This window comes from Mus caroli, unplaced genomic scaffold (assembly GCF_978045245.1).
Source record: "Mus caroli unplaced genomic scaffold, Mus_caroli_1 scaffold_20, whole genome shotgun sequence".
In the NCBI taxonomy this organism is placed as follows: Eukaryota; Metazoa; Chordata; class Mammalia; order Rodentia; family Muridae; genus Mus; species Mus caroli.
Genome location: NW_028227275.1, coordinates 22,163,799 through 22,235,887, shown reverse-complemented (window position 1 = coordinate 22,235,887; position 72,089 = coordinate 22,163,799). Strand labels below are relative to the sequence as shown.

General features: G+C 39.5%; 1 protein-coding gene across 3 annotated transcripts; it reads left to right on the top strand.

Annotated features, from left to right (window-relative positions):
• The first annotated feature begins 17,262 nt into the window (after window positions 1-17,262).
• On the top strand, window positions 17,263-67,805 carry LOC110288016 (cytochrome P450 2C18-like). Of its 3 annotated transcripts, XM_085834200.1 has the most exons (9): window positions 17,263-17,457; window positions 33,470-33,632; window positions 33,861-34,010; window positions 43,801-43,961; window positions 45,318-45,494; window positions 50,350-50,491; window positions 62,993-63,180; window positions 64,960-65,101; window positions 67,624-67,805. In XM_085834200.1, the coding sequence occupies exons 1-9, from the start codon at window positions 17,290-17,292 to the stop codon at window positions 67,803-67,805; spliced, it is 1,473 nt and encodes a 490-aa protein (XP_085690326.1). In that variant the 5' UTR covers window positions 17,263-17,289. The 3 variants fall into 3 exon arrangements, with proteins under 3 accessions (XP_085690326.1, XP_085690324.1, XP_085690325.1); XM_085834198.1 differs by lacking the exon at window positions 33,861-34,010 and having other exon boundaries at window positions 17,290-17,457; window positions 33,470-33,604; window positions 43,773-43,961; XM_085834199.1 differs by lacking the exon at window positions 45,318-45,494 and having other exon boundaries at window positions 17,290-17,457.
• The last annotated feature ends 4,284 nt before the right edge of the window (window positions 67,806-72,089 follow it).

Sequence of the window (72,089 nt, the reverse complement as noted above, 5' to 3'; positions counted from 1 at the left end):
TATAGAAGAAAACTTCCCTAACCTAAAGAAAGAGATGCCCATGAACATACAAGAAGCCTACAGAACTCCAATTAGTCTTAACCAGAAAAGAAACACCTCCCGACACATAATAATCAGAACAACAAATGCACTAAATAAAGATAGAATATTAAAAGCAGTAAGGGAAAAAAGGTCAAGTAACATATAAAGGCAGGTCTATTAGAATTACACCAGACTTCTCACCAGAGACTATGAAAGCCAGAAGATCCTGGACAGATGTTATACAGACCCTAAGAGAACACAAATGCCAGCCCTGGATGCTATACCCAACAAAACTCTCAATTACCATAGATGGAGAAACCAAAGTATTTCATGACAAAACCAAATTCACACAATATCTTTCCACGAATCCAGTCCTTCAAAGGATAATAACGGGAAAACACCAACACAAGGTCGGAAACTAAACCTTAGAAAAAACACAAAAGTAATCCTTCAACAAAGCTAAAAGAAGACATCTGCAAGAACAGAATCTCAACTTTAACAACAAAAATAGCAGGAAGCAACAATTACTTTTCTTTAATTTCTCTTAACATCAGTGGACTCAATTCCCCAATAAAAAGACATACATTGGCTACACAATCAGGACCCAACATTTTGTTGCTTACAGGAGACCCACCTCAGGGAAAAAGACAGACACTATCTCAGAGTGAAAGGCTGGAAAACAATTTTCCAAGCAAATGGTCTGATGAAACAAGCTGGAGTAGCCATTCTAATATCGAATAAAATTGACTTTCAATCCAAAGTTATCAAAAAGGACAAGGAGGGGCACTTCATACTCATCAAAATTAAAATCTACCAAGATGAAATCTCAATTCTGAACATCTATGCTCAAAATCCAATGGCAGCCACATTCATTAAAGAAACTTTAGTAAAGCTCAAAGCACACATTGCACATCACTTAATAATAGTGGGAAAGTTCAACACCATACTCTCAGCAATGGACAGATCCTGGAAACAGAAACTAAACAGAGACACAGGGACACTAACAGAAGTTATGAAGCAAATGGATTTAATAGATATCTACAGAACATTTTATCCTAAAACAAAAGGATATACCTTCTTCTCAGCACCTCCTGGTACCTTCTCCAAAATTGACCATATAATTGGTCACAAAACAAGCCTCAACAGATACAAAAATATTGAAAATTTCCCATGCATCCTATTGGATCACCACAGTCTAGGCTGATCATCAATAACAGCATAAATAATATAAATCCAGCATTCATATGGAAACTGAACAACACTCTATTCAATGATTATTTGGTCAAGGATGAAATAAAGAAAGAAATTAAAGACTTCTTAGTTTAATGAAAATGAAGCCATAACATACCCAAACTTTTTTTTTTTGTATGCAAATTTGTCTTATCTTTAATAAATGGTAAAATTACACATATACTGAAGCACTGCTTTAAAATAAATGTATGATTCATTATCAGTCAAATAAAAAATAGTATACAAATAAAGTGGATGCACTACTCTGGGTAAGATCTTTTTTTTTTTTTTTTATTACATATTTTCCTCAATTACATTTCCAATACTATCCCAAAAGTCCCCCATAACGCCCCCCACTTCCCTACCCACCCATTCCCATTCTTTTGGCCCTGGCATTCCCCTATATTGGGGCATATAAAGTTTGCAAGTCCAATGGGCCTCTCTTTCCATTGATGGCCGACTAGGCCATCTTTCGATACATATGCAGCTAGAGACAAGAGCTCCAGGGTTCTGGTTAGTACATCATGTTGTTCCAACAATAGGGTTGCAGATCCCTTTAGCTCCTTGGGTACTTTCTCTAGCTTCTCCATTGGGAGCCCTGTGATACATCCAATAGCTGACTGTGAACATCCACTCCTGTGTTTGCTAGGCCCCGGCATCGTCTCACAAGAGACAGCTATATTTGGGTCCTTTCAGCAAAATCTTGCTAGTGTGTGCAATGGTGTCAGTGTTTAGAAGCTGATTATGGGACGGATCCCTGGATACAGCAGTCTCTAAATGGTCCATCCTTTCATCACAGATACGAACTTTGTCTCTGTAACTCCTTCCCTGGGTGTTTTGTTCCCAATTCTAAGAAGGTGCACAGTGTCCACACTTTGGTCTTCATTCTTCTTGAGTTTCATGCGTTTATCAAATTGTATCTTATATCATGGGTATCCTAAGTTTTGGGCTAATATCCACTTATCAATGAATACATATTGTGTGAGTTCTTTTGTGATTGTGTTACTTCACTCAAGATGATGCCCTCCAGGTCCATCCATTTGGCTAGGAATTTCATAAATTCATTCTTTTTAATAGCTGAGTAGTACTCCATTGTGTAAATGTACCATAATTTCTGTATCCATTCCTCTGTTGAGGGACATCTGGGTTCTTTCCAGCTTCTGGCTATTATAAATAGGGCTGCTATGAACATAGTGGAGCATGTGTCCTTTTTACCGGTTGGGACATCTTCTGGATATATGCCCAGGAGAGGTATTGCTGGATCCTCCAGTAGTACTATGTCCAATTTTCTGAGGAACCGCCAGACTGATTTCCAGAGTGGTTGTACAAGCTTGCAATCCCACCAACAATGGAGGAGTGTTCCTCTTTCTCCACATCCTCGCCAGCATCTGCTGTCACCTGAATTCTTGATCTTAGCCATTCTGACTGGTGTGAGGTGGAATCTCAGGGTTGTTTTGATTTGCATTTCCCTGATGATTAAGGATGTTGAACATTTTTTCAGGTGTTTCTCTGCCATTCGGTATTCCTCAGGTGAGAATTCTTTGTTCAGTTCTGAGCCCCATTTTTTAATGGGGTTATTTGACTTTCTGGAGTCCACCTTCTTGAGTTCTTTATATATATTGGATATTAGTCCCTTATCTGATTTAGGATAGGTGAAGATCCTTTCCCAATCTGTTGGTGGTTTTTTTGTCTTATTGATGGTGTCTTTAGCCTTGCAGAAGCTTTGTAGTTTCATGAGGTCCCACTTGTCAATTCTCGATCTTACAGCACAAGCCATTACTGTTCTATTCAGGAATTTTTCCCCTGTGCCCATAACATACCCAAACTTATGGGACACAATGAAGGTACTCCTAAGAGGAAAACTCATAGCCCTGAGTGCCTCCAAAAAGAAACTACAGAGAGTATACAATAGCAGACTGACAGCACACCTAGAAGCTCTAGAACTAAAGGAAGCAAATTCACCCAAGAGGAGTAGATGGCAGGAAATGATAAACTCAGGGCTGAAAACAACAAGGGGAAACAAAACGAAGTATTCAAAGAATCAACCAAACCAGGAGCTGGTTCTTTGAGAAAATCAATGAGATAGATAAACCCATAGCCAGACTAAGTAGAAGGCACAGGGACTGTATTCTAATTAAGAAAATCAGAAAAGAAAAAGGAGACATAACAACAGAACCTAAGGAAATCTGAAACATCATCACATCCTTCTACAAAAGGCTATACTCAACAAAACTGGAAAACCTGGATTTAATGGGCAACTTCCTAGACAGATACCATGTACCAACGTTAAATCAGGATCAGATTAACGATCTAAACAGTCCCATTTCCCCTAAAGAAATAGAAGCAGTCATCATTAGTCTCCCAACCAAAAAAGTCAAGGACCAGATGGGTTTAGTGCAGAGTTCTATCAGACCTTCAAAGAAGACCTAATTCCAACTCTCATCAAACTATTCCACAAAATAGAGACAGAAGGTACTCTACCCAATTATTCTATGAAGCCACAATTACTTTGATACTTAAACCACAGAAAGATCCAACAAAGAAAGAGAACTTCACACCAATTTCTCTTTTGAATATCGATGCAAAAATACTCAATAAAATCCTTGCAAACCGAATCCAAGAACACATTAAAATGATCATCCATCATGACCAAGTAGGCTTTATCCAAGTGCTGCAAGGATGGTTAATATACAGAAGTCCATCAACATAATTCACTATATAAACAAACTGAAAGACAAAAACCACATGATCATCTTGTTAGATGCTGAGAAATCATTTGACAAAAATCCAACACCCCCTCATGATAAAAGTTTTGGAAAGATCAGGAATTCAAGGCCCATACCTAAACACAATAAAGCAATCTACAGCAAACCAATAGCCAACATCAAACTAAATGGAGAGAAACTCAAAGCAATCCCACTAAAATCAGGGACTAGACAAGGCTGCCCACTTTCTCCCTACCTATTCAATATAGTACTTGAAGTCCTAGCCAGAGCAATTTGACAACAGAAGGAGATGAAGGGGATACAAATTGGAAAGAAATAAGTAAAAATATCACTATTTACAGATGATAAGATAGAATATATAAGTGACCCTAAAAATTCCACCAGAGAACTCCTAAACCTGATAAACAGCTTCTGTATAGTAGCTGGATATAAAATTAACTCAAACAAATAAATGGCCTTTCTCTACACAAAGGATAAACAGGCTGAGAAAGAAATTAGGGAAACAACACCCTTAACAATAGTCACAAATAATATAAAATACCTTGGTGTGACTCTAACTAAGGAAGTGAAACATCTGTATGATAAGAACTTCAAGTCTCTGAAGAAAGAAATTGAAGAAGTTCTCAGAAAATGGAAAGATCTCCCATACTCATGGATTGGCAGGATTAACATAGTCAAAATGTCTATCCTGCTGAAAGCAATCTACAAATTCAATGCAATCCCTATCAAAATTCCAACTCAATTATTCACTGATGGGAATGGGTGGGTAGGGAATTGGGGGGGGGAGTATGGGGGACTTTTGGGATAGCATTGGAAATGTAATTGAGGAAAATACGTAATAAAAAATATAAAAAAAATTATTCACTGAGCTAGAAAGGGCAATTTGCAAATTCCTGTGGAATAATAAAAACCCTAGCATAGCAAAAACTATTCTCAACAATAAAAGAACCTCTGGTGGAATCACCATCCCTGACCTCAAGCTGCACTACAGAGCAATTGTGATAAAAACTGCATGGTACTGGTACAGCTACAGACAGGTAGATCAATGGAATAGAATTGAAGACCCAGAAATGAATCCACACACCTATGGTCACTTGATTTTTGACAAGGGAGCTAAACCATCCATTGGAAAAAAGGCAGCATTTTCAACAAATGGTGCTGGCACAACTGTTGGTAACATGTAGAAAAATGTGAATTTATCTATTCTTATCTCCTTGTATAAAGCTCAAGTCTAAGTGGATCAAAGATCTCCACATAAAACCAGAGACACTGAAAGAGGAGAAAGTGGGGAAAAGCCTCGAAGATATAGGCACTTGGGAAAAATTCCTAAACAGAACAGCAATGGCTTGTGCTGTAAGATCAAGAATTGACAAATGGGACCTCATGCAGTTGCAATGCTCCGTAAGGCAAAAGACATTGTCAATAAGACAAAAAGGTCACCAACAGATTGGGAAGGGATTTTTACCAATCCTAAATCTGATAGTGGACTAATATCCAATACATACATAAAGCTCAAGAAGCTGTACTTCATAGATTCAAATAACCCCATTACAAATGGGGTTCAGAGCTAAACAAAGAATTCTCTACTGAGGAATACTGAAGGTCTGCGAAGCACCTGAAAAAATGTTCAACATCTGTAATCATCAGGGAAATGCAAATCAAAACAACCTTGAGATTCTACCTCACTCCAGTCAGAATGGCTAAGTTCAAAAATCCAGGTGACAGCAGATGTTGGGAAGGATGTGGAGAAAGAGGGACACACCTCCACTGCTGGTGGGATTGCAAGCTGGTACAACCACTCTGGAAATCAGTCTGGTAGTTCCTCAGAAAATTGGGCATAGTACTACGGGAAGATCCAGCCATACCTCTCCTGGGCATATAGGCATATAGGCAGAAGATGTTCCATCTGGTAATAAGGGCACATGCTCCACTATGTTCACAGCAGCCTTATTTATAATAGCCAGAAGCTAGAAAGAACCCAGATGTCCCTCAACAGAGGAATGGATACAGAAAATATGGTACATTTACACAATTTACTCAGCTATTAAAAACAATGAATTTATGAATTTCTTGTGCAAATGGATGTATCTGGTACATATCATCCTGAGTGAGGTAACCCAATCACAAAAGAAGTCACTTGACATTCATTCACTGTTAAGTGGATATTAGCCCAGAATCTTAGAATATCCAAGATACAATTTGCAAAACACAAGAAAATCAAGAAGAATGAAGACCAAAGTGTGGATACTTCATTCCTCCTTAGATTAGGGAACAAAACATCCATGGAAGGAGTTACAGAGACAAAATTTGGAGCTGAGATGAAAGGATGGACAATGCAGAGACTACACCATGCGGGGATCCACCCAAAAATCAGACACTAAACCCTGACTCTATTGCATACATCAGTAAGGTTTTGCTGAAAGGACCCTGATATAGCTTTCTCTTAAGAGGCTATGCCAGTGCCTGGCAAGTACAGAAGTGGATGCTCACAGTCTTCTATAGGATGGAACACAGGGCCCCCAATGGAGGAGCTAGAGAACGTACCCAAGGAGCTAAAGGGGTCTGCAACCCTATAGGTGGAACAGCAATATGAACTAACCAGTACCCCCAGAGCTTGTGTCTCTAACTGCATATGTAGCAGAAGATGGCCTATTTGCCATCATTAGGAAGAGACCCCTTGGTCTTTCAAACTTTATGTGCCCCAGTACAGGGGAATGCCAGGGCCAAGAAGTGGGAGTGAGTGTGTAGGGGAGCAAGGTGGGGAGAGTATATAGGGGACTTTCTGGATAGCATTTAAATGTAAAGGAAAATATCCAATAAAAAAAGATACAAGGTGTTATTTTACTTTTCTTGTATCTATTGAGTCTAGCTTTGTGACCAACTATTTGGTCAATTTTGGAGAAGGATCCATGAAGTGCTGAGAAGACGGAATATTCTTTTGTGTTTGGGTGAAATATTCTATAGATGTCAATAGGTCTATTTGATTCATAATTTATGTGAGTTTCATTATTTCTCTGTTTAGTTTTGTTGATGATCTGTCAATTGGTGAGAGTTGGGTATTTGGTGTAGCTATTAGGGTAGTGTGCCCTTCCCCAGCCTTGAGTTGGCTAAGTCAGTCTCTGAGAGCTAGAACCTGGCACCTGGCATCACTACATTTACTTCTTCCTGACTGAGCCTTGAGAAGCTGACTGCCTACTGAGCTTATTTTGCAGCCTAGTACAGCTGAAACAAATGGATGGGTTGTTTTTGTTGTTGTTTCTGTTTTTGTTTGTTTGTTTTTGTTTTGCCTATATAAATGCAGAACTGAAAATTAAAATGTGAGCCATGATTAGAAATCTTTGTCTTGCTCAGTATTTCCCTTGTCCACCTATTCTACTTCATCTCCAGCTCTCCTTCCTGGTGCACTGGGTTCTCCATGGCTACTGGAAGCTAAAGGGCAGAGTTTACCCATGATTCTGTTTCACTAACATTCATCCCATGAGTAGCTGATGAAAAGCTGAAAATAAGTTTTAACATTGAACATGGTGCTGCCTTGGTTGGTGAATTCAATTTTGTAGCTCCAATATCTGTAACCTCCACATGTGGAAACCTCCTGGAGACATTCACATGTATTTTGGTAAGGAAAGCAGAGAAAAGTGCTGGTGTGCATCTATTTTTTGCTTGGGAGGTTAAATGTGGGGAGTTTGATTGCATTTATCCCACACCACGACTGCTGGGTGGGTTTTGGGCTTCAGGGAAGCTTGGAGACACTGTTACAGGGGTTGGAAAACAGTTTGAGAGATGGGAGAGCTGGAGTTGGTTCAGGGGTCCCAGACCTGCAATGAAGCTAGGGCAGTGTGGTTCTCAGATTCTTGGACATCTATGCGCCACTGAGAGCTGTGGAAGAGTCGAGAACAGAACTGGGATACACAGGCTGAACACTGGTGCCTAGCCTGGTCCTGGGAGAAAAGAAAGCTCTGGCTTGTTTCAAAGATGATTGTCCTTAGTTTGGTGGTGGTTTCAGCTGAGAGTGTAGAGAGGCCTTCTACAGAAGAATTAAGTTGTGGATCTGCAACACCAACCCCAGTAGAATCTGTGTGATAAGTTCCACAGACTGAGGCAAAAAAACTTCAAAAGAAGGAGGCCTCCTGGAACTGGTTGTGAAATTTCTTGGTCAGAGCAAAATATTTAGCTGTAGCTTTTTAAAAAATTCCTTTTCTTATTTACTATGTGTTCTTGATAGCCTAGGCTAAGATCTTAAGTGAGAAAAATTGGTAAGAAACCATCACTTGAGATGGGGTTACTAGTCACGACCTTATCTCTGGGAAACCAGAGTTTTACTTCATAAATCATCTATAAAATAAAAAATTGTATTATGGTAGATAAAAACTTTCGAACAATCAAATTCCATATGGCTACACATTTGTCATCAGCATCGGGCTTTGGTATGTGGTAAAGAAAGGCTTAAAGAAAAAGAATTAAAATAGTTTAAATTTAGGCTTGAAAGGTTTACAAAAAATCAGGCACTAGATGTTAAACAATAACTGACCATAAAAATCTGTCAACCTGCTCTTGGAAATAGCCACAAGCCTTGGATGACTGCCCCACTGAATACATCCTTTTAGAGTTGTAATACTTGGATGATTCTTCTTGTAACAAATAACAATGATGTTACCTGTTCTATTTGTGATTGCTTTACTGAATACATCTTTTTAGAGTCGTACTACTTGGATGAGTTTTGTACTTTACTGTGCAAAATTATGTTATCTGTTCTATTCATGATTGTTTCACTGAATACATCTTTTCAGAGTAGCAATACTTGTTTTTTTATGTATTAAAAACTCTTGCTTGAGAGCTGCAAAATATACTCAGAATCAAACTGCCTCTGTGTTTGTTTCTGTTTGTCGCTGCTGAATCCTTACCATCGTCCCAGAGACCCTCACATCCAACTGGTATGGTCCATAGCATGGCTAAATAGTTGAATGCCTTCTCCATTGCTCCCCACAGTGGATCTTGAAGAAAGACAGTCTATGGTTCTAAACTGTTATTGACTGTTCATGGCAGAAACTAGATGCATACCACACCACACCACACCACACCACACCACACCACACCACACCACACCACACCACACCACACCATACCATACCATACCATACCATACCATACCATACCATACCATACCATACCATACCATACCAACTTCTCAGGGTCGATCCGAGATTAAATACTTTTTGAAGGGAGGAATATCTAGGAAGGTGAGTTTATTGGCTAAGCCCTCAACTCAGGCCCCTATGTACCTCATCAGCGCGGAGAACTCTGTTCTGGTCCTACATGATCACAGGTAATGTGGGGAGTATGGCACGTGTTCCAGGCTGGAAATCTGGCAGGGAATGGGGAGTTGCCTAAGTTCCAGATGTGCCCATCAAGTCTTCAGGACTCAACTCTGCTCTACCTTACCAAGATTTCTGGCATAGTTTTACTGTCCCACAGACTGGGGGTAGTGGAGATGGAATCAGGTCTGGGGGAATCTCAATCCTGATCCACCATCCTTCAAGGGGGCAATCCTGAATTCCTATGAATTTGTTGTGTCTATTGTAGGTTTCCCTAGTGAAGAATCTTTGGTGGTGGGTGTTGGGAAGGCTTGGGGGAGGCTGGACAATATCAGAGTTAGTATGAAGAATGACAAAAGGAGCCAAGAGAATAGAGGAGAAGGAGCATGTGGAGGAAACATGGCCTGGGCAGCAGTCACCAGATCATTGATGTCCTTCCAGGAGATCATGTTGTTCCTCTGGGCTTGGTGCTTCCTCTGCCTCTTCCTTTGTCCTTGATCTGCCAGTGAGAGGTGAGGACTTCTTGGTTGGTGGGATAGGACTTTTCTGGCAGGAACTCAGATAGGCTTAGGCTGGTCCTGGGGAAAAGCCTAAGTAAACCATTCCTAGTTAGGAGAGGGTCTAGTCCCTACCAAATTCCATCCAAAAGATTATGCCCTCTTATTAGGGTAGTGGGAGTTATTTTTGGTATGTGTCAATGGAGGGAGATAGGGGGTGTTTATAGGTTTTGTAGATGTTAAATATGTTTAGTGTAGATAGAGATATTATTAATTGTACATTAGGGGGATTGGTGGTTGTCTTTTGTTTTACCAGATGGGCTTTTAGGGTTTGGTGTATTTTTTCTATTATTCCTTGACCCTGAGCGTTGTTAGGAATCCCTGTATGGTGGGCAATCCCCAAGTATGTGTAGAAGGTTTTGAATTGAGAGCTAGTGAAGGCAAGACCGTTATCACATTGGCAAAGGTGAAGATCATATGGTGAATTAACCTTTTTGAGTTTTCCCTTGTTTGGCCTGTAGCCCATATAAAATATGAGTATGTATCTGTTGTAGCAAAAAAGATACTTTTGTCTACCAAATTCATAAACATGGGTGATATCAATTTGCCATAAGGCATTGTATTTGAGTCCTCAGGGGTTGGTGTCACCGTTTGTGAAACTATGATGGTAATAAGCAATGCACAAGAGAAGCATGTTTTCATTATCCTTTGGAATTGAGCAAGAGGGATGTAGAAGTGGCTGTCATGAAATCCCTTTATATTTGTGTGTGTGCAAATATAATTTGTCTGTTTGTTCAATAGAAGTCCACACAACTTAGCACAACTGACTTCTGGATAGAAGTACCATTTAGGACATAAAATTCAGAGCACAGACAATACTATCTGCCAAAATGAAAACAAAACAAAACAAAAACTAAATAAACAAAAACCAAAAAAGACCTTAGTAATCAAAGTCCAGTTCTGAGAAAGTCTCTAAATGTACTAACCTTGCTTTTTGGCTTCTGCAGTTCTGCTTCTAGCTAATCATTCGTTTTAACTGAAGTATGCCAACATAGAATATAAATTTTGTGCTTAAAAACTTATCATGAGAAAGGCTCAGGGCTACATTGGAATCCAGAACAACCAATGTACTTACCAGCTGGCTAATAGACTTTCTATTGGATTAACCTATGTCTGAAAAGTCTTCCTTGGTATCCTACAAACGTAATCTTTTATGTTACATCTTGTTACCCGATTCCCATATTCTTTCCTATAAAGACAATTACTCTCTATTGTGCTTCCTGATGTTGGGGGAAGGCTGGTGTGGGCAACCCTTTGAAAACCAATGCTCTCCTCCCATTGGTCTTGTGACGATCATATGCCCCAGTACAGGGGAATGCCAGGGCCAGGAAGCGGGAGTGTGTCGGTTGAGGAGCAGATCAGGGGGAGGGTATAGGGAGCTTTGGGGATAGCATTTGAAATGTAAATGAAGAAAATATCTAATAAAAAAAGCACACCCCCCCCAAACCAAACCAAACTAAAAACCCAATGTTCTATGTTGCACCCCATCCTGAACCCAGTTCTGAGACCAGTTCAGTAAAGGGGGCATGCTTTTATGTATTGATACTTCACAGTGTGACGTGTAGCTCAAGGTTTTTATCAGCCACCCACATTCTGGTGGGAAATACAACAGGTTATGACATATGTCGCTAACTATTACACAGGTTCTGTTCCTAGCCAGTACCCTGGGCATTGAAGACATTAGGATCTCACCAATTTAAGAGGTTACCAATTTCCAATATTAATTCCAATATAAATCTCATGCTTTTTAGTTTAGCTTATGTTCAGTAAATGGAACTTTGTTTCTTTGGGATTTTAGGTGAACATGAATCAGGCAATAAACTCTGTTAACCTTACACAAGATATCAGGGCAAGATGACTTTGAGTCACTAAAGGTCTAAAGATTATTAAAATAGAACTTTTCTGACCTCCACATCAGAAAATGTTGATCTAATTATTAACTAGATTTGAAAGATCATTAAGAGCAAACTTTTCTGACCTGTATGTGAAAAATGATGATGTAATTATTAACTAAAGTCATGTTTGTTTTGAGTAGGACTGATTAAGATTGATAATGAATCACAGTGCACAGTCAGTAAATGTTGATGAATTCAATAGAACTGGATGTTTATATGGAGGAAAAATGGGCAAGATAAAGACTCAAATCCTGGTTCTACTACCTGTCTCTGTCTGCATAGCCAAAGGACAGAATCTCCAAGGATCAGCTTTCACTCCCCAGTGGGAATAATTTTGGTTTAGACAAAGAAAGTAGATGGAATCATAAGAAATACTGATGCTAGCATTTTAAGACAATATATAGAATTTGTATAATATAATTTATGAAATATTGTATAACATAGTCTTAAAGGACAGTTTTCTGTGCTACGTGAGCTCAATCAATTTACAACACATATGAGGCTACCTGTACATATCAAGCCAGTGCTTCAGCTTTGCCATTATAACGAGAATAACACACATTCTTCCACTAATATTTGGATTTTTATGATGTCTGTGTCCTCACATTCCATTCTGAGCAGCCTTGTCCTTTTATACTATGATTTCTAACATCCCCAAGCACTGATGGTTTACTAAAGCCACAGAAACTGCTCTGTATTTAACCTTTCTTATTTATTATATAGTATTCATTATTCTTATCAATTTCAGAATTATGATGACTAGTTTTATGTCAACTTGTCACAAGCTGGAGTCATTGGAAAGTGAACCTACACTGAGAAAATGTCTCCCTAAGTCTGGCAGTAGGCATAAACTTTTTTTTTTTTTAAATTAATTAATTAATTAATTCTCCTCCCCAGTCCCCTGTCTCCATGTGAATGTCCCCATCCTTCATGCCACCTGACCTCTAAATTCCCTGTGGGCTCCTGTCTCTTGAGGGCTAGGTGCATCATTTCTGAATGAACACAAACCCGGCAGTCCTGTGCTATATGTGTGTTGGTGGTCTCATATCAGCTGGTGTATGCTGCCTGTATGGTTGTCCAGTGTTTAAAAGATCTTGGGGGTCAAGATTAATTGAGACTGCTGGTCCTCCTACAGGGTTTCCCTTCTCCTCAGCTTCTTTCAGTCTTTCCCTAATTCACCAATAAGGTCAGCTGCTTCTGTCAATTGGTTGTGTGCAACACTGCCTCTGACTCTTTCAGCTTCTTGTTGGATCTTCCAGAATGCAGACATGCGAGGTCCCTTTTTGTGAGCACTCCATAGCCTCAGTGATAGTGTCAGGTCTTGGGCCCTCTCCTTGAGCTGGATCCCTCTTTGTACTTGTCAAATGACCTACTTTTCCTCAGGCTCCTCTCCATTTCCATCCCTGTAATTCTTTCAGACAGGAATAATTATGGGTCAGAGTTGTGACTTTGGGATGCACCCCTCCCCTACCCCTCATTTGATGCCCTGTCTTCCTGCTGGAGGTGGGCTCTATAATTCCCTCTCCCTACTGTCTGGCATTTCATCTAAGGTCCTTCCCTTTGATTCCTGAGTCTCTCACCTCCCACGTTTCTCGGGCATTCTGGAGGGTCCCCAAAGCCTTCTACCTCCTGAGGTTGCATGTTTCCATTCTTTCTTTTCTCTCTCTTTTTAATTAGATATTTTCTTTATTTACATTTCAAATGTTATCCCCTTTCACAGTTTCCCCTCCAAAAATCCCCAAGCCTTCCCTCTCACTCTGCTCCCCAACCTACCCACTCCTGCTTTCTGGTCCTGGCATTCCCCTGTACTGGGGAATAGAACCTTCACAAAACCAAGGGCCTCTCCTCTCATTGATGACTGACTAGGCCGTCCTCTGCTACATATGCAGCTAGAACCACAAGTCCCACCATGTGTTTTCCTTGATTGGTGGTTTTGTCCAAGGGAGATCTGGGGGTACTGGTTAGTTCATGTTGTTGTCATTCCTATGGGGCTACAGTAAACCCCTTCAGCTCCTTGGGTACTTTCTCTAGCTCCTTCATTGGGGACCCTGTGCTCCATCCAATTTATGGCTGTGAGCATCTACTTCTGTATTTGTCAGGCACTGGCAGAGCCTCTCAGGAGGCAGCTATATCAGTCTCCTGTTAGCAAAATCTTGCTGGCATCCACAATAGTGTCTGGTTTTGGTGGTTGTTTATGGGATGGATCCCCAGGTGGGTCAGTCTCTTGATGGTCATTCCTTCAGTCTCTGCTACACACTTTGTCTCTGTATGTCCTCCCATCATTATTTTGTTCCCCATTCTAAGAAGGATCAAAGTATTCACACTTTGGTCTTCCTTCTTCTTGAGTTTCATGTGTTTTGCAAATTGTATCTTGGGTATTCTGAGCTTCTGTGCTAATATCCATTTTTCAGTGAGTGCACATCATGTGTGTTCTTTTGTGACTGGGTCACCTCACTTAGGATGATATCATCCAGATCCAACCATTTGCCTAAGAATTTCATAAATTCATTGTTTTTAATAGTTGAGTAGTACTCCATTGTGTAAATGTACCACATTTTCTGTATCTATTCCTCTGTTGAGGGACATCTGGGTTGTTTCCAGCTTCTGGCCATTATAAATAAGGATGCTATGAGCATAATGGAGCATGTGTCCTTATTACATGTTGGAGCATCTTTTGGGTGTATGCCCAGGAGTGGTACGGCTGGATCTTCCGGTAGAACTATGTCCAATTTTTTGAGGAACCACCAAACTGATTACTAAAGTAGTTGTACCAGCTTGCAATCCCACCAGCAATGGAGAAGTGTTCCTGTAATTCTTTAAGGGATTTTTGTGTTTCCTCTTTAAGTACTTCTACCAGTTTAGCAGTGTTTTCCTGTAATTCTTTAAGGGCTTCTACCTGTTTAGCAGTGTTCTGTATTTCTTTAAGTGAGTTATTATGCCCTTCTTAAAATCTTCTACTACCATCATGAGATATGATTTTTAAATCCGATTCTTGCTTTTCGGGTGTGTTGTGGTATCCAGTACTCACTGTGGTGGGTGTACTGGGTCCTGATGATGCCCAGTGTTCTTGGTTTCTGTTAGTAAGATTCTTATGTTTGCCTTTCACCATCTGGTAATCTCTGGTGTTAATGTTCTAGTTGTCTCTTGCTGGAGCTTGATTCTCTTGTGATTCTGTTAGCCTCTGTCAGCACTCCTGGGTGTCCAGCTCTCACCTGAATCCCAGTGGTCAGAGCACTCTCTTCAGGCAAGCTCTCCTTGTGCCCAGGGGTTTGGGTCTCAGCTCTGCCTCCTGGCTAAGGATGAAGGCTGGAAGGGATCCTGTCCAAGAAGCTCTGTTGCTTCTGTTGCCTACGTGCTCTCCAGTGATCAGGAGGTCCTGGGTGCGGTAGGGGTTCTGGGGTGTGGAGAGTCCTCTGGGGCCCTTGGCACCCTCAGCAGGGTTCACATGGAAGATAGTGGGGTTGGCCCCTACCAGAACGAATACCAGCCTCTGGTCGGGCAGGGTTTCTTTGTCCCTGATCCTGTTGGCACAAGACTCTCCACGATTCTTTGGAGCTGATGTTGAGTTCCACTCACCCGTGATTCCGAGATGATACCAAGGTCCCGCAACATGAAGAGTACTCTGGGGTCCTTGGCAGCCTCTGCCGGGTTCAGGGGGAAGATGGCTGGGCTGGCCCCAACCAGAACCCTTTTTTCATTTTCTTCCTTCCTTCCTTTCTTCCTTCCTTTCTTCCTTTCTTTCTTCCTTCCTTCCTTCCTTCCTTCCTTTCTTTCTTCCTTCCTTCCTTCCTTCCTTCCTTCCTTCCTTCCTTCCTTCCTTCCTTCCTTCCTTCCTTCCTTCCTTCCTTTCTTTCTTTCTTTCTTTCTTTCTTTCTTTCTTTCTTTCTTTCTTTCTTTCTTTCTTTCTTTCTTTCTTTCTTTCTTTCTTTCTTCTTTCTTTCTCTTTCTTTTTTCTTTCTCTTCTTCTTCTTCTTCTTCTTCTTCTTCTTCTTCTTCTTCTTCTTCTTCTTCTTCTTCTTCTTCTTCTTCTTCTTCTTCTTCTTCTTCTTCTTCCTCCTCCTCCTCCTCCTCCTCCTCCTCCTCCTCCTTCTTCTTCTTTTTGTCATCCTTCTTTCTCTTCTTCCCCTTCTCCTCCTCCTCCTCCTCCTCCTCCTCCTCCTCCTTCTTCTTCTTCTTCTTCTTCTTCTTCTTCTTCTTCTTCTTCTTGTCATCCTTCTTTCTCTTCTTCCCCTTCTCCTCCTCCTCCTTCTCCTCCTCCTCCTTCTCCTCCTCCTTCCTTCTCCTCCTTGTTCTCCTCCTTGTCCTCCTCCTCCTCCCCCCTCCTCCTCCTCCTTCGTTTTCCTTTTTTTTTTTTTTTCCAAGAGAGGGTTTCTCTGCATAGCCCTGGCTGTCCTGGAACTTATTCTGTAGTCCAGGCTGGCCTCAAACTCAGAAATCTGCCTGCCTCTGCCCCCCAAGTGCTGGGATTAAAGGCATGCACCACTATTGCCCAGCAACACTCATCTTCTATTGCACACAGTTGTTCTGCTCATGGGTTTGTTTTCTGTTGTGTATCATTTATTTTTTTTGGGGGGGAAATGACAAATTAAAATACATTAATAACATTCTGAAACCTATAATTTTCTGAGTTGTTGTAACCAAGTTCTCTGAGGTTCAGTCTTTCTTCATTTTGGAGAAGAAAATTGATTTTTTTATTGTTTCTTTGTGAGAATATCCTACTGTATTAACCTCGAAGTAATAGAAGGTGTTCATTTAATGTGGTACTTCTTGCTTTATAAGAAGTGCAGAGGATTTATAAGAGGGCAATTTCTAATGTGGTATATGTTTTAGTTGATGGGATTATTCTGATGTATAAGTAATAGTGTATAACAGTGGTTATCAGACATCTAGGACTAAGTGTCAGGATGACAGGCTCCTGACAGAAAGTTCCCTTCCATATTTGAAATATAAAATGTTATCGTCTATGTTTCAATCTTAAAATTTATCTTATGATAAAAATTATCCTCATTATTTTAATTAAAAGCTTATTGTATTATCATTCACAGTATATGTTGTTTGATATTTTATGTTAGTGTCTTTGTAATGTTAGTATATTATTTGAAAACTTTTTCTGTTGTGTTATTTGTGAAAGAACAGTTAATGTTTTATACAATATAAAATTCCTTTTTATTCACCAGTTATATAAAATATTAAACTTCTATAATATTATAAGTTCTCTAGTGTTCATTAAATTAAGACCTCTGAATTTTTTACAACTTCCAATTTTCTATCATGAAATACCTTTACTGTTTCTTTTTCAATTGTGGCTACAAAGCAGGAAATGCTCTCACCTAGATTTTTCAAACCCAACCCATTATAAGGATATGCTGTTGTATGAGAGCAAAGGAGCCAGCACTTTAATCACTATGTGGAACAAAGTCCCCTGGGAGGAGAGATTAAGTGTTGTTTCTGGTTGGTCTGTTTTGTATCAGAGACTTACGTATGTATTAGCAGACTTCCTTATATAAGCTTTTGGTTATGTGCACAGTCATATCTTGAGAAGCAAGCAATGGTTCTAGGTGTGTTTCTGGGGCTTCTTCTCACATGTCTGCTTCTCCTTTCACTATGGAAGCAGAATTCTCAGAGAAGAAACCTTCCTCCTGGCCCCACACCGCTCCCCATCTTTGGAAATATTCTTCAGCTAGATCTTAAGGACATCAGCAAATCTCTGAGGAATGTAAGTATACATTTTCTTTTCCCAGAAGCACTCAAAGGGAATTAAATGGGGCCAATGTTTAAGTGAAAAGTATGGCTGGGCATGCTCTATACAATAGAGAATTGGAAAAATTGTTACCTAAGCTTGATGGGCTAGTTGTATTTTTCATCATGTCACTCTCAGAAATTATAATACGAGGCACTGTGGTATGACTAGTTAAATATTAAAGGCTCTTTAGTAGAATGAAAATCACAGTGTAGTAAAGTTGCAGTTTTTCCTTCTTAATACCTTCAGTTAATGGCTGAAGGAAAAACAAAGGAAGTAGTTAGAGATTTCCTTCACATATTTTAGCCATGCATGTTCCATAGAATGTGCAAACAAATGTGCAAAACAAATTCTCTGAAGAATTAACATCCATCTGATATCCAGAAAGTAGCTGTGCGTCTGAACAATATAAAAAAAAAATGACAGGACTAAGTAGTCATTCAGGACTCAGTAGTTGCTATTAGAAGTCTTTTCAGTCTGAACACACCCTTTTCTGGGAACAAGAATGTGGCATGTGTTAGAACTTGCTTCTGGAAAATGCTGTACCTTCTACAGATTTTCTCTTTGTTCATAATGCTTGTAGTCAGCAAAGCAGCCTCAGTGATGAAGACATCTTGGTATCACTTAAAATACAGAATAGCTAAAGCTAGAGGGTAGAGTATAGATTAACTTGCATCCTTTTGTATTCAGACACATTGTTACACCAGCAATATTTGTTGAAGATGCTTTCTTTTTTTCATTGCATATTACTGTCTTCTATAAAAATAAATAATAATAATTAAAAATGTCCATAGGTGTGTGAATATATTTTTGGGTCTTTAATTTAATTCTACTGATACACCTGTCTGTTTTTATTACAATGCCATGCCATTGTATTACTATATGTGTGTCTTAGTGCTTGAAATCAGGGATGCTGACGCAACCAGACATTCTACAGGATTATTGTAGCTATATTGGAGTTTCTGTTTTTCCATATGAAGTTAATAATGGTCCTTTCAATATCTGAGAGTCCTTTTGTTGAAATTTTGAAGGAAATTGCATTGAATCTGTAGATTGCTTTTGGTAGTATAGATATTTTACTTAGTTAATGTTAGCAATCTATATGCATTAGAGTTCTTTCCATCTTCTGATCTTCCACTTGTTTTTTTCATTTTTTATTACATATTTTCTTCATTTACATTTCCAATGCTATCCAAAAAATCCCCTATACCATCCACACACCCTGCTCCCCTACCAACCCTTCTTGGCCCTGGCATTCCCCTGTACTGGAGCATATAAAGTTTGCAAGACCAAGGGGCCTCTCTTCACAATATGGCTGACTAGGCTATCTTCTGCTACATATACAGCTAGAGACACTAGCTTTGGGGGTACTGGTTAGTTCATACTTTTGTTCCACCTATAGGGTTGCAGACCCCTTCAGCTCCTTTGGTACTTTCTCTAGCTCCTCCATTGGGGGCCCCCTGTTCCATCCTGTAGAAGACTGTGAGCATCCACTTCTGTGTTTGCTACGCCCCTGCATAGTCTCACAAGAGACAGCTATATCTGTGTCCTTTCAGCAAAATCTTGCAAGTGTATGCAATGGTGTCAGAATTTGGAGTCTGATTATGGGATGGATCCCCTGGTATAGCAGTCTCTAGATGGTCCATCCTTTTGTCTCAGCTCCAAGCTTTGTCTCTGTAACTCCTTCCATGGGTGTTTTGTTCCCAATTCTAAGAAGGGACAAAGTGTCCACACTTTGGTCTTCATTATTCTTGAGTTTCATGTGTTTTGCAAATTGTATCTTGGGTATTCTATGTTTCTGGGCTAATATCCACTTATCAGTGATTGCATATTAAGTGACTTCTTTTGTGATTGGGTTACTTCACTCAGGATGATATGCACCAGATACATCCATTTGCACAAGAATTTCATAAATTCATTGTTTTTAATATCTGAGTAGTAGTCCATTGTGTAAATATACTACATTTTCTGTATCCATTCCTATGTTGAGGGACATCTGGGTTCTTTCCAGCTTCTGGCTATTATAAATAAGGCTGCTATGAACATAGTGGAGCATGTATCTTTATTACTTGTTGGAACATCTTCCCAGGAGAGGCATTGCTGGATCTTTTGGTAGTACTATGCCCAATTTTCTGAGGAACTGCCAGACTGATTTCCAGAGTGGTTGTAGAAGCTTGCAATCCCACGAGCAATGGAGGACTGTCCCTCTTTCTCCACATCCTTGCCAGCATCTGCTCTCATCTGAATTTTGATCTTAGCCATTCTGACTGGTGTGAGGTGGAATCTCAGAGCTGTTTTGTTTGCATTTCCTTGATGTTTAAGTATGTTGAACATTTTTTCAAATGTTTCTCAGCCCTTCGGTATTCCTCAGTTGAGAATTTTTTTTTTTTAGCTCTGTACCCTATTTTAATGGGGTTATTTGAATATCTGGAGTCCAACTTCTTGAGCTCTTTGTATATATTGGATATTAGTCCCCTATGAGATTTAGGATTGGTAAAAATACTTTCCCAATCTGTAGGTGGCCTTTTTGTCTTATTGACAGTATCTTTCGCCTTATAGAAGCTTTGCAATTTTATGAGGTCCCATTTGTCAATTCTTGATCTTACAGCACAAGTCATTGCTGTTCTGTTCAGGAATTTTCCCCCTGTCCCCATATCTTCAAGGCTTTCCCCCACTTTCTCCTCTATAAATTTCAGTGTCTCTGGTTTTATGTGTAGGTCTTTGATCCACTTAGACTTGAACTTTGTACAAGAAGATAAGAATGGATCTATTTGCTTACTTCTACATGATAACCACCAGTTGTGCCAGCACCATTTGTTGAAAATGCTGTCTTTTTTCCTCTGGATGGTTTTAGCTACCTTGTCAAAGATCAAGTGACCATAGGTGTGTGGGTTAATTTCTGGTTCTTTAATTCTATTCCACTGATCTACCTTTCTGTTGCTGTACCAGTACCATGCAGTTTTTAAAAATATTTTTCATTAGGTATTTTCCTCATTTACATTTCCAATGATATCCCAAAAGTCCCCCATACCCTCCCCCCCCACTCCTCTACCCACCCACTCCCACTTTTTGGCCCTGGCATTCCCCTATACTGGGCCATATAAAGTTTCCATGACCAATGGGCCTCTCTTTCCAGTGATGTCTGACTAGGCCATCTTTTGATACATATGTAGCTAGAGAAAAGAGCTCTGGGATACTGGTTATTTCATATTGTTGTTCCACCTATAGGGTTGCAGATCCCCCCAGATCCTTGGGTACTTTCTCTAGCTCCTCCATTGGGGGCCCTGTGATCCATCCAATAGCTGACTGTGAGCATCCACTTTTGTGTTTGCTAGGCCCCAGCATAGTCTCACAAGAGACAGCTGTATCTGGGTCCTTTCAGCAAAATCTTGCTAGTGTATGCAATGGTGTCAGCGTTTGGAGGCTAATTATGGGATGGATCCCTGGATATGGCGGTCTCTAGATGGTCCATCCTTTTGTCTCAGCTCCAAGCTTTGTCTCTGTAACTCCTTCCATGGGTGTTTTGTTTCCAATTCTAAGAAGGGGCAAAGTGTTCACACCATGGTCACTTGATCTTTGACAAGGGAGCAAAAACCATCCAGTGGAAAAAAGACAGCATTTTCAGCAAATGGTGCTGGCACAACTGGTGGCTATCATGTAGAAGAATATGAATTGATCTATTCCTATCTCCTTGTACTAAGGTCAAATCTAAGTGGATCAAGGAACTCTACATAAAACCAGAGACAGTGAAACTTATAGAGGAGAAAGTGGGGAAAAGCCTCGAAGATATGGGGACAGGGGGAAAATTCCTGAATAGAACAGCAATGACTTGTGCTGTAAGATCGAGAATTGACAAATGGGACCTCATAAAACTGCAAAGCTTCTGTAAGGCAAAAGACACTGCCAATAAGACAAAAAGGCCACCAGCAGATTGGGAAAGGATCTTTACCTATCCTTAATCAGATAGGGTACTAATATCCAATATATATAAAGAACTCAAGAAGGTGGACTCCATTTTTTTTTTTTTTAAATCACAATTGCTCTGTAGTACATCTCGAGGTCAGGCATGGTGATTCCCCTGAGGTTCTTTTATTGTTGAGAATAGTTTTTGCTATCCTAGGTTTTTTGTTTTCCCAGATGAATTTGCAAATTCCCCTTTCTAACTCAGTGAAGAATTGAGTTGGAATTTTGATGGGGATTGCATTGAATCTGTACAATGCTTTTGGCAAGATAGCCATTTTTACTATATTAATCCTGCCAATCCATGAACATGGGAGATCTTTCCATCTTCTGAGAAATTCTTCAATTTCTTTTTCAGACTCTTGAAGTTCTTGTCATACAGATCTTTCACTTCCTTAGTTAGAGTCACGCCAAAGTATTTTATATTTTTTTGTGACTATTGTTAAGGGAGTTTTTCCCCTAATTTCTTTCTCTTCCTGTTTATCCTTTTTGTAGAGAAAGGGCATTGATTTGTTTGAGTTAATTTTATATCTAGCTACTGTACTGAAGCTGTTTATTAGGTTTAGGAGTTCTCTGGTGGCATTTTTAGGGCTACATATGCATACTATCATATCATCTGCAAATAGTGATATTTTGACTTCTCCCTTTCCAATTTGTATCCCTTTGATCTCTTTTTGTTGTCAAATTGCTCTGGTAGGGCTTCAAGTACTATATTGAATAGGTAGGCAGAATGTGGGCAGCCTTGTCTAGTCCCTGATTTTAGTTGGATTGCTTCAAGTTTCTCTCCATTTAGTTTGAGGTTAGCTATTGGTTTGCTGTATATTGCTTTTATTATGTTTAGGTATGGGCCTTGAATTCCTGATCTTTCCAAGACTTTTATCATGAGGGGGTGTTGGATTTTGTCAAATGCTTCCTCAGCATCTAACGAGATGATCATGTGGGTTTTGTCTTTGATTCTGTTTATATAGTGGATTACATTGATGGATTTCTATTTGTTAAACTATCCCTGCATCCCTGGGATGAAGCCTATTTCATCATGATGGACGATCGTTTTGATGTGTTCTTGGATTCGGTTTGCAAGGATTCTATTGAGGATTTTTGCATCGATATTCATAAGGGAAATAGGTCTGAAATTCTCTTTCTCTGTTGGATCTTTGTGTGGTTTAGGTATCATTGTGGCTTCATAGAATGAATTGGGTAGAGTGCCGTATGTTTCTATTTTGTGGAATAGTTTGAGGAGATTTGGAATTAGGTCTTCTTTGAAGGTTTGATAGAACTCTGCACAAAACCCATCTGGTCCTTGAATTTTTTTTTTTTTGGTTGGGAGACTATTAATGACTACTTCTATTTCTTTAGGGGAAATGGGATTGTTTAGATTGTTAAACGGATCCTGATTTAACTTTGGTACCTGGTGTCTGTCTAGGAAGTTGTACATTTCATCCAGGTTTTCCAGTTTTGTTTGGTATAGCCTTTTGTATTAGAGTTTGATGATGCTTTGGATTTCCTCAGGTTCTGTTGTTATGTCTCCCTTTTCATTTCTGATTTTGTTAATTAGGATACTGTTCCTGTGCACTCTAGTTAGTCTGGCTAAGGGTTTATCTATCTTGTTGATTTTCTCCAAGAACCAGTTCCTGGTTTGGTTGATTCTTTGACTACGTCTTTTTGTTTCTACTTGGTTGATTTCCGCCCTAAGTTTGATTATTTCCTGCCATCTATTCCTCTTGGGTGAATTTGCTTCCTTTAGTTTTTGAGCTTCTAGTTGTGCTGTCAGGCTGCTAATGTATGCTCTCTCTAGTTTCTTTCTGGAGGCACCCAGGGCTATGAAATTTCCTCTTAGGACTGCTTTCATTGTGTCCCATAAGTTTGGGTGTGCTGTGGCTTCATTTTCATTAAACTCTAAAAAGTTTTTAATTTCTTTATTTCTTCCTTGGTCAAGGTATCATTGAGTAGAGTGTTGTTCAGTTTCCATGTGAATGATAAGTTTTTATTACTTATGTTGTTATTGAAGATCAGCCTTAGTCCATGGTGATCTGATAGAATGCATGGGATAATTTCAATATTTTTCTATCTGATTCGGCCTGTTTTTTGACCGATTATATGGTCAATTTTGAAGGCGGTATCATGTGGCACTGAGAAGAAGGAATATCCTTTTGTTTTAGCATATAATGTTTTGTAGATTTCTGTTAAATCAATTTGTTTCATAACATCTGTTAGTGTCCATGTGTCTCTGTTTAGTTTCTGTTTCCAGGATCTGTCCATTGATGAGAATGGGGTGTTGAAGCCTCCCATTATTATTGTGATGTGCAATGTGTGCTTTGAGCTTTACTAAAGTTTCTTTTTTTTTTTTTCCAATTTATTTTTTTTAATTAGGTATTTTCTTCATTTACATTTCAAATGCTATCCCCAAAGTCCCCCAGACCCCCCTCCCACTCCCCTACCCACCCACTCCCACTTCTTGGTCCTGGCATTCCCCTGGTTCTTTTTTTTTTTTTTTTTAATATTTTTATTACATATTTTCCTCAATTACGTTTCCAATGCTATCCCAAAAGTCCCCCATAGCGCCCCCCCACTTCCCTATCCACCCATTCCCATTCTTTTGGCCCTGGCATTCCCCTATATTGGGGCATATAAAGTTTGCAAGTCCAATGGGCCTCTCTTTCCAGTGATGGCCGACTAGGCCATCTTTCGATACATATGCAGCTAGAGACAAGAGCTCCGGGGTTCTGGTTAGTACATCATGTTGTTCCAACAATAGGGTTGCAGATCCCTTTAGCTCCTTGGGTACTTTCTCTAGCTTCTCCATTGGGAGCCCTGTGATACATCCAATAGCTGACTGTGAACATCCACTCCTGTGTTTGCTAGGCCCCGGCATAGTCTCACAAGAGACAGCTATATTTGGGTCCTTTCAGCAAAATCTTGCTAGTGTATGCAATGGTGTCAGCGTTTAGAAGCTGCTTATGGGATGGATCCCTGGATACGGCGGTCTCTAAATGGTCCATCCTTTCATCACAGCTACGAACTTTGTCTCTGTAACTCCTTCCCTGGGTGTTTTGTTCCCAATTCTAAGAAGGGGCACAGTGTCCACACTTCGGTCTTCATTCTTCTTGAGTTTCATGCGTTTAGTAAATTGTATCTTATATCTTGGGTATCCTAAGTTTTGGGCTAATATCCACTTATCAGTGAATACATATTGTGTGAGTTCTTTTGTGATTGTGTTACTTCACTCAAGATGATGCCCTCGAGGTCTATCCATTTGGCTAGGAATTTCATAAATTCATTCTTTTTAATAGCTGAGTAGTACTCCATTGTGTAAATGTACCATAATTTCTGTATCCATTCCTCTGTTGAGGGACATCTGGGTTCTTTCCAGCTTCTGGCTATTATAAATAGGGCTGCTATGAACATAGTGGAACATGTGTCCTTTTTACCGGTTGGGACATCTTCTGGATATATGCCCAGGAGAGGTATTGCTGGATCCTCCGGTAGTACTATGTCCAATTTTCTGAGGAACCGCCAGACTGATTTCCAGAGTGGTTGTACAAGCTTGCAATCCCACCAACAATGGAGGAGTGTTCCTCTTTCTCCACATCCTCGCCAGCAACTGCTGTCACCTGAATTTTTGATCTTAGCCATTCTGACTGGTGTGAGGTGGAATCTCAGGGTTGTTTTGATTTGCATTTCCCTGATGATTAAGGATGTTGAACATTTTTTCAGGTGTTTCTCTGCCATTCGGTATTCCTCAGGCGAGAATTCTTTGTTCAGTTCTGAGCCCCATTTTTTAATGGGGTTATTTGACTTTCTGGAGTCCACCTTCTTGAGTTCTTTATATATATTGGATATTAGTCCCTTATCTGATTTAGGATAGGTGAAGATCCTTTCCCAATCTGTTGGTGGTTTTTTTGTCTTATTGATGGTGTCTTTAGCCTTGCAGAAGCTTTGTAGTTTCATGAGGTCCCACTTGTCAATTCTCGATCTTACAGCACAAGCCATTACTGTTCTATTCAGGAATTTTTCCCCTGTGCCCATATCTTCAAGGCTTTTCCCCACTTTCTCCTCTATAAGTTTCAGTGTCTCTGGTTTTATGTGAAGTTCCTTGATCCACTTAGACTTGACCTTAGTACAAGGAGATAGGAATGGATCGATTCGCATTCTTCTACATGTTAACAACCAGTTGTGCCAGCACCATTTGTTGAAAATGCTGTCTTTCTTCCACTGGATGTTTTTAGCTCCCTTGTCGAAGATCAAGTGACCGTAGGTGTGTGGGTTCATTTCTGGGTACTAAAGTTTCTTTAATGAATGTGGCTGCCATTGCATTTGGAGCATAGATATTCAGGATTGAGATTCTTCTTGTAGATTTTAGCTTTGAAGAGAATGAAGTGCCCCTCCTTGTCTTTTTTTGATAACTTTGGGTTGGAAGTCAATTTTACTCGATATTAGAATGGCTACTCCAGCTTGTTTCTTCGGACCATTTGCTTGGAAAGGTGTTTTCCAGCCTTTCACTCTTAGGTAGTGTCTGTCTTTTTCCCTGTGGTAGGTTTCCTTTAAGCAGCAAAATGTTGTGTCCTGTTTGTGTAGACAGTCTATTAGTCTATGTCTTTTTATTGGGGAATTGATTCCATTGATATTAAGAGATAGCAAAGAAAAGTAATTGTTGCTTCCTGTTATTTTTGTTTTTAACTTGGTATTATGTTCATGTGGATGTCTTCTTTTTGGTCTGTTGAAGGATTACTTTCTTGCTTTTTCTAGGGTGTTGTTTCTGTTCTTGTGTTGATGTTTTTGTAGAAAGATAATGTGTAAATTTGTTTTTGTCATGGAATACTTTGTTTTCTCCTTCTATGGTAATTGAGAGTTTTATTGGGTATAGTAGCCTATGCTGGTATTTGTGTTCTCTTATGGTCTGTATAATATCTGTCCAGGATCTTCTGGCTTTCATAGTCTCTGGTGAGAAGTCTGGTGTAATTCTAATAGGCCTGCCTTTATAGGTTACTTGACCTTTTTCCCTAATTGCTTTTAATATTCTATCTTTATTTAGTGCATTTGTTGTTCTGATTATAATGTTTCTGGAAGAGTTTGTTTTCTGGTCCAGTCTATTTGGAGTTCTGTAGGATTCTTGTATGTTAATGGGCATCTCTTTCTTTAGGTTAGGGAAGTTTTCTTCTATAATTTTGTTGAAGATATTTGCTGGCCCTTTAATTTGAAAATCTTCATTCTCATTTATTCCTATTATCTGTAAGTTTGGTCTTCTCATTGTGTCCTAGATTCTCTGGATGTTTTGAGTTAGGATCTTTTTGCACTTTCTTTGATTGTTGTGCCCATGTTCGCTATGGAATCTTCTGCACCTGAGATTCTCTATTCCATCTCTGGTATTCTGTTGCTGATTCTCACATCTATAGTTCCTGCTTTCTTTTCTAGGTTTTCTATCTCTAGAGCTGTCTCCCTTTGGGTTTTCTTTATCCCTTCTACTTCCCTTTTTAGATCTTGGATGGTTTTGTTCAATTCCATCACCTGTTTCATTGTGTTTTCCTGTAATTCTTTTTGCATTTTGCATTTTCTTTGATTATTGTGCCGATGTTCTCTATGGAATCTTCCGCACCTGAGATTCTCTCTTCCATCTCTTGTATTCTGTTGCTGATGCTCGAATTTATGGTTCCAGATTTCTTTCCTAGGGTTTCTATCTCCAGTGTTGCCTCACTTTGGGTTTTCTTCATTGTGTCTACTTCCCGTTTTAGGTCTATTTGGTTTTGTTCATTTCCATCACCTGTTTGGATGTGTTTTTCTGTTTTTCTTTAAGGACTTCTACCTGTTTGGTTGTGTGTTCCTGTTTTTCTTTAAGGACTTGTAACTCTTTAGCAGTGTTCTCCTGTATTTCTTTAAGTGAGTTATTAAAGTCCTTCTTGATGTCATCATGAGATATGCCTTTATATCCGGGTCTAGGTTTTCGGGTGTGTTAGGGTGCCCAGGACTGGCTGAGGTGGGAGTGCTGGGTTCTGATGATGGTGAGTGGTCTTGGTTTCTGTTAGTAAGATTCTTACGTCTGCCTTTCACCATCTGGTAATCTCTGGAGTCAGTTGTTATAGTTGTCTCCGGTTAGAGCTTGTCCTCTCATGATTCTGTTAGCCTCTACCAGCAGACCTGGGAGACTAGCTCTCTCCTGAGTTTCAGTGGTTAGAGCACTCTCTGCAGGCAAGCTCTCCTCTTGCAGCGAAGGTGCACAGGTATCTGGTGTTCGGACTTGCTTCCTGGCAGAAGATGAAGGCCCAAAACAGGGCCTGTCCCAGAAGCTGTTAGCTTCTGTAGTCCACACTCTCAACTGTGCCGAGTAGTCTCAGTGGGATCCAGGAACCAAGATGGCTCCCTCAGGTGCTCTGGCAAAGCCCTCCTGGGCAGGGCGGACACCTCTCCTCTGGCAGGGAAGGTGCCCGGATGTCTGGAGTCCGAAATGGGATCTGCCTCAGAATCTCTGTGGCTCCTGCCTGTCCCAGAAGCTGTTAGCTTCTGTTGTCCACACTCTCTCCTGTGCAGACTAGTCTTTGCGGGATCCAGGAACCAAGATGTCTCCCACAGATGCTCCCAGCAATGCCCTCTCCTATAATTCTTTAAGGGATCTGTTTTTGTTTCCTCTTTAAGGCCTTCTACCTGTTTAGCCGTGTTCTCCTGTATTTCTTTAAATGAGTTATTAATTTCCTTCTTAAAATCCTCTACCAGCATCATGAGATATGGTTTTAAATCCGAATCTTGCTTTTTGGGTGTGTTAGGGCATCCAGGATTTGCTAAGGTGGGTGTGCTGGGTTCTGATGATGGTGAGAGGTCTTGGTTTCTATTAGTAAGATTCTTTTTTTTATTAGTAAGATTCTTATGTTTGTCTTTTGCCAGCTGGTAATCTCTGGCATTAGTTGTTATAGCTGTCTCTGGCTGGAGCTTGTTTCTCCTGTGATTCTGTTATCCTCTGTCAGTACTCCAGGGAGTCCAAGTCTCTCCTGTGTCCCAGTTTTCAGAGTACTCTCTGCAGAACACCTCTCCTCTGACAGGGAAGGAACACAGAAGTCTGGAGCACAGATCGACTTTCTGGCTGAAGAGGAATGCCCTGAATGGGCCCTGTCCCAGAAGCTGTGTTGCTTCTGCAGCTCACAGGCTCTCCTTTGCAGACTGTTCTTTGTCAACTTCTTTCTTCAAAGACTTGGACGTTTTCATTATTGAATTCTTTCACTTGCTTCGTTAGTTATAACTAACCCCAAAGTATTTTATATTATTTGATCCTATTGTGGAGAGTTTGTTTCCCTGATTCTTTTCTCAGTCTATTTGACATTTGTGTATAGAGAGGCTACTGTCTTTGCTATGTTGTCATTGTTTGAATTAATCTTCTTTCCAGTCACTTTGTTGAAAGTGTTTATCAGCTGTAGAAGTTCCCTAGTGGAGTTTTCATAATCAGTCATGTATACTGTCATAGCATCTGAAAATAATAATACTTTGACTTTATTTCCAATGGATCTGCTTTAGTTGTGTTAATGCTCTAGCCAAAACTTTAAATACTATATTGTATAGATTGGAGACAGGGGGCAAATTATATTGTTCTTGAGTTTAGTGGAAATAGTTTGAGTTTCTCTCCATTTAATTGAATGTTGGGTATAGGCTTGTGGTAAATTGCTGGCTCTTTGTCCCTTGTAATCCTAATCTCTGTAAGTCTTTTTATCATGAAGTTTTGCATTTAGTCAGTGCCCCCTTTTGCATTTAATGAGATGATTATGTTTTTCTTTCTCTCAGTTTAATTATTGGGTAGATTTTTCATGTGTTGAATCATCTCTGCATCTCTGGGATCAAGCCTAGTTGATCATGTTGGATGATCTTCTCTATGTGTTTTTGATTGACTGGCCTTGGCCTTTTATTGAGGCTGGGGGTAGGGGTGAGAAACTTTTAAAGACTGCTTCTATTTCACCAGGGATTACAAATTTTAAATTGTTTGTCTGATCTTGGTTTAACTTTGATAAATTGTACCAATCGAGAAAAAGGTCCATTTCTTTTAGATTTTTTAATTTGGTAGAGTACAGGATTTTGAAATAAGACCTAATGATTTTCTGTTTTTCCTCTGTATCTGTTGTTATGTTCACCTTTTTGTTTCTGATTTCATTACTTTGCATATTCTTTCACTGTCCTTTAGTTAGTTTAAACAACTGTTTGTGTGTCTTGCTCATTTTCTCAAAGAATCAACTCTGTTTCATTAATTATTTTTATTGTTCTCTTTGTTTGTATTTTATTGATTTTAGCCCTCAGTTTGATTATTTCTTGTCTATTTCTCTTGTATGCACTTATTTCATTTTGTTCTGGCCTTTTCAGGTGTGCTGCTAAACTGCTAGTATGATATCACTCCATTTTTTTTTAAATGTAAGTACTTAGTGCTATGAACTTTCCTCTTAGTACTGCATTCAGCATGTCCCATGAGTTTGGATATGTTGTGCTTTTATTTCCATCAAATTCTAGAAAGTCTTTAATTTCTCTCTTTATTTCTGTCTTGACTCATTTTTCATTCAGTAGTGAGTTGTGTCTTCATGAGTTTGTAAACTTTTTGTTCTTTCTGTTGTTTATATCCAGGTTTAATGTGGTGGTCCTATAAGATGCAGTGGGTTATTTCAATTTTCTTGTATCTATTAAAATTTGCTTTGTGAAAGAGTATGTGGTCATGTTTTGAGAAAGTTTCAGGAGGCGATGAGAAGGAGGTATATTATTTTGTTTTGGGGCAGGATGTTCTGTAATTTCCTAAATATGTTTGGTTCATTTGGTTTATTTTTATTTTTTAATTACATCAATTCATTTATTTATTCACTTTACATCCCTATCACAGCCTTTACCTCCTCCAGTATTCCCTCACACAGCTTATTTTTCTCCCTCTCCCCCTCTGAGAAGGGGGAGACCCCCCTGTATCACCCCCCCCCACCGTACATCAGGGGTCACTGCACATCCTCTCCCATTGAGGCCAGGCAAGGAGATCCAGTTAAGTGAACAGGATCCACAAACAGGGAACAGATTTAGGGGCAGTTCCTGCTCTAGTTGTTGGAGACTTGCGTGAAGACTGAGACATCTGCTACATATGTGTGGAGGCCTATATCCAGGCTATGTATGCTCTTTAGTTGGTAGTTTAGTTTCTGAAAGTCCCCAAGGGTCCAGGGTGGATGACACTTTTGTTCTTCCTGTGGAGGTTATATCTCCTCTAGGTTGCTCGATCCTTACCCCAATTCTTCTCCAAGACTCTCTGAGTTCCATCTAATGTTTGGTTGAGGGTCTCTGCATTTGTTTCGTCAGCTGATGGGTGGAGCCTTTCAGAGGACAGTTATGCTAGGCTCCTGTCTACAAGGATAACAGAGTATCAATAATTCCTGACAGGAAAAAAAAAATCCAGAAAATCTGGGACACTATGAAAAGTTTAACTCTAAAATAAAAGAGTAAAGGAAGGAGAATAATCCCAACTAAAAGGCCCAGAAAATATTTTCAACAAAACCAGAAAAAAGATTAACCTGAATGAGACGCCTATAAAAGTAAAAGAAGCATACAGAACACCAAATAAATTGGATCATAAAAGAAAGCCCCGTTGCCACTTAATAATCATAACATTGAACATACAGAACAAAGAAAGACTACTAAAAGATGCAAAGGAGCTGGACAGTGGTGGTCTTTGCCATGGTAGCAGAGATTGATTCTTTCCCATGGAATAGGTCTCAGCTTGGGCCAGTCATTTGGTTGTCTGTTCACTCTGTCTTTACTCCATGTTTGTTCCTGTACCTCTTATAGACAGAAAAAAAAATTTAGGTCAAAGGTTTTGTTAGTGGGTTGCTGTCCTTATCCCTCCACTGGGGGTCCTACCTGACTGCAGAAGGAGGTCTCCCCAGGTGCCCCTCCCACTCCAAATCTATGGTTTGTCCTGGAGGTGCTCCCTCCTATTTCTCTTGTTTCCCCAGTCCTCTCACCCCAACCCTGCTCTATGCATACCTGATCCCCACAACTGGTCCCCTCTCCATCTTCTCTACTACCCAGTTACCTCTCTCCATCCACTTTTGATGTCTATTTTATTTCCCTTTCTGAATGAGAATCAAGCACCCTCTCTTGTGCCCTCCTTGTTAGTTAGCTTCTATGGGCTGTGGATTGTAGGATGGTTATCCTTTACGTTATAGCTAATATCCACTTATAAGTAAGTACATACCATGCATATCTTTCTGGGTTTGAGTTATCTTACTTAGGATAATATTTTCTAGTTGCATTCATGGGCTTGAAAATTTCATGATGTCCTTGTTTTTAATAGACTACTAGTATTGTATTGTATAAATGTACCACATTTTCTTTATCCATTCTTCAGTTGAGGAACATCTGGGTTGTTTCCAGTTTCTGGTTATTATGGATAAAGTTGCTATGAACATACTAAAGCAAGTGTCCTCATGGTTTGTTCTTTTGAGACAGGGTTTCTCTGTGTGGCTCTTGCTGTCCTGGAACTCAACCTGTAGACCAGGCTGTCCTCAAAATCAGAGATCTCCCTGCCTCTGCCTCCTGCATGGTGGGATTAAAGGTGTGCACCACCACCACCGAGAATCTCCTTTGGGTGTTGTAATATTCTTTCTTTGTTCCTTATATTTAGTGTTTTGATTATTAAGTGGTACAGGGACTATCTTTTCTGGTCTAATTTATTTTGTGTTCTGTGTGCTTCTTTTATAGGCATCTCCTTCTTCAGGTTAATTTTTTTCTGATTTTGTTGAAAATATTTTCTGGGCCTTTCAGTTGGGATTATTCTCCTTCCTTTATTCTTTTATTTTAGAGTTGAACTTTTTATAGTGTGCCAGATTTTCTGGATTTTTTTTTCTGTCAGGAATTTCTTTTTCTTTTTTTAGATTTTCCATTTTCTTTGACCAATATAATCATTTCTTCTATTGTATCTTCAATTCCTGAGATTCTCTGTGTCATCTTTTGTATTCTGTTTGTGAAGCTTACCTCTGCAGTTCCTGATTGCAACTCTAAAATTTTTGTTTCTAGATTTCCTTCAGTGTGTGTTTTCTTTATTTTTGATTTTCAATTCTCAAACATCTTTTAAACTTTACCTTGTTTGGTTTCTGTTTTTTCCTGGCTTTCTTTATGTGTATTAATTTTCTCCAATGGTTTGTGTTTCCTTTCTTGCTTTGAGGGATTTATTCATTTCCTCCCATTGTTTTTTTTTTTTTGTTGTTGTTGTTGTTTGTTTGTTTGTTTGTTTTTGTTTTTTGTTCCCCTGGATTTTCTTAAATGCTTTATTTCTTTCTAAGGATCTTCATCATCTTTAATTTTTTGTTTTTTTGTTTGTGTGTGTGTGTATGCTTCAGCTATGCTGGAATACTGAGGTCCTGCTGCAGTAGGATAACTGGGCTTCTGTGGAGACATTTTGGCTTAGCTGTAATAGATTGCATTCTTACAGGGCATATAGCTATCTAAATTTTGGGTGATTATAGGTCTAGGTGCTAATTTCTGAGCTTGTTTTGGCTGGGTGAATGTTTTGCTCCTTGGTTTCTGATTCCATTGTAGAATTTTAAAGGAGAGTTTTTTTGTTATGTGTTGCCTGATTTTCCAACTTGCTAAGCTATTGGACTTACAGAGAATGCATGCTGGTGTCGGAGGCCTGGGAAAGGGAGGTAAGGGAGAGAGAGTCTGTTATTGTGATAGGTAAGACCCTGAGTATTATGTCTGGATAGTAGAGAGTAGGGAAACCTACCCAACCTTCTGGAAGGCATGTCCTGTGCTTAAGTTGGGGACTGGGAAACAGCAGAGGCATGGTGAGGGATGCCAAGGGTGGGGTAGTCTCTGGAATCCACGAGAGGCATGAAGAGTAGGAAGAGGAGATGCAGCCTGTATTCTGCTGCTGTGCTAGGGTTCACCATAAGAATTGTGTTTACAGTAAAGAGACAGAGTTGGGAAGGTCTGTGGACAGCCTACTTTGTCTTCTGGCAGGTGTTTCCTGTCACATACTGATATCTTCGAACTACATTTTAATCTCTTTGTTTGTTTGTCTTTTGCTTTTAAGTTTTCAAAAGTCTATGGCCCTGTGTTCACTCTGTACTTGGGCAGAAAGCCTGCTGTGGTGTTACATGGATATAAAGCTGTGAAAGAAGCCTTGATTGATCATGGGGAGGAGTTTGCTGGAAGAGGAACCTTTCCAGTGGCTGACAAGTTTATCAAAAGATGTGGTAAATGTCCATGTACCAATATATCCATGTGCCTAAATGCCCATGAATCCAGTTGTGCCTATGCACATATGTGTTCATGTATCTGTTGGATTGTGGTCATAGGGAATATGAGGATGGAAATCATACTTGAAACTTGTTCAATCCCATCTAGGATTTCTATATGGAAGACACCCATCAACCCCCTTCCTTATCTGGGAACTCCCTATACATTTCTCCTCTTTCTTTTAGGGGTTGTTTTCAGCAGTGGAAGGACCTGGAAAGAGATGAGACGCTTCTCACTCATGACTCTGCGAAATTTTGGGATGGGGAAGAGGAGCATTGAGGACCGAGTTCAAGAGGAGGCTCGCTGTCTTGTGGACGAATTGAGGAAAACCAAAGGTGGGTGTCACTCATGTTAGACTTCTCTCATTTTATGAGATCCTCCAGAAATTTTGAGGCTGGCTAGAGCTTTCATTCTATGTTCTACCTCAGTCTTCATATGAAAAGTGTGATTTGTAGACAAAATAAGAAAGCTTATATATCTGTGATGCTTGTCTTATGGTGGGATTGTGTCTGTTATAGAGGGTCTAAGTCATCATTTAATGTCAATCTTTTCCAACTGTTTTGTTTCCAAATAACGAAATGATTATATGAATTTTTGATGTGAGCTTATATTCTGACTATTTAAGGACAATAATTTCTATAATTATAAATATTAATATATATTATAATTAATATATATTAATATATAAAAGCTAGACCCAGATTTAAAAGCATATCTCATGATGATGGTAGAGGACATCAAGAAGGACTTTAATAACTCACTTAAAGAAATACAGGAGAACACTGCTAAAGAGTTACAAGTCCTTAAAGAAAAACAGGAAAACACAACCAAACAGGTAGAAGTCCTGAGAGAAAAACAGAAAAACACATCCAAACAGGTGATGGAAATGAACAAAACCATACTAGACCTAAAACGGGAAGTAGATACAATAAAGAAAACCCAAAGTGAGGCAACACTGGAGATTGAAACCCTAGGAAAGAAATCTGGAACCATAGATACGAGCATCAGCAACAGAATACAAGTGATGGAAGAGAGAATCTCAGGTGCAGAAGATTCCATAGAGAACATCGGCACAACAATCAAAGAAAATGGAAAATGCAAAAAGATCCTAACTCAAAACATCCAGGAAATACAGGACACAATGAGAAGACCAAGCCTACGGATAATAGGAGTGGATGAGAATGAAGATTTTCAACTCAAAGGACCAGCAAATATCTTCAACAAAATTATAGAAGAAAACTTCCCAAACCTAAAGAAAGAGATGCCCATGAACATACAAGAAGCCTACAGAACTCCAAATAGTCTGGACCAGAAAAGAAATTCCTCCCAACACATAATAATCAGAACAACAAATGCACTAAATAAAGATAGAATACTAAAAGCAGTAAGGGAAAAAGGCCAAGTAACATATAAAGGCAAGCCTATCAGAATTACACCAGATTTTTCACCAGAGACTATGAAAGCCAGAAGAGCCTGGACAGCTGTTATACAGACACTAAGAGAACACAAATTCCAGCCCAGGCTACTATACCCAGCCAAACTCTCTCCTAGGGTTTCTATCTCCAGTGTTGCCTCATTTTGGGTTTTCTTTATTGTGTCTACTTCCCTTTTTAGGTCTAGTATGGTTTTGTTCATTTCCATCATCTGATTGGATGTGTTTTCCTGTTTCTCTTTAAGGACTTCTACCAGTTTGGTTGTGTTTTCCTGTTTTTCTTTAAGGACTTGTAACTCTTTAGCCATGTTCTCCTGTAGTTCTTTAAAGTCCTTCTTGATGTCCTCTACCATCATCATGAGATATGCTTTTAAATCCAGGTCTAGTTTTTCAGGTGTGTTGGGGTGCCCTGGACTGGGCGAAGTGGGAGTGCTGGGTCCTGATGATGGTGAGTGGTCTTGGTTTCTGTTAGTAAGATTCTTACCTTTACCTCTCGCCATCTGGTAATCTCTGGAGTTGTTATAGTTGTCTCTGTTCAGAGGTTGTTCTTCTGGGGATTCTGAGTATCCTCTGTCAGCAGACCTGTACAGACTAAGTTCGGCGGAGTCCCAGAGCCAAGATGGCGCTCCCTGCAGGGCAGGTCACTGTTCTCCGGCTGGGAGGGTGTCGGATGTCTGCGGCCCCAAAAGGGTGCTGCCTCAGCGGTTCTGTGGCTCCCGCCTGTCCCAGAAGCTGTCTGCCTCTGTGGTCCTCACTCTGACCTGTACAGACTAAGTTTGGCGGAGTCCCGGAGCCAAGATGGCGCTCCCTGCAGGGCAGGTCACTGTCCTCCGACTGGGAGGGTGCCGGATGTCTGCGGCCCCTAAAGGGTGCTGCCTCAGCAGCTCTGTGGCTCCCGCCTGTCCCAGAAGCCGTCTGCCCCCGTGGTCTCCACTCTGACCTGTAGAGACTAAGCTCGGCGGAGTCCCGGAGCCAAGATGGAGTTCCCTGCAGGGCAGGTCACTGTCCTCCGACTGGGAGGGTGCCGGATGTCTGCGGCCCCAAAAGGGTGCTGCCTCAGCGGCTCTGTGGCTCCCGCCTATCCCAGAAGCTGTCTGCCTCTGTGGTCCTCACTCTAACCTGTAGACTAAGTTCGGCGGAGTCCCGGAGCCAAGATGGCACTCTCTGCAGGGCAGGTCTCTGTCCTCCGGCTGGGAGGGTGCCGGAAGTCTGCGGCCCCAAAAGGGTGCTGCCTCAGCGGCTCTGTGGCTCCTGCCTGTCCCAGAAGCCGTCTGCCCCCGTGGTCCCCACTCTGACCTGTAGAGACTAAGCTCGGTGGAGTCCCGGAGCCCCCAAACTCTCAATTATCATAGATGGAGAAAACAAAGTATTCCACGACAAAACCAAATTCACACATTATCTTTCCATGAATCCAGCCCTTCAAAGGATAATAACAGAAAAAACGAATACAAGGACAGAAACCACGCCCTAGAAAAAGCAAGAAGGTAATCCCTCAACAAACCTAAAAGAAGACAGCCACAAGAACAGAATGCCAACTTTAACAACAAAAATAATAGGAAGCAACAATTACTTTTCCTTAATATCTCTTAATATGAATGGACTCAACTCCCCAATAGAAAGACATAGACTAACAAACTGGCTACAGAAACAACACACAACATTTTGCTGCTTATAGGAAACTCATCTCAGAGAAAAAGAGAGACACTATGTCAGAATGAAAGGCTGGAAAACAATTTTCCAAGCAAATTGTCTGAAGAAACAAGCTGGAGTAGCCATTCTAATATCTAATAAGATTGACTTCTAACCCCAAGTCATCAAAAAAGACAAGGAGGGGCACTTCATACTCATCAAAGGTAAAATCCTCCAAGAGGAACTATCAATTCTGAATATCTATGCTCCAAATACAAGGGCAGCCATATTCATTAAAGAAACTTTAGTAAAGCTCAAAGCACACATTGCACCTCACACAATAATAGTGGGAGACTTCAACACATCACTTTCACCAATGGACAGATCATGGAAACAGAAACTAAACAGGGACAAGTGAAACTAACAGAAGTGATAAAACAAATGGACTTAACAGATATCTACAGAACATTTTATCCTAAAAGAAAAGGATATACCTTCTTCTCAGCACCTCATGGTACCTTCTCCAAAATTGACCACATAATTGGTCACAAAATAAGCCTCAACAGATACAAAAATATTGAAATTGTCCCATGCATCCTATCAGATCACCATTGACTAAGTCTGATCTTCAACAACAAAATAAATAATAGAAAGCCAAAATTCACGTGGAAACTGAATAACACTCTTCTCAATGATACCTCGGTCAAGGAAGGAATAAAGAAAGAAATTAAGGACTTTTTGGAGTTTAATGAAAATGAAGCCACAACATACCCAGACTTATGGGACACAATGAAAGCATTTCTAAGAGGAAAACTCATAGCTCTGAGTGCCTCCAAAAAGAAACTAGAGAGAGCACACACTAGCAGCTTGACAACACACCTAAAAGCTCTAGAACAAAAGGAAGCAAATTCACCCAAGAGGAGTAGAAGGCAGGAAATAATCAAACTCAGTGGCGAAATCAACCAAGTGGAAACAAGAAAAACTATTCAAAGAATCAACCAAAGGAGGAGCTGGTTCTTTAAGAAAATCAACAAGATAGATAAACCCTTAGCCAGACTCAGTAGAGGGCACAGGGAAAGCATTCTAATTAACAAAATCAGAAATGAAAAGGGAGACATAACAACAAACCCTGAGTAAATCCAAAACACCATCAGATCCTTCTACAAAAGGCTATATTCATCAAAACTGGAGAACCTGGATGAAATGGACAAGTTTCTAGACAGATACCACGTACCAAAGTTGAATCAAGATCAGGTTAATGATCTAAACAGCCCTATATCCCCCAAAGAAATAGAAGCAGTCATTAATAGTCTCCCAACCAAATAAAGCCCAGGACTAGATGGGTTTAGTGCAGAGTTCTATCAGACCTTCAAAGAAGATCTAATTCCAGTTCTTCAGAAACTATTCCTCAATATAGAAACAGAAGGTACTCTACTCAACTCATTTATTAAGCCACAATTACTGATACCTAAAATTCAAAAAGACCCAACAAAGATAGAGAACTTCAGACCAATATCCCTTATGAATATTGATGCAAAAATACTCAATAAAGTTTTTGCTAACCGAATCCAAGAACACATCAAAACAATCATCCATCCTGACCAAGTATGTTTCATCCCAGGAATGCAGGGATGGTTCAATATACGGAAATCTATCAACGTAATCCAGTATATAAACAAACTCAAAGACAAAAACCACATGATCATCTCGTTAGACGCTGAGAAAGCATTTGACAAAATTCAACAGCCATTCATAATAAAAGTCTTAGAAAGATCAGGAATTCAAGGCCCATACCTAAACATGATAAAAGCAATCTACAGCAAACCAGTAGCCAGCATCAAAGTAAATGGTGAGAAGCTAGAAGCAATCCCTCTAAAATCAGGGACTAGACAAGCCTCTCCACTCTCTCCCTACCTATTCAACATTGAATTTGAAGTCCTAGCCAGAGCAATTAGACAACATAAGGAGATCAAGGGGATACAAATTGGAAAGGAAGAAGTCAAAATATCACTTTTTGCAGATGATATAATAGTATATATAAGTGACCCTAAAAATTCCATGACAGAACTCCTAAGCCTGATAAACAGCTTCAATGAAGTAGCTGGATAAAAAATTAACTCAAAAAAGTCAATGGCATTTCTGTACACAAAGGATAAACAGGCTGCGAAAGAAATCAGGGAAACAACACCCTTCTCAATATTCACAAATAATATAAAATACCTTGGCGTGACTCTAACTAAGGAAGTGAAAGATCTGTATGATAAGTACTTCACGTCTCTGAAGAAAGAAATTAAAGAAGATCTCAGAAGATGGAAAGATCTCCCATGCTCATGGATTGGCAGGATCAATATAGTAAAAATGGCTATCTTGCCAAAAGCAATCTACAGATTCAATGCAATCCCCATCAAAATTCCAACTCAATTCTTCAACGAATTAGAAAGGGGAATCGGCAGATTCATCTGGAATAACAAAAAACCTAGGATAGCAAAAACTGTTCTCAAGGATAAAAGAACCTCTGGTGGAATCACCATGCCTGACCTAAAGCTCTACTACAGATCAATTGTGATAAAAACTGCATGGTACTGGTATATTGACAGACAAGTAGACCAATGGAACAGCATTGAAGATCCAGAGATGAACCCCCACACCTATGGTCACTTGAGCTTTGACAAGGGAGCTAAAACCATCCAGTGGAAAAAAGACAGCATTTTCAACAAATGGTGCTGGCACAACTGGTTGTTATCATGTAGAAGATTGCGAATTGATCCATTTCTATCTCCTTGTACTAAGGTCAAATCTAAGTGGATCAAGGAACTCCACATAAAACCAGAGACACTGAAACTTATAGAGGAGAAAGTAGGGAAAAGCCTTGAAGATATGGGTACAGGGGGAAAATTCCTGAATAGAACAGCAATGGCTTGTGCTGTAAGATCGAGAATCTATAAATGGGACCTCATAAAATTGCAAAGCTTCTGCAAGGCAAAAGACACCTTCCATAAGACAAAACGACCACCATCAGATTGGGAAAGGATCTTTACCTATCCCAAATCAGATAGGGGACTAATATCCAATATATATAAAGAACTCAAGAAGGTGGACTCCATAAAATCAAATAACCCCATTAAAAAATGGGGCTCAGAACTGTACAAAGAATTCTCCCCTGAGGAATAATGAATGGCTCAGAAGCACCTGAAAAAATGGTCAACATCCTTAATCATCAGGGAAATGCAAATCAAAACAACCCTGAGATTCCACCTCACACCAGTCAGAATGGCTAAGATGAAAAATTCAGGTGAAAGCAGATGCTGGCGAGGATGTGGAGAAAGAGGAACACTCCTCCATTGTTGGTGGGATTGCAAGCTTGTACAACCCCTTTGGAAATCAGTCTGGCAGTTCCTCAGAAAATTGGACATAGTACTTCCAGAGGATCCAGAAACACCTCTCCTGGGTATATATCCAGAAGATGTTCCAACTGGTAAGAAGGACACATGCTCTACTATGTTCATAGCAGCCTTATTTATAATAGCCAGAAGCTGGAAAGAACCCAGATGCCCCTCAACAGAGGAATGGATACAGAAAATGTGGTACATTTACACAATGGAGTACTACTCAGCTATTAAAAAGAATGAATTTATGAAATTCCTAGGCAAATGGATGGACCTGGAGGGCATCATCCTGAGTGAGGTAACACAATCACAAAGGAACTCACACAATATGTACTCACTGATAAGTGGATATTAGCCCAGAAACTTAGGATACTCAAGATATAAGATACAATTTGCTAAACGCATGAAACTTAAGAAGAACGAAGACCATAGTGTGGACACTGTGCCCCTTCTTAGAATTGGGAACAAAACACCCATGGAAGGAGTTACAGAGATAAAATTTGGAGCTGTGATGAAAGGATGGAACATCTAGCGATTGCCATATCCAGGGATCCATCTCGTGATCATCTTCCAAATGCTGACACCATTGCATACACTAGCAAGATTTTGCTGAAAGGACCCAGATACAGCTGTCTCTTGTGAGACAATGCTGGGGCCTAGCAAACACATAAGTGGATGCTCACAGTCAGCTATTGAATGGATCACAGGGCCCCCAATGGAGGAGCTATAGAAAGCACCCAAGGAACTAAAGGGATCTGCAACCCTATAGGTGGAACAACAATATGAACTAACCATTCCACTACCCTGGAGCTCGTGTCTCTAGCTGCATATGTATCAAAAGTTGGCCTAGTAGGCCATCACTGGAAAGAGAGGCCCATTGGACTTGCAAAGTTTATATGCCCCAGTACAGGGGAATGCCAGGGCCAAAAAGGGGGAGTGGGTGGGTAGGGGATTGGGGGTGGGTGGGTATGGGGGACTTTTGGGATAGCATCGGAAATGTAAATGAGTAAAATATCTAGTTAAAAAAAAGGTAGAATAAACTATTTCTTAATTTTATGCTAGTGATTTATATTTTTGAATAAACATATGTTATTACATGAGTTTAAAATTAATGTTCAATTATCAGTGATGTATATAACTAGGCTTGATTATTGGCTCCATATTCATTTATTTATCTCATTTCTCTTTATTTGATGTATTAGGGATTACAAATTTATTGCAATAATTGTTTTCTTTCCTTCTCAGGTTTACAAAGAAAGATTTTGTAGTACTTGTCACAATGAAACATGACCTGGTTTTATATGCTGCCATTCACATTAAGTGATAGAAGAGAAAAAAAATCAGATTTCTTTTCTGAGTCACACATAAATCCTTGCTTCTTATGTAAACTTTACTTTGTTTTTTACATAACAAAATATTTATTGATGTATTTCCAGCTATGCTATAGTGTTTCAAGCATATGAAATTTGAATGACTCAATTTATTATTATCTAATGTCCCAATATTTATCCAAAGTACTTTTGATTCAAGTTATTTTTATTTTAGGTTTAGAGTTTTCTAAGGGCCTTAATGATTTGATTATAGAGTCCTCCTCAAAGAATACATGAATGTTAGAATGTAATAATGTTAAGGGTTTATGGACATGTTAGTTACTTCTGTTGCTGTAATAAAACACCCAGGAAAAGCATCTGAAGGGGGAAATTTTGGGATTATAGTTTTTGGCTATAGATTTATCATGATAGAATTTCACTGAAGGGGAACTTGAATTGCTCTTGGTTACTCTATGGTTCCTGGTACTTTTTTTTTTTTTTGGTTTTTCGAGACAGGGTTTCTCTGTATAGCCCTGGCTGTCCTGGAACTCACTTTGTAGACCAGGCTGGCCTTGAACTCAGAAATCCGCCTGCCTCTGCCTCCTGAGTGCTGGGATTAAAGGCGTGTGCCACCATGCCCGGCTCCTGATACTTATTTAGGAGAGGACTGTTTTGTCTGGCCTCAGTGAGAGAGGATAGGCTTAAACCTGTAGAGACTTGATGCTTGAGGGAAGGGGGATGCTGAGGGGGGTGAAGTTGGGGTGGGTGGGTATATAAGGGGGAGGGTAGATGGGTAGAGGCAAAGGGGATGTGGGAATGGAGTGAAGAACTTTGGGAGAGAGGATGGGAAGGGGAGTAACATTTGGAATGTAAATAAGCAAAATAATTTATAAAAATAAATAAATATGAAGTACAATAATGAAAAAATGCCCCTGCTTGGCCAACTCCCTTCAGTTTATGCAGTCCAGCACCTAAGTCTATGGAATGGTGCTAATCAATGAGATGGGTCTTCTCACTCCACTGACATGTCCAGAAGCTCCTCTTACTGGTGATGTGAGAGCCTACCACATTGATCATCAATATTAAGCACCTCAGACATTTAGTTTATTTAGACATTTTAAAAGGGGGAAAATAATAGGGGGCTTTTAGACATAGAAGAAAGAACCAAAACTTTATTTCTTACCTTTTTTGCTTTCTTTTGAGGAAGTATTTCTAATAAAGGTTTCCATCTTAATTTTGCTCTAGTAAATCAATTTTATATTTTATGCTTATTTATACAATTTTCATGTCATATAACATGGTTGTATTTCACTTTCATGTTAGTTTTCCCAACACATGAACTTGATACAACCTGTATTTATTGTGTTCTACTGGCTAAAGACATGAATCTTTTAACTGCTACATATAAGTATGTCCTGTTGCAGTAAATCTCCTCCCAAATATACCCTGGCAATGAGAAAACAACACAGTTAATATGATTACATGCTGTATGCCTAGATTGGGCAGATCTACCACTATACTACTATCTTCTACAGCTTATGAGACCCCTTAGAGCTTGCAGTTTCTCCAGGCCATGTGTTTCTACTCTGCTTTTCTTCTTCTTCCTCCTCCTCTGTATCCTTTCCATCTTCTGTTTCTCCTTTTTTTCTCTCCCTACCTTCCACTCCACCTTCACTTTTATCTGCCCAACCATCATCCCCCACTTTTTCTTTTTCTTTTTTTTTTTTTTTTACAAATTAAGGTGGGAAGTATGTTTACAGGAAATCACCTGAGTGCTGACTTATTCTTTGTTAGCAACCACTCACAGGAGAACGGAATTAACATCAAATATAATTAGTTCCAGGGCTATCCACAACATTCCTATAATTTCTCCCACTTTTATGGAGGGGGATGCTTTTTCCCTTTCATTTTTATTAGTTCTTTGAGAAGTTTGTACAGTGCATTTGATCATACTCATCCCCAAACTTTTCCCAAATTCATACTGCCTCCTACCCCCCTTAATCTTTTTTACTGTTTTGTTTTAGAGGCTTCACAAACAGATGTGACTAATAGCCTTGGACTGCTGAAGACTTGTAAAGTCCTTTTCCCCTTACAAAAGAGTAGACATCTGGTGTGAAAGAGCAGTCAATGGAGGTATGAGATGAAAACTGAACACACTTAAATTCATAACTTAGATAGAAGGCCAGATCAGTGAACTTACATTAAATATAAAAATGATGCACAGGTATAGTCCATACTGTTGTGTCTATCAGGCCGTGTGTGGGTAAGACTTGCTTAAATTGTGATCAGTTTCTTTATCTGTTAAGAGATATCATTTTATACACACATATATTTCAGTAGCATTTTACAATTGTTCCCAATTCTTTAGGTGAACCCTGTGATCCCACCTTCATCCTTGGCTGTGCTCCTTGCAACGTCATCTGCTCCATTGTTTTCCAGAATCGTTTTGATTATAAAGATCAGGAATTCCTTACCTTCTTAGACATCTTAAATGAAAATGTAGAGATTCTGAGTTCCCCTTGGATTCAGGTGAGTTCAGGTTTCTTTCTTTCAAAACAAAACAAAACAAAACAAAACAAACGCCCAACAACTACTCAGAGATATAGGTTCCATGAAACTCCAAAAAATTCTTTAGAGAAATGAAGGCTGTTAGTGTTGTGTCTGGCCAGCGGCTCACATGTCTGGGTTCTAGTCTGGAAAGGCATCTTGGAAACCTGGAAGAGAAGTGGGGTGGGGGCGGGGAGGGACGACTAGGCGGCGTGAGAGAAAGACTGAACCAAGACAAGGCTCTGTTCAAGGTTCAATTTTACTATTTTTGACACTCAGTTATGAAGCAGGGAGAGGGGCCCGATTCCCACCAAATCATCTTGGAGTAAGGTTGCAGGTGACCATGTGGTAGCTCGGAACAGCTAGTTGGCAGGCAGTGGCAGTGGGAGTGGCAGGACGATAGGGAGGCAAGCTCTGCCCTGATGCTCTCTAACACTGAAACCTGAGCAAACAGGTTTCAGGCTGGGGAGGGGAGGTTACATGTTAGAACACTGTTCACTCATTTTCTTTTTTTTTGGAATATATTTTTTATTAGATATTTTCTTCATTTACATTTCAAATGCTATTCCAAAAGTCCCCTATACCCCCCCCCCTACTCACTCCCACTTCTTGGCCTTGGCTTTTCCCTGTACTGGGGCATATAAAGTTTGCTAGACCAAGGGGCCTCTCTTCCAAATGATGGCCAACTAGGCCAAACCTCAAATTACTTTCTCTATACATCATCAGGTTAATGGTTAGACGATGCCTACATAACTCTGGACATTTATTTCATTGTTGACACCTGTTAGCCACAAGGCTTATGCACCACTAACTATTTTAGAGACCTGGACATCAAAACACTTAGCAGAAACATCGTAATTTGCAATAAGAGTATTTTTTTCATGTGGAGACAGTGTTTGGGATTGAAACTGCTAGGAACCCTGGAGTACAGCACTGGTATTTTATCAACAGTTGACATCTTAAGTAGCCATATAGTTGGCATGGGAGTGAAAAAATATTTGAGTGGTGTGTCTGGATCCCATCAAATTATCCCCATGCTGAGTTGATATATCTTACAATTTGTCAACACTGTATGATCTTGAAGGAATCATCTAGCTTGTCTGCACAGGTTTACAGTTGTAATTCAAGAATCCTTGAAACTTTCCCTGATAAAATTCTTATTTCATTCTCCCAAAGACATTTTACCAAGCATAAAGAATTTCTTTATAAAACATAAAGTCATTCATCAAGATGGACAACTATTATATACATTTATATTGACTCTTCCTGGCCAAGGTATACTATAAGGTACATATAAATACATTCTGTGTTTTAAGTTTCTATCCTTTTATCTTGTAGGTTTGCAATAATTTTCCCGCCATCATTGATTATCTACCAGGAAGACACAGAAAATTACTTAAAAATTTTGATTTTGCAAAACATTACTTTTTGGCAAAAGTAATACAGCATCAAGAGTCACTGGATATTAACAATCCTCGGGACTTTATTGATTGTTTCCTGATCAAAATGGAGCAGGTAAAAAGTTAATAAAACTCCAATTTAGTTATTTGACTGCTTGAGCATTTTTTTTTGTCCCATGAATTGTCTGTGTTTACAAGGACATTTAAATGGCTCAGGCCAGCACTGTTTGACAAGTACTTCATGTGCTTAATATGTACATGGATTTGCCATAAGTATTCCAGTAATATAATATTCATGTCAGTAATTTGAATATATTGACTCTATTTTTAAACAAAATAACCTGGATAAAGAGTCATATAATGCAATGGGTTCATCACGTAGAAAGATTTCCAAAATTCTCAGAAAAAAATGTCATGCCATAATATAAAGATGAATGCTGTCTTTGTAGACAATGTATGGAAACTTAAAAAGAGCTCAAAATAGCCAGACTACCCTCAACATCTGCAGATTGAATCAAATCTTAAAATCTTAGCTGTGCACAGCTAAGGAGTTTTCAGGTGAATTCTAAGGTGCAGGTTGCAGTGTGAGAAGGAATGATTGTGGCAAGGATGAATGATGCCTTAACCGAGTGTAACTTCAAGTGAATTGACATGAATGTGGAAATATAGATTGATGTCTCTCAGGTACCTATATGAATAAATGCTTCTGTCATAGCTCGATTTTGTAGAAAAGCCACTTATTTTCACTGAACACTGTTGGCACTCATCATAAATATAAGGTCTTTTTTTGTTTTTGTTAGCTTTCCATTCTGATCAACTGAACTTTACCCTTATGCTTGCTGTGCAATGGATTTACCATCTATCTATCTATCTATCTATCTATCTATCTATCTATCTATCTATCTATCCATCCATCCATCCATCTATCTATCTATCTATCTATCTATCTATCTATCTATCTATCTATCTATCCATTCATTCATTTATTGGATATTTTATGTATTTACATTTCTTTTTTTAATTTTTTATTAGATATTTTCTTTATTTACATTTCAAATGCTACCCGAAAGTTCCCTATACTCTCCCCCTGCCCTGCTCCCCTACCCACCAACTCCCACTTCTTGGCCCTGGCATTCCCCTGTACTGGGGCCTATCAAGTTTGCAAGACCAAGGGATCTCTCTCCCCAGTGATGGCCAACTAGGCCATCTTCTGCTACATATGCAGCTAGAGACATGAGCTCTGGAGGTACTGATTAGTTCGTATTGTTGTTCCACCTATAGGGTTGCAGACCCCTTAAGCTCCATGGGTACTTTCTCTAGCTCCTCCATTGGGGGCCCTGTGTTCCATACAATAGATGAATGTGAGCATCCACTTCTGTATTTGCCAGGCACTGGCATAGCCTCACACTAGACAGCTATATCAGGGTCCTTTCAGCAAAATCTTGCTGGCATGTGCAATAGTGTCTGGGTTTGGTGGCTGATTATGGGATGGATCCCTGGTTGGGGTAGTCTCTGGATGGTCCATCTTTTCGTCTTTGCTCCAAACTTTGTCTCTGTAACTCATTCCATGGGTAATTTGTTCCTAGTCTAAGGAGGAATGAAGTATCCACACTTTGGTCTTCATTCTTCTTGATTTTCTTGTGCTTTGCAAATTGTATCTTGGGTATTCTAAGTTTTTGGGCTAATATCCACTTATCAGTGAGTGCATATCAAGTGACTTCTTTTGTGATTGGGTTACCTTATTCAGGATGATATCCTCCAGATACATCCATTGGCCTAAGAATTTCATAAATTTATTGCTTTTAATAGTTGAGTAGTACTCCATTGTGTAAATGTATCACATTTTCTGTATCTGTTCCTTTGTTGATGGACATCTGGGTTCTTTCCAGCTTCTGGCTATTATAAATAAGGCTGCTATGAACATAGTGGAGCATGTGCCCTTATTATCAGTTGGAACATCTTCAGGATATATGCCCAGGAGAGGTATTGCTGGATCTTTTGGTAGTACTATGTCCAATTTTGAGAGGACCCACCAGACTGACTTCCAGAGTGGTTGTACAAGCTTGCAATCCCACCAGCAATGGAGGAGTGTTCATCTTTCTCCACATTCTCGTCAGCATCTTCTGTCACCTGAATTTTTGATCTTAGCCATTCTGACTGGTGTGAGGTGGAATCTCAGGGTTGGTTTGATTTGTATTTCTCTGATGATTAAGGATGTTGAACATTTTTTCAAATGCTTCTCAGCCCTTCGGTATTCCTCAGTTGAGAATTCTTTGTTTAGCTCTGTACTCTATTTTTAAGGCATTATTTGAATTTCTGGAGTCCAGCTTCTTGAGCTCTTTGTATATATTGGATATTAGTTTCCTATCAGATTTATGACTGTTAAAGATCCTTTCCCAATCTGTTGGTGGCCATTTTGTCTTATTGACAGTTTTTTTTTTTTTTTTTTGCCTTACAGAAGCTTTGGAATATTATTGCATGGAAAATTTTTTTCAAGCCTTTTACTCTGAAGTAGTGTCTGTCTTTGACATGACACTGAGGTATGTTTCCTGTATGCAGCAAAATGCTGGGTTTTGTTTACTTATCCAGTCTTTTAGTCTATGTCTTTCTATTTAGGAATTTAGTGCATTGATGGTAAGAGATATTAAGGAAAAGTAATTGTTCCTAACTGCTATTTTCATTGTTACAGGTAGAATTATGTTTGTGTGGCTATTTTCTTTTGGGTTTGTTGTAAGAAGATTAATTTCTGTGTTTTTCTTGGGTGTAGTTTCCCTCCTTGTGTTGGAGTTTTCCATCTATTATTCTTTTGTATGGTTGGATTTGTGGAAATATAATTGTGTAAATTTGTTTTTGTCATGGAATATATTTGTTTCTTTTTTCTATGTTAACTGAGAGTTTTGTTGAGTATAGTAAGTTTCCTGGTCTGACATTTGGGTTCTCTTAGGGTCTGTATGACATCTGCCCAGGATCTTCTGGCATTCATATTTTCTATTGAGAAGACTGGTGATATTATGATAGGTCTGCCTTTGTATGCTACTTGACCTTTTCCCCTTACTGCCTTTAATGTTCTTTGTTTTGTGCATTTGGTGTTTTGATTATTATGTGATGGGAGGAATTTGTTTTCTGGTCCAGTCTATTTGGAGTTTTGTAGGCTTCTTGTATGTTCATGGGCATATCATTCTTCAGGTCAGGGAAGTTTTCTTCTATAATTTTGTTGAAGATCTCTACTGGCCCTTTAAGTTGGGAATCTTTGTTCCCTTCTATACCTATTATCTTTAGGTTTGCTATTCTCATTGTGTCCTGAATTTCCTGCTTGTTTTGGGTTAGGAGCTTTTTGCATTTTGTATTTCCTTTGACTGTTGAGTCAATGTTTTCTGTGTTATCTTCTGCACTTGAGTTTCTCTCTTCTATCTCTTGTATTCTGTTGGTGATCCTTGCATCTATGATTCCTGATCTCTTCCCTAGGTTTTCTAAATCCAGGGTTGTCTCCCATGTGATTTATTTATTGTTTTTATTTCCATTGTTTTTTCCATCCAGGATGGTTTTGTTCAATTTCTTCACCTGTTTGGTTGTGTTTTCTTGTAATTCTTTAAGAGATTTTTGTGTTTCCTCTTTAAGGGCTTCTACCTGTTTACCTGTGTTCTCCTCTAATTTCTAGGGGAGCTATTTATGCCCTTCTTAAAGTCCTCTATCATCATCATCATCATCATCATGAGATGTGATATTAAATTCGAATCTTCCTTTTCTGGTTTGTTGGAGTATGTAGAACTTGCTGTGGTGTAAAACTGGGTTCTGATAATGCTAAATAGCTTTGGTCTTGCACTTGCATCTTACCATATGGTTATTTCTAGTGTTGTTCTTGCTGTGTATGCCAGGAGCTTGTCCCTCTTGTGGGCCTGTGAGCCTGTGAGCCTGTGTCAGCATTCCTAGGATTCCAGCTATCTTCTGGTGGTAATGAGGTGCAGAGAGCAGTGACCTTAGGTGTGTCAACACTCTTGGGAGACCAGTTCACTCCAGGCAGGATTTGGTATGAATAGCTGTGTCACATGGTTAGCTCCAGGGTGTGGTTGGATATTGGAAGGATCCTGTCCCTGGCTGTTTCATGGTTCCTGTGCCCTGTGCACTCCTGGCAAGACCCTCTTTGGCCAGTTATTAGAGCAATAGTTGTCTCATGTGTGTGAACTTAGAAGTGACTGTGCTCCTGGGAGACCAGCTCTCTCTGGGGAGGATTTGGGCAAGGCCAGCTGTAGTACAGAAAGCCTTAGCTCCAGGGCACAGATAGAGACCAGGAGGATCCTGTCCCCAGCTACTCTGTATTTCCTGTGCCCTGTGCACTCCTGGCAGGTCCCTCTTTGGCAAGATATTTGTGCAAAAGTTGTGGTCTCACCTTTGAGCCTATTAGTGAAAGCACTCCTTGGAGACTAACATTCTTCTGGTGGGTTGGGTAAAGAGGGCTTTGGGACAGCCTTAGCTCTTAGGGGCAGATGGAGACCCAGATTTACTATTCTTATTCACAGAGTATACTTGCCTGATGAGTCAGGGACCTTCCTTTTTTTTTTTTTTAAGTTACATTTACAATTGTGACCTTTATCTTAATGACTAGTCATCATATCACTTGCTGTTTCCTTTTTTCCTTCTTATGTAGGGTTTGAGTAAAACATGTATTTTTACAATAGGGAAATGGGGCACCATTTTTCTCTCTTTCTTTTTTTTGTGTGTGTGGGGGATACAGTAATCTGCATGTCTCACCTAGCTGAAGAGTCTCATGAAAGACTTTTCCATACAAGAAACTGGGTATAAGATTGCAAGATGAGGGAGGGGGTCCACGTATCTCCTGAACACAGGTCAGTTTCTTCTGATACACTCTCCAAGGTCTGTCAGGTCAAACTTATTACACATAATTAATTTTATTCACTCTAAGAAGTCATTGACAAATGATTTTTTGGATAACATAGTCAAACTATTCCTAGGAAAAGCACAACCCAAAGACTGAGTTTACTTGTGAGAACTTGATCTTCACAGCATCTGATCTGTTTGCTGCTGGGACAGAGACAACAAGCACAACCCTGAGGTACTCTCTGCTGCTCCTGCTCAAGTATCCAGAAGTCACAGGTAAGGACACAGTTTGGAAGCAAATGAGTTTCAGAAAGAAATTAGAAGACACTCCTGGAGTCTGTCATTTTGTTTGTTTAAGGGAAAGCTCAGAATTTAACCTTTTGTGGCCCTACAATCTGCTATATTTATCAGTAAGACTGAAGTAAGATATCTTAGTCCATAGCAGAGGAGGGTGCTTCATAGAAGTGAAGACAAAAGGCAGGAGTAAAAAAGACCAATAAAGTTCCATTCTATTGCATGAATTTCATAACAAGTGATTTGTTCACACAAATTGTTTTAAAAATACAAGTTAGTTTAAATTGGAAAAAAACATAGAGAATAGCAGATATAGTCTCTTTTTTTAATTAGGTATTTTCTTCATTTACATTTCAAATGCTATTCCAAAAGTCCCCCATGCCCTCTCCCCCACTCTCCTCCCCCCCACTCCCACTTCTTGGCCCTGGCGTTCCCCTGTACTTAGGCATATAAAGTTTGCAAGATCAATGGGTCTCTCTTTCCACTGATGGCCAACTAGGCCATCTTCTGACTCATATGCAGCTAGAGACACGAGCTCCGGTGGTGGTGGGTACTGGTTAGTTCATATTGTTTTTCTACCTATAGGGTTGCAGGTCCCTTTAGCTCCTTGAGTACTTTCTCTAGCTCCTCTATTGGGGCATCCTGTGATCCATGCAATAGCTGACTGTGAGCATCCACTTATGTGTTTGCTAGACCCCAGCATAGCCTCACAAGAGACAGCTATATCAGGGTCCTTTCAGCAAAATCTTTCTAGTGTATACAATGGTGTCAGGGTTTGGAAGCTGATTATGGGATGGATCCCCAGATATGGCCGTCTCTTAGATGGTCCATCCTTTCGTCTCAGCTCCAAACTTTGTCTCTGTAACTCCTTCCATGGGTGTTTTGTTCCCAATTCTATGAAGGGGCAAAGAGTCCACACTTTGGTCTTCATTCTTCTTGAGTTTCATGTGTTTTGCAAATTATATCTTATATCTTGGTATTCTAAGTTTCTGGGCTAATATCCACTTATCAGTGAGTACATATCATGTGAGTTCTTTTGTGATTGGGTTACCTCACTAAGGATGATGCCCTCCAGGTCCATTCATTTGCCTAGGAATTTCATAAATTCATTCTTTTTAGTAGCTGAGTAGTACTCCATTGTGTAAATGTACCACATTTTCTGTATCCATTCCTCTGTTGAGGGGCATCTGGGTTCTTTCCAGGTTCTGGCTGTTATAAATGAGGCTGCTATGAACACAGTGGAGCATGTGTCCTTCTTACTGGTTGGAACATCTTCTGGATATATGCCCAGGAGAGGTATTGCTGGATCCTCAGGTAGTACTATGTACAATTGTCTGAGGAATCACCAGACTGATTTACAGAGTGGTTGTACAAGCTTGCAATTCCAACAGCAAAGGAGGAGTGTTTCTCTTTCCCCACATCCTCGCCAGCATCTGCTTTCACCTGAAGTTTTGATCTTAGCCATTCTGACTGGTATGAAGTGGAATCTCCGGGTTGTTTTGATTTGCTTTTCACTAATGATTAAGGATGCTGAACATTTTTTTTAGGTGCTTCTCAGCCATTCATTATTCCTCAGGTGAGAATTCTTTGTTTAGCTCTGAGCCCCATTTTTTTAATGGGGTTATTTGATTTTCTGGAGTCCATCTTCTTGAGTTCTTTATATATATTGAATATTAGTCCCCTATCTGATTTAGGATAGGTAAAGATCCTTTCCCAATCTGTTGGTGGCCTTTTTGTCTTATTGACGGTGTCTTTTGCCTTACAGAAGCTTTGGAATATTATGTGGTCCTATTTGTCAATTCTTGATCTTATAGCACAAGTCATTGCTGTTCTATTCAGGAATTTTCCCCCTTGCCCATATCTTTGAGGTTTTTCCCCACTTTCTCCTCTATAAGTTTCACTGTCTCTGGTTTTATGTGGAGTTTCTTGATCCACTTAGATTTGACCTTAGTACAAGGAGATAGGAATGGATCAATTTGCATTCTTCTACATGATAACCTCCAGTTTTACCAGCACCATTTGTTGAAAATGCTGTCTTTTTTCCCCACTGGATGGTTTTAGCTTCCTTGTCAAAGATCAAGTGACCATAGGTGTGTGGGTTCATTTCTGGGTGTTCAATTCTATTCCATTGGTCTACTTGTCTGTCACTATACCAGTACCATGCATTTTTTTTTTATCACAATTGCTCTGTAGTACAGCTTTAGTTCAGGCACGGTGATTCTCCCAGAGGTTCTTTTATCCTTGAGAAGAGTTTTTGCTATCCTAGGTTTTTTGTTTTCCAGATTAATTTGCACATTGCCCTTTCTTTCTTCCTTCCTTCATTTCTTTCTTTCTTCCTTCCTTTCTTTCTTTCTTTTTCTTTCTTTCTTTCTTTCTTTCTTTCTTTCTTTCTTTCTTTCTTTCTTTCTTTCTTTCTTTCTTTCCTTCCTTCCTTCCTTCCTTCCTTCCTTCCTTCCTTCCTTCCTTCTTTCTTTCTTTCTTTCTTTCTTTCTTTCTTTCTTTCTTTCTTTCCTTTTTTAAAAGCTTTTCCAAGTTAAGATTTATTTTTAATTAGGTATTTATTTCATTTACATTTCCAATGCTGTCCCAAAAGTCCCCATGCCTTCCCTCACACTCCCCTACCCACCCAATCCCACTTCTTGGCCCTGGTGTTCCCCTGTACTGAAGCATCTAACGTTTGTAAGACAAATGGGCCTTTCTTTCCACTGATGGCTGACTAGGCCATCTTCTGATACATATGCAGCTAGAGACATGATCTCCAGGGGGTGGGGGGTACTGGTTAGTTCATATTGTTGTTCCACCTATAGGGTTGCAGGTCCCTTTAGCTCCTTGAGTACTTTCTCTAGCTCCTCTATTGGGGCATCCTGTGATCCATGCAATAGCTGACTGTGAGCATCCACTTATGTGTTTGCTAGGCCCCAGCATAGCCTCACAAGAGACAGCTAAAATCTTTCTAGTGTATACAATGGTGTCAGGGTTTGGAAGCTGATTATGGGATGGATCCCCAGATATGGTTGTCTCTTAGATGGTCCATCCTTTCGTCTCAGCTCTAAACTTTGCTCTGTAACTCCTTCCATGGGTGTTTTGTTCCCAATTCTAAGAAGGGGAAAAGTGTCCACACTTTGGCCTTCATTCTTCTTGAGTTTCATGTGTTTTGCAAATTGTATCTTGTATCTTGGGTATTCTAAGTTCCTGGGCTAATATCCACTTATAAGTGAATATATATTGTGTGAGTTCTTTTGTGATTGGGTTACCTCACTCAGGATGATGCCCTCCAGGTCCATTCATTCACCTAGGAATTTCATAAATTCATTCTTTTTAATAGCTGAGTAGTACTCCATTGTGTAAATGTACCACATTTTCTGTAACCATTCCTCTGTTGAGGGGCAGCAGATTTCCCTTGTTAATTTGTTGAAGAATTGAGTTGGAATTTTGATGGGGATTGCATTGAATCTGTAGATTGCTTTTGGCAAGATAGCCATTTTTACAATGTTGATCCTGCCAATCCATGAGCATGGGAGATCTTTCCATCTTCTGAGATCTTTTTAAATTTCTTTCTTCAGAGACTTATCATGCAGTTCTTATCATACAGATCTTTAACTTCCTTAGTTAGAGTCATGCCAAGGTATTTTATATTATTTGTGACTATTGAGAATGGTGCTGTTTCCCTATTTTCTTTCTCAGCCTGTTTATCCTTTGTGTAGAGAAAGACCATTGACTTGTTTGAGTTAATTTTATATTCAGCTACTTCACTGAAGCTGTATATCAGGTTTAGGAGTTCTCTGGTGGAATTTTTAGGGTCACTCATGTATACTATCATATCATCTGCAAAAGGTGATATTTTGACTTCTTCCTTTCCAATTTGTATCCCCTTGATCTCCTTTTGTTGTCGAATTGCTCTGGGTAGGACTTCAAGTACAATGTTGAATAGGTAGGGAGAAAGTGGACAGCCTTGTCTAGTTCCTGATGTTAGTGGGATTGCTTCCAGCTTCTCACCATTTACTTTGATGTTGGCTACTGGTTTGCTGTAGATTGCTTTTATCGTGTTTAGGTATGGACCTTGAATTCTTCATCTTTCCAAGACTTTTATCATGAATGGGTGTTGGATTTTGTCAAATGCTTTCTCAGCATCTAATGAGATGATCATGTGGTTTTGGCTTTGAGTTTGTTTATATAATGGATTACGTTGATGGATTTTCATATATTAAACCATCCCTGCATCCCTGAAATGAAATCTACTTGGTCAGGAAGGATGATTATTTTGATGTGTTCTTGGATTCGGTTAGCGAGAATTTTATTGGGTATTTTTGCATAGATATTCATAAGGGCAATTGGTCTGACGTTCTCTATCTTTTTTGGGTCTTCCTGTGGTTTAGGTATCAGACTAATTGTGGCTCCATAGAATGAATTGGTTCGAGTACCTTCTGCTTCTATTTTGTGGTATAGTTTGTGAAGAACTGGAATTAGATCATCTTTGAAGTTCTGATAAAACTCTGTACTAATCCCATCTGGTCCTGGGTTTTTTTTGGTTGGAACCTATTAATGTGTTGGGGCCGGCCAGTGGCTCACATGTCTGGGTTTGAGCCTTGAAGGCACCTTGGAATCTGGAAGAAAAGAAGGAATCTAGGTGACAAGAGAAAGAATGGAGCTAAGTCATGACATTCTGATCAAAGCTCAATTTTAACATTGGGGAACATGCGCTTATAAAGAAAGGGGATCTCATTCCTGCCAAATCATCCTTGGAGTCCAGCTACAGGTGACCACGTGTAGGCTCTGGAACAGCTAGGCGGCAGGTAGCAGCAGAGGCAGTGGTAGAACAATAGTGTTGTCCAGGGAGGCAGGCTCCACCTCAGGTGATCTCCTAGTGACAAGAAGTCAAGCCTGCTCAGCCTGTTTCAGGCTGTGGGGGAGGTTACATATCCTCCCTGTTATTAATATAAAAAAGAAAGGCTGGACTGAGGCATAACATTTATTTATGCTCTATAGTTCTGCCTGAATTCTTAGGGCCTAATGAAGAAACCTGTCTCAGTGGGATTCCCTAAGTTTTCTCATGGTAAACCCTTATTTGGTTTAGACTGTCTTTTCTGTCCTCGTAATCATTTTGCAGACTAGCCCTGAGTTGTTGGCTCCATCTTTTGTAATGCTTAAATAGTTATTGAATAGGTAAGTTGTTAGCTTCACGGCCTTTCTAGGACATTGAAACACTGGGGAAGACTTAACTATATCAGAATTCAATCTTAAAAGGCACTATAATAAGATAACACTAACGGAGAGCATGTGGATACTCCTTAACAACCTTGGGTGAAAGGCAGGGAACAGGGAGGAGGGGGTCATGACTGGTTCCTTAGCACAAGGCCATTTGGCTTGTTAGAGTGGGAGACTGTGAAAGGCTTGCCTTCTCACCATATGGTCTCCAACTTCTCCCCCTTTTGAATTAAATTTAATAAGGCCACACTTAACTGAGGTGATCAAATGATCTTCTCATACTTGGATGGGCCGGCATTAACATGGCTGGGGGAGCATTGACCCGATTCCTCCCGTGGGTGCTGTCATGACACACAATCATGGCTCTTGGTATCTTTTGGGGAGGGGAGGCAGAGCCTCAGAAAGATTCTTTTGGTTTTAATTGGAACTAGATACCAACCTCCATCCATACCGGGTGTGTCTCTATGGAACTCAGAAATGGTCAAGTTGGACCTTCGCAGTGCTTAGCCTTGTATCCATACTGGATTCGTATTATCAAGAACCAGCATGCACAGTTCTGAGTCCTGTGCAGCTCCTAAAGGAGAATTGTCAACCTCAGATTCAACAAGGCCTCTACAAGAATTATGCCAATCGTAACACCACAATTTGTGGCTCTTAGGCTATATTAGGAGCTTGAGGTCACCCTCCTCATCTCTATTGTCTCTACGGCCTGAGGAACCAAGGGGACCTTGCATTTGCAGCAAGGGTGGAAAACTGGGGACCAACAGTTGCTCTTTTTGTATTGGTGGGAGGGACATCTTCTCCATCTGAGTCTCGGAAGATCCAGTTGATGGTAGTGAACTGCAACTGGCTTGCTTAAAGCAGCTTCAATCTGTGACTTAACAAAACTGGTTAATCTATTAAAGGCCCAAGGGACAAAAGACAAAAGCGGTGAAATACCCATGAAAGGTCCCAAAAGGCTTGGAAGTAAGGTAGTGAGCCAAGGAGAAGTAGAAAACCAATTTTTATACCAATAGTCTTGTTTCTCTCTGTAGTGTATTCTCTCTTCTAAACTAGTTCTTACTATGTCTATGTTATCTTGAACTAAGCCAGTCTTATCACAATAAAAATAACATTCTTTTAACATTTAACAGGTGACCACGTGTAGGCTCCGGAAAGGCTAGGTGGCAGGTAGCAGCAGTGGCAGTGGTAGAATAGGGTGGTCCAGGGAGTCAGGCTCCACCCCAGGTGATCTCCTAGAGACAAGTCTAGCCTGCTCAGCCTGTTTCAGGCTGTGGGTGAGGTTACATTAATGAGGGATCCTATTTCTTTAGGGGATATAGGAGTGTTTGGATCATTAACCTGATCCTGATTTAACTTTGGTACGTGGTATCTGTCTAGAAATTTGTCCATTTCATCCAGGTTTTCTAGTTTTGTTGAGTATAGCCTTTTGTAGAAGGATCTGATGGTGTTTTGGATTTCTCCAGGATCTGTTGTAATGTCTCCCTTTTCTTTTTTGATTTTGTTAATTAGGATGCTGACCCTGTGCCCTCTAATGAGTCTGGCTAAGGGTTAGATATCTTGTTGAATTTCTCAAAGAACCAGCTCCTCCTTTGGTTGATTCTTTGAATAGTTCTTGTTTGCACTTGGTTGATTTCACCCCTGAGTTTGATTATTTCCTGCCGTCTACTCCTTTTGGGTGAATTTGCTTCCTTTTGTTCTAGAGGTTTTAGGTGTATTGTCAAGCTGCTAGTGTGTGCTCTCTCTAGTTTCTTTTTGCAGGCACTCAGAGTTATGAGTTTTCCTCTTAGAAATGCTTTCAAGGTGTCCTAAAAGTTTGGGTTTGTTGTGGCTTCATTTTCATTAAAAACTCTTTAATTTCTTTCCTTTTTTTTGGGGGGGGGTTCCTTTTGTCACTTTCTTTCTTTTTGTTTTTAAATAAGGCATTTTCTTCATTTACATTTGCAGTGCTATCCATAAAGTCCCCCATACCCTCCCCCACAACCCCTTACCCACCTACTCCCACTTCTTGGCCCTGGCGTTCCCCTGTACTGAGGCATATAAAGTTTGCACGACCAATGGGCCTCTCTTTCCACTGATGGCCCACTAGGCCATCTTCTGATTCATATGCAGCTAGAGACAGCTCCAGGGTGGGGGGTACTGGTTAGTTCATATTGTTGTTCCACCTATAGGGTTGCAGATCCCTTTAACTCCTTGGGTATTTTCCCTAGCTCCTCCATTGGGGGTCCTGTGATCCATCCAATAGCTGACTGTGAGCATCTACTTCTGAGTTTGCTAGGCCCCGACATAGTCTCACAAGAGACAGCTATATCAGGGTCCTTTCAGCAAAATCTTGCTCGTGTATGCAATCGTGTCAGCATTTGGAGGCTGATTATGGGATGGATCCCCGGGTATGGCAGTCTCTACATGGTCCATTCTTTCGTCACAGCTCCAAACTTTGTCTCTGTAACTCCTTCCATGGGTGTTTTGTTCCCAATTGTAAGAAGGGGCAAAGTGTCCACACTTTGGTCTTCGTTCGTCTTGAGTTTCATGTGTTTTGCAAATTGTATCTTATATCTTGGGTATTCTAAGTTTCTGGGCTAATATCCACTTATCAGTGAGTACATATTGTGTGAGTTCTTTTGTGATTGGGTTACCTCACTCAGGATGATGCCCTCCAGGTCCATCCATTTGCCTAGGAATTTCATAAATTCATTCTTTTTAATAGCTGAGTAGTACTCCATTGTGTAAATGTACCATGGATATTCCTCTGTTGAGGGGTATCTGGGTTCTTTCCAGCTTCTGGCTATTATAAATAAGGCTGCTATGAACATAGTAGAGCATGTGTCCTTCTTACCGGTTGGAACATCTTCTGGATATATGCTCAGGAGAGGTATTGTAGGATCCTCTGGTAGTACTATGTCCAATTGTCTGAGGAATGCCAGACTGATTCCTAGAGTGGTTGTACAAGCTTGTAATCCCACTAGCAATGAAGAAGTGTTCCTCTTTCTCCACATCCTCGCCAGCATCTGCTGTCACCTGAGTTTTTGATCTTAGCCATTCTGACTGGTGTGAGGTAGAATCTCAGAGTTGTTTTGATTTGCATTTCATTGATGAGTAAGGATGCTGAACATTTTTTCAGGTGCTTCTCAGCCATTCGGTATTCCTCAGGTAAGAATTCTTTGTTTAGATCTGAGCCCCATTTTTTAATGGGGTTATTTGATTTTCTGGAGTCCACCTTCTTGAGTTCTTTATATATATTGGATTTTAGTCCCCTATCTGATTTAGAATAGATAAAGATCCTTTCCCAATGTGTTGGTGGCCTTTTTGTCTTATTGACTGTGTTTTGCCATACAGAAGATTTATGAGGTCCCATTTGTCGATTCTCAGTATTACAGCACAATCCATTGCTGTTTTATTCAGGAATTTATCCCCTGTGCCCATATCTTCGAGGTTTTCCCACACTTTCTCCTTTATAAGTTTAACTGTCTCTGGTTTTATGTAAAGTTCCTTGATCCACTTAGATTTGACCTGAGTACAAGGAGATAGGAATGGATCAATTTGCATTCTTCAACATGATAACCACCAGTTGTGCCAGCACCATTTGTTGAAAATGTTCTTTTTTCCACTGGATGATTTTAGCTCCCTTGTCAAAGATCAAGTGACCATAGGTGTGTGGGTTCATTTCTGGGTCTTCAATTCTATTCCATTGGTATACTTGTCTGTCACTATACCAGTACCATGCAGTTTTTATCACAATTGCTCTGTAGTATAGCTTTAGGTCATGCATGATGATTCCCCCAGAGGTTCTTTTATCCCTGAGAAGAGTTTTTGCTATCCTAGGATTTTTGTTATTCCAGATGAATTTGCAGATTGCCCTTTCTAATTCTTTGAAGAATTGAGTTGGAATTTTGATGGGGATTTCATTGAATCTGTAGATTTCTTTTGGCAAGATAGCCATTTTTACTATATTGATCCTGCCAATCCATGGTCATGGGAGATCTTTCCATCTTCTGAGATCTTCTTTATTTCTTCAGAATCTTGAAGTTCTTATCATACATATCTTTCACTTCCTTAGTTAGAGTCATGCCAAGTATTTTATATTACTTGTGACCATTGAGAAAGGTGTTGTTTCCCTAATTTCTTTCCCAGCCTGTTGATTCTTTGTGTAGAGAAAGGACATGGAATTGTTTGAGTTAATTTTATATCCAGTTATTTCACTGAAGCTGATTATCACGTGTAGGAGTCCTCTGGTGGAATTTTTAGGGTCACTTATATATACTACCATATCATCTGCAAAAAGTGATATTTTGACTTCTTCCTTTCCAATTTGTATCCCCTTGATCCCCCTTAGTTGTCAAATTGCTCTGGGTAGGTAGATTTTCCATCTCCAGAATTGTCTCCCTTTGTGATTTTTTTCTTTATTGTTGCTATTTCAATTTTTAGATCCTGCACAGTTTTCTTCAATTCCTTCACCTGTATTATGTTTTCCTGTATTTCTTTAAGGGATTTATGTGTTTCCTCTTTAAGGGCTTCTACCTGTTTACCTGTGTTCTCCTGTATTTCTTTAAGGGAGCTATTTATATCCTCCTTAAAGTCCTCTATTATCTTCATGAGATGTCATTTTAGATCAGAATCTAAATCTTGCTTTTCACGTGTATTAGTGTATCCAGGACTTGCTATGGTAGGAGAACTGGGTTCTGATATTGCCAAGTCACATTGCAATCTGTTGCTTATATTCTTGCACTTGCCTCTCAGCATCTGGTTATCTCTTGTGTTAACTGGCCTTGCTGTTTTTGACTTGAGCCATCCTTCCTAGGAACCTAGTTATGTTGAGCCTTCTTGACTCAGGCTGTCTCTAGGTATGGATTAGGGTCTGGAGAGCCTGATCTGTGAGAAGATGTCTCTGGATGTGCACAGGGTGGGGTAGAGGGTCTGGATCACAAGAGCTTCTCCCAGTCTCAGATATTTCCAGCAGAGCAGGAGGTCCTGCATCTTCTGATCCCTTGGGGATGGTCCCAGTTATGCCAGGTATTGGGGCAGTAGTGGTGGACTCACCTTTGAGCCTGGGGGTATCATAACTCCTGGGCATCAAGCTTTCTCTGGTTTCTCAGGGAGGTTGGAGCACAGTATCTGCTCCTGGGCATAGATGCAAGCTTTAAGAAACTTGTGTCTCTGGCAAGGTGGGAGGTTCTACATCCTCTGGGCCATAGGGGGTCCCAGTTAGGCCAGGTATTAGGCCAGGGGTAGGGGACACACCTGTAAGTCTGGGTGTGTCAGAACTCCTGGGAGTCAATCTGTTTCTGGATATGTGTGTGTGTGTGGGGGGGGGGAGCTGGAGCACAGGATCTACTTTCAGGCACAGTTGAATATCTGAATGAAGATTTGTCTCCAGCAGGGTGGGAGGTCCTCGATGATGATAATTTCAAAGTCCAATTAGTCCTTTTAAGTTCAGAGGATTTGATATTGCTTAATAAAATTGACCAGTGAACATGCAGTATTCACTAGACCTCAGACAATTAGAAGGGGAATAAAGATGGACAATTAATGAAGAAGGGAGGATGACACAGGAGGAAGATTCAATAAGGAGGAAGAGTAATCTGTGCTTTCCAACCTTCTATGTCTCTTCTTTCAGCTTCTTCAATTTAAGTAGCAATATATAACTTCTATAGAGGAACTGTGATGTACACACCTCCATGTGTTACTATCTTTTTAGATAATGCTCATATAATATCCATAACAATGAATAAAATGTAATAATTGATCCAAGATGTCAGGTCTTGTAGTTTCAGATTATCAGTATGGAAGAGAAACCTTTAGGGAATAAACCATGTCATATACAGTGAATTAGTAGTCAGATTGTACCAGAACTCTGAAAGCTTATTGTTATATATACTCCTAAAAAGAAGGTAATTTTCAAGCCTTCCTTGTTTGTTATGGAGTTTAATGTTTTTTTTTTCAAAAATATTGGAACATACTGCATTCAAATATCTGATACCAATTCATGCTAAGTAATGGGATACAGGAATCCAGAGTACTCATGTGGTAGATTGAACCATAATGGAGGCTGCTGGGCATCACCATTTTCCAGTTCAGAATGGACTGATGGATGAGAAAAATGTGAGACCAGAACCAGGAAGTAAACAGAAATAAGTGGTTGATAGTATGAAACTTCCCTGTAATTGGACATGTTTAAGTAGAACTTTGAAACATCTACCTACATATTTCAAAATAATTCCAATAAAATGAAAAAAGTCTAAACTGGTAGAGAGAAATGGAGTTAAGTCCAAGATATCATTAACAATGAAAATAGTCATTTTTTTTTAAAAAACCAGGGCATAGATTGTACTCCTATCCCTCCTCTTTTCCCAGCCCCATCTCTGTAGGTGTCTCCCCCATTTGCCCTCCCCTTCTTAGAAAAGAGGAGTCCCCTTGGGTACCACCCCCATCCTGGGACATCTAGTCCTAGCAAGACTAGACACATCCTCTTTCACTGAGGCACAACCAGGCAGTCCATGTAGGGGGAAGGGAATCCAATGACAGGAAACAGAGACCAAAACACCCCCTACTCCACTTGTTAAGGGCCCCATATAAAGGCTAACTTGTAAATTTCTATAAATATATGGGAGGGGGTCTAAGTCAACTCCTGCATATTTTCTGGCTGGTAGTAGTGCACAGATTTTATGTAGTAATGAAGATTTAACCACTAAACGCAACACAGTTGCCCTTTTTGACTCAGGGAAATTAGTTTATAGTTAATACATCTACAAAATATGAAACCCCTATTCCCACATGAAGAAGAATTAAATTTTTCCAATGAAAAATAAGATGAAGTAGTCATTACACATAACCATAAATTTCAGGAGAAATTGTTAGAAGGTGGCCATATTTGGAAAGTTATACAATACTACATACCTTTGGAAACAATACGCAGACATTCACACAATACCATTGAAATTATTTTAAAATGTATTGCATTGTTTTCGTATAAATATAATATTTGTTTAATAGTTTTCTTCTGTAAGAGCGGTTTTCTTTACTCAATATTCTTCTGTTTATTATTTGAAATCAATACTGATATTGATTTTTTAAGTATGCTACTTTATATGTAAGGGCTCTATATTGTTACACCTAATAGAGAGGATATTAGTATTTATATCACAGCAACTGTCACTTCATTAGCAAATATTATGTTTTCAGAATACTGCCAGGCATCTTCATCTTGCTACAAGTAACCCCGAGTTGGGGCCAGTGTGCCAATTCATTCCATTTCTGTCATTTTCCACTGTGTTAAATCAGCCAAAGTCCAGGAAGAGATTGACTGTGTGATTGGTAGACACAGGAGCCCCTGCATGCAGGACAGGCATAGCATGCCCTACACTGATGCTGTGTTGCATGAGATCCAGAGATACATTGACCTCCTTCCCACCAGCCTTCCCCATGCAGTGACCCGTGACGTGAAATTCAGAGATTATCTCATTCCCAAGGTAAGCTTCCTTCTCCTACGTTGTGCCTTAATGCTCTTGATCTCAAATTAGAGTGAGTGAAATTAGATCATTTGCCCAAGATATTGTGTCTTGCAATTTCAGATTACTAATGTTAAATAGAATGTTATGCAAAACTTTCAGGGAGTTTAGGAGATTAAACCAACCAAACCACAGATAGTATATTCAAAACCAGGCTGTACTAGAATTCTTTTTTTTTTAGAAGTAATTAGAGGTCTTTATTGAAAATTATTGAAAATTCTTATAATTTTCCAGCAATACTAAACATGTCTTTATCTGAGTAATTTACTTTTCCTTTATTTCAAATAACATAGAGATACTCAGTGTATATTTTTTACCTTCTTTTTTTTATATTCCTTCGCTTTATTTAATGTTTTTTACCTTTTTAAGAACTTACTGAGTGGTTGGTGGCATTTTTTTTTGGTCCCCACAATATAAGAAAAATGTAAACACTTTAAATATGGGACCTGGATACACTTTATGCTATTTCCAATAAAAGCTTATAAATTTTTAGATCACATCTTCGTTTGTGGCACTGTATACCTTTCACATTTTCTCTTGGCTGTTTTCACTTTCAAATAAAATTAAAAGTTCATATTGTCAGTCTTTGAAAAGACCCTTCTAGTATTTTACCAGAATGCTATGAAGTACACTGGCACATTTATCATAATTCATATATTAACCTATTAAATATTACAGTTCATATAATGTTCTCTGTTTCAGGGTTGCTTTATGTGTCAGTGTCCTCTAATAGTTTGCTCCCAGTTATAACTGTGGCATAAAAATGGATGATGGAGCTCTCACAGGGGTCACATGTTGTAAGGTGGGCTGAAGTGTGTTAACTCTGCTGCTAGTGGATATGGCTACTTCTTGTCTTAAGGTGTAATTCAGATCTCTCCATTATAGAAGTTCTACCATTTTCCTAATTAATAAAATCGATGGTATGGCTCATTGACACCTTATGAATATCCATTTTTGTGAATTATCTGGTCAGTTTCACAGTTTCAGTGTTTATACTCAAGTAAAGTGATGACCCTTACTGGAATTCTTAGAAATCTGCAAATTTCTTTTCTTTTTTTATATATTTTTTATTACATATTTTCCTCAATTACATTTCCAATGCTATCCCAAAAGTCCCCCATAACCTCCCCCCCACTTCCCTACCCACCCATTCCCAATTTTTGGCCCTGGCATTCCCCTGTACTGGGGCATATATGCAAATTTCTAAGTCTGTCATCTCTTTAGGTTTTGTCCAGCTGTTCTAACTGTGAACAGACATCATGTATATTTTAAAATTAAGGCAAATAAACTGTATGACAGGGAAAAACTCTCCATAATTTGGTTTTGACCACGTTATTCCAAAGACTTTGTTATTTTTATCAGACATTATTCAGGCAACATTACTATGAGCAGATAATTCTGATTTTTCATGTAAAACCTTACATTGGAAGCCACATTTCAAGTATGCATGATTCAGTAATAACAGGGGTGAAGTAGAGAACTGGGTCATGATGCAAAACAGTGTTAAGCTTGTTGATAACAGAATATAAAATTACTTATTTGGAGGACACTGTATCAAGATTACTGCCACTGGACTACTGCCAACCCATCCCCATGTATTACATGACCTGTCTGTCTAGATATGCCTCTGCTCTTGTTTGGACATTATTTCCTCATAACCTTTGGCTATGCCATACCCATTGTTTCTCTTACTTCTTAAACCTTTATATAACTTGACTTGTTTATTCTTCTTGTTTCCAGGGTACCACTGTCATAGCGTCACTGACTTCTGTGCTGTATGATGATAAAGAATTCCCCAACCCAGAGAGGTTTGATCCTAGTAACTTTCTGGATGAGAGTGGAAAGTTTAAGAAAAGTGACTACTTTTTTCCTTTCTCAACAGGTAATCAAAATTATTTCCTGGTCTTTTGAATCTTACAATATTTCCAACCCGTCTTCTGAAATGCTCACTGAGCCTTAGCTTCAGGAGTTGTGCTAGAGATGTATCTGCTGTAGCTATGCACCCAATGTTCACTTGTTCTTTGCATTTTTATCAGTTATGGTTTTCTATAAGGGTTTCTCTTTGTTTCAAAGACAAGTTTCTTTGATGCATGTTAGACAGACACTTGCCTGCAAATATTGATAATCAGAACCATGACCTCACTATCTCAGAGAAGTTGAGTAGGTTTCCAGTACCTGCTGAGGGGGCTTTAAGCCCAATTAGACAGCCACTGTTTACCAACAAGATGCATGTGTGTCATTATTGAACCCTTAGGGATATTTTGACATGCTTGGCATTATTGTGGATCATCAATATCACAGCAAGGTAGGAATATTGATTGCCAACTTCCTTCATGAAATTGTATATCCTAGAGGTGACAGGGAAACCTGACCCATTATATACTGCTGCTTAAACAAGACCTGAGCATATGCAACATCAATAGGTAACATGAAACAGGGAAGTCTCATTGGGTGCCATTCCTAAACAAAGAACTACAGGCACCTAAAGAATGCTAACAGCAGAAAAAATTTCTTTCTCTCCATTGATGAACCTCTTCATTGTTTTTACAATACTAAGTGGTTAACTTTTAATTCATATGCATACAAGTAACATTAATGGACTTAACATGGTGTATTTTTATATCTATATACACATATTACATATACATTTAATTATATGTATATATACATACACACAATCACAAACATATATTTGTAATTTATATGAAATAATAACAGAGATAGATCACAAATTTTAGAGGGAGCAAGCAGGGTATGGAAAAATTTATAGAAAGTAAAGGCAAGTATTAAATGATGTAATTATATTTGAATTTCAAAAAAAATTTCCAGGCAACAGAGTAATTTGTATGTATCCCTTGAAACTTTCCAACTTATTTGTATTTTCTTTTGGGATAGCAGATTAGCTTTGATCTAATCATTATTCCCAATGCCCATGCACTTTTTCTGAGACAAAACATATCTGCAGATCCACATTAGTTGTACTTTAGAATGTTGACTTATCCTTTCCAAACTCACCAACCTAAACCATAGCGTGGTTGGATTGTGTGTCTAGATTTATCATTAAGCTACTATAGAAGTTTTCCTAGATAGTAGGATACCTTTTTGTCTGTGAGAAAGGTAACCAGTCCCATGATAGCTCACTCCTTGATACCAGTCTTCTGTACAAGTTACTTTTCTTGTTTTTGTGTACAAATGCTGGTTAAGAAGCACCTTAAGAGTTTATTTCTGCTTAAGGTTTGAGGGAAGATAGTCTGTAATGGAGGAAGAGACATGACACAGAAGCCCTAGTTTGGGCAGGGAAATGATGGTTCCCTAGTAACTGCACACTGCCTGCTGCTGGAATTGCTGAAGGGCTGAAGTCAGCCCTTGTTACTTGGTGCGAGGCTTAGGGAAAGGATAATATGTAGCTCTGGGGTGGCTGGAAGGATTCATTTCACATCTTGGCTTAACATGAAACAGATGGCAGGCTAAAAGCTAGAGAAACTATAAACCTTCAAGCCACATCTTCAGTGACTGCGTTTTCATCCTAAGCTTCCACCTACTAAAGTTTCTACAACATTATAAAACAGCATTGCCAACTGTGGACTACATATTTAATTAAATACATGAGCCAATGTAGGACATATTGTATTTGGTACACACCACAGATTCTTTTGTAAGCAACTGTTTCTGCTGACTACTGCCTGTCCATTTGTAGCTGTGGACTTGCATCTGTGGTGACTCAGTTTGCAAAGATGTCAGGTTTTCCAGGCCCCAGAGTTGTTTAATTTTTACAGTTTTGACTATTCTCAAGATGGTTACTGGCTATAGTCCTCTGAGTATTTGTTAAGAGATACAAGAAGGTTTTCTTTAAAGTTCCCTAGTTATGGGATGTCATGATTATCTGCTTCTTTAGATTTTTTTTTTGTCTGGGTGGAGCCTTCTGTCCATGTTGCCCCACTGTCTGTTCTCCCTTTCCCCGCTCTGATGGTAGTCTTTCACATTATCCTGATATTTGGTTCCAAAGCAGTAGTATTCTGTCTCTTCTGAGGTATTATTATTCATATTCTCTGGAGTAAACCATCTCTCCTTTTGTGCCCCATTAAATACCAGGGTTTACCACAGCTACCCACCTCCATGAGCAGTAATGTGTTCCTTTATTTTCATTGTGTGGATGGGAAGTCCAGTGTTCAGTGCTGCCATTTCACCTTCTAAAGCTTTTTATACACCTACGTTAATACTGTGTTTCCTAGTATTAGCCGTGGAGAAAGGTGTGTCAATCATTTTTACATTTACCCATTCAAATGACTATCCATCCATCCATATCAAAGAGTGACATAGGTTCTCTTTTATTACAGTTTCAAGCACAGTCCTTAACCAAATAAGCACAAGGAGTTTATTACATTCTTTGTTTTTTATTTGCAGGAAAACGGATTTGTGTGGGAGAGGGTCTGGCTCGAACAGAATTATTTTTATTCTTGACCACCATTTTACAGAACTTTAACTTGAAATCTCCAGTTGATCTGAAAGACCTTGATACTACTCCAGTTGCCAATGGATTTGCTTCTGTGCCACCCAAGTTCCAGATATGCTTCATTCCCGTCTAAATGGATTTCCCCTAAAGACTTTTCCTTGAGGGTATAGCTCACCTCTTCTGTCAGGCATGTCTCTCTGACCCTATCACCAGAGTTCTGGGATTCCATATATATCCCTGCACAAACTGATCTATGTCCTTCTTTATTTATAAGGCAAATAGTGATAAACTAAAATAATACATCAAGATGTTTCTTCAACAAAATACACACAAAGAAAGCATGACATCTCTGACCTTCTATCTCTTCAAGATACAGAAAATGCCTATCTTCTATTTAAGGCAATTTTTAGGGTTACTGCAAAACAAGTCTGCAATTCCCTATGCTATGCAATGATTTATTGATTTCAGCCCTGTTCTTATCTGATGGTGAATTACTAACATATTATTATTTTAAAACTGAGAAATATGACAGTTTTTAAAGCACTGTGTGTTTTAAATAAAAGTATTATAATTCTGGTCTGTTTGCAAAGATTTTTTTCTTTTTTGGTATGGTCTCATGTAGTTCAGGCTAGACCTCAACTCATTATGCAGCTGAAGGTAACTTTAAGTTTCAAATCACCTGCTCCAGGTGTGTGTGTGTGTGCTAAGCCCACTCCAGTGAAGTCTGTTTGACCAGCCGAAAGGCCTGGCAGCACTCACAAGGCAAAGAGTTTCAAGAAAACTATGCTTCCTGGAACCTTCCTTGTCATTCCCACAGCCCGTATACTCAACCCCTGTCCCTTCGTTAGTCTGGTGTTTGGATCCATATTCTCTCTTTCAGTATTGTTTTTTTTTCAGTATTGTTTTATTATGAGTACCTTCAAGTGTTGATTTTTGACACATAGCTAAGCCTCCACCAGTGTTCCAATGGTTCCTAGAAAATCCTTGAAGCCAATGGTGAGCTTGGAATTCAGTAAGAATGTTACCTATTCAGTAATATTCAAATTCACTGCTAGTAGAAACCAATTACAAAGAACAGAGCTAGAAAAGCTCTGGGCTAGTCTGCATAGTGATTACTTAGGAGAATAGCTGAGTCCTACTCAAACACAGGAATACACAATGGCCTAGCAAATAGGTGGGTTGTTGCATGAAAGAGTTAGTGGAAGGGAATTCCCCTGGTACAGGTTTCTTCACTAGGCTCAGAGGAATAACATTAATCAGGTATTTACTAAAGAACCCCTGGTGGTGGGTTTAGCAATAGACTAGCATTGCATTAGAGCATTCACCTGGCTCCATTTTAAGTGATAAACAAGGCCTGGTCCTCACCATCTTTTGATGTATGCATTCTTTTGTTTTGTGTCACTGTAACTTGGCGGATGTGTTCGCCTGGTTTTTTGTTTTTCTTCTGTATAAAAAGTCTGGTGCTCGTTTGGACATTGCATTCAGATCCAACACAATCTCTCATGTCTGCATCTGTCTGTCAATTCTCCCCGACTCTATGCCAATCTGTCCGAACCCCTGATTCCCACAGATTGAGGGAGGCTGACTAGGCCTAGTCCGTGGCATGCATACACACACACACACACACACACATACATGTCACAAGCTAATCCATTGTCCTTCTTTGTACATAAAGCAAGTAGTAATAAGTTAAAATAATGTTCTACAATGGTTTTGTTTCTTCATAATAATACGTACAAAGAAAGGAAGAATGGTAGCAAGGCTTTTTATTCAAGTCTCACTAATAATAAGTGCAGGGTTGGATCAGAATGAGAAAAATGATGCTGTAAATGAACATACAGAAAGGGCCCAACTTAGGGAGGATGGCACATTAACTGTCATGATTCCTGTCCCTGCGATGGCGTTACTCTGAACATAAACACTTCTCGTGGTCTTTTCAGTTTGTGACTCTTAGCTATAACCAAGTATGAATCAATGCTTCCACCCTGGAAATCGTGTGCTGTGTGTATTATCATTTTCTCCCAAACAAGACCAGAGTTCTTGGCGTCTCATCAGTTACTTTTTCTATTTTCCACACATTTTGTTACATCCATAAGAACTACAGTAACTTGATTTTATGACTCTAAAGTCATTAGCATCATTGGATCACTAGAAAGCACACAAATATATATTCAGATATCATTAAATTCTAGTTAACATTTTTATTTCTTTCAGCCTATGTCAACCATTGACCTTTGCAGTTAAAAATTTAAATTCTGTATTAGCATGTGTATTGCATACCAGAAGAGGGCATCAGATCTTATTATAGATAGTTGTGTGCCACCATGTTGGAGTTTGAACTCAGGACCTTCTGAAAGAATATTCAGTGTTCTTAACCACTAAGCCATCACTCCAACACAGCCATTATCTTTTTAAAGTTCATTTCTCAAAGGAAGCTACTTGCCATTCTCTTTGTTATAGCTGCAAACACAGTGCCTGTTCCAGTTCAATACAAGAAGATAATTACATGTTTTTTTTTTCTTCAGGAAAATGTATTTGTGTGAGAGATAACCTGGCTCAAATGAAGTTATTTTTATTCCTTACTACAATTTTATAGAATTTTAACCTGAAATCTGTTGATCCACAAGAACTTGATACCACTCATTAATGTAAGATATTAATGCTTAGAAACTTATATATCTGTACATATACGTGGGCACATTTACAATTTACTTACAATACATACCATATATACATATGCACTTGTATGGAATTAACTATGATTCATTGTTAAACGGAACTCATGTAGCATGTATCTTGCATTTTCCTATTTTCTATGTAAATGTAACTTTTATTCATCAGATATAATTGCTGTTTTGGAGGCTTACTGTTGAAGAAGCTTACCCTTTCTATTCCTTTCTGAACTCTGGCTGGCTGGTTCAACTCACCTATTCTGACCCGATGTTCTTTCCTAGCTGATTAACCCAATCTGTCTTCTCTCAGCTTCATTCTGAATGGCTCTGCTTAGCCTGAAAGTAACTCTGGAAATGTGTTCTAATATTCTGGCTTCTTATTTTCTGGCTTCAATTGTCACTGATGATCTGTACTGAACTACATGAACTCATGAATGAGCTCAACTCCACTGCACTGCACTCAATGCACTGCCTCCAAACTCACTCTGTTCTACAGAGAACTGACTGACTCTCTCTTCTTGCACTGCTCTTAAATAGCTTCTCTTTCCTGTCCCATTCTTGTGAGAGTTGGGTGCAGCCTATCTGACTCTTTCTTTGAAATCTTTCTCTGATGCTTCACTTTGTCTGCCCCTCAACTGGATGCCACTTTCAAACATGGCTGTTTCCTTCCACAAACTAATTTTACCTTAAAAGTACATAGTAAACATGTATTGTAGAAAATTTTAATCCCAACCCAGAGTTTCTACCCTGCCTTGATCTTTCAGTTCCTGGATAAAAGACACTCACCTTTTATTATTTACAATAAACCTTAAACAGCACAAGAGCTGGGCAGATATCACCCTCTATGCTATTAGAATTTACTTTCCTATTGGTAACATTGAGTAATTACTTACTATATTTCATCTGGGCTGCTTTTAAATCCAATTGGCCAACCCTCAGGGCAACATTTTGATGACCCACCTAACCCATAGTGGCTTCTCCACCATTCCCTTCTCTTCCTCATAGTTCTTCCCCAACTCCAAGCCCTGGAATCCTCATCCCTGTCTATGTTTCTTCTGCTCAGCTATTGGTTGTTGGCATCTTTATTTACTAATCAGAAAAAAAAACTTAGGGGTAAGGTCACATAGTGTCATTTGGGTCTACGTGTGGACTCTCATCTCTGGGTTAACCAGGTCTTGAGAAACCAGTGTTAGGATTAGAATACAAGCAGCATTAGGCCAACCTGGGTATGTTTGTATTACAACCAAGGGGATTTAAGTTCTATGGTGTGTCTGCATTTCATCCAGATCACAGAGACCTAGGTCTTTGGATATGGTACCTTGCTCTATCCCTCTATACTTCTACAAAACAATATTCCAGGAAAAGCCTCAGGATAACAGAATGATGATCTAAATATGCCTCTCAACTTTATTTTTTACATTGTATTGTATTGTTCTATACTGTACTGTATTATATTATATTATTTTTGAGACAGGATTTTTCTTTGTAGTTCTGGATGTTCTGGAGCTCTCTCTGTAGATCAGGATGGTCTGGAACTCACTAACTTGCCTCTCTCTCCTGAGTGCATGGATCAAGGCACATGCCACCACCACCCAACTGACATTTTACTAGTTATGACAGTGACTATCCTTGACTTATTTTGTACCATTAACATGTCTTTCTTGTGATATCAAAGGTATTTTCAGCATCTAATGAAATGCATGGTATGTACTCACTGATAAGTGGATATTAGCCATAAAGTAGAC

Bases quoted from the DNA above. Each gene is read 5' to 3' on its own strand.
- LOC110288016 (XM_085834200.1), top strand. From the start codon at position 17,290: ATGGTTCTAGGTGTGTTTCTGGGGCTTCTTCTCACATGTCTGCTTCTC. The intron at 34,011-43,800 runs GTGGGTGTCACT...CCAATTCTTTAG, and splicing joins CGAATTGAGGAAAACCAAAG to GTGAACCCTGTGATCCCACC. The intron at 50,492-62,992 runs GTAAGGACACAG...GTGTTAAATCAG, and splicing joins CAAGTATCCAGAAGTCACAG to CCAAAGTCCAGGAAGAGATT.